Here is a 60948-nt window from a genome sequence, read left to right as displayed (position 1 = left end):
ACCAATTCCTCTGCGTCCTTCGATTTTACCCATCATAATAAGTTGAAGAATATTATACTATTTACCTACACAAGAAAAAGCATAAAGTTTAAAGTCTTTCTCTCTCTTTCTCTCTCTCTCTCTCTCTCTCTCTCTCGCTTTCTCTATCTGTGTCAACCATCACATTTTGTAGAGAATTGGGTTGCTTTTCTGGGCCAATAATATGAAATGGCTTGCTAGCCAGGTCAGCACAAGGCTGATCTGGTTCTGTTTGAAGTACCTGGAAGATATAATCACCTGCAAGAACAATCTGAGTCAATAGCAAAGTAGAAATAGAAATGGTCTTGGAAAAGGTGGTTACAGAAGTCAGAATGGACAACAGTGGAAAATTTTTTAACAAATCCTCACAAATTATGGCCTATGCAGAGGATCTAGACCTAATTGGTCGTACAACAGCCAAGCTAGAAGAAATGTACACCATTTTATCAAATTCCTCTCAGATATGGGCCTACAAATAGATTTAAAAAGAACCAAAATAATGGCCTCAATACCCAACAACAGAGCATTGGTACCCAATTTACTGGTAATAGTTCTACCCTTGAAGTTGTAGACAAATTCACATAATTATTTAGACTTCCTGGACATCTGGAGACCAAGGAAATGAAGATCTTAAGAAGGATTTCTGGAAAAGGACTACAGGACAGGGTAAGAAGTGAAGAAATCAGACACATATGTGGGGTAGACAATAAAATACCAGGGTAAAGAGTGTGGAGAGTGGAATCAACACATATTCAGGATGTCTGAATCAGGGATAGTAAGAATAACCAAGGACAAGTAACTATTAGGCAAAAGAAGTATAGGTCGCCCAAGGAAAAGATGGAATGACAATTTAGGGGCAGAATACCTAAAAGGCACCCTTGAAGAAAAACAGAAGGTACTGAATATATAAAAGAAAAAGACTTCCTGATTGCCAATGGCAACTCCATAACGTAAGAAATCAAACAAAGAATAATTTTATCTATATCCAAGATGGATGAAAGCCTCTTGCTTATATTTGAACAAATAATCCTGAGAGGTATCTTCGGTGGTGTCTGTGAAAACGGTATTTGGAAAAGGATGTACAACTATGAGATATACCACAAATACAAATATATATCAAATGGTAAAGACGTGAAATCTCTTATAAAAATAGGAAGACTAAGATAAGCCGAACATCTAGCAAGATTGCGGTAGAACAACCCTTTTAGAGGAATCCTTTTGTTATAGCCAGCGGGAAATAGATCGAGGGGTAGGCCAAAACTTAGATAAAAGGCTGAAAAAATGAAATAACACACAGATAAACCGTATTAATGACTATGGAATTTACTTTATGGAAAAAAGACTATATATAGAGACTAATTGTACACTTCATGTACAACTTGGTGTCGTATCTATAATAACGAATAGACTCTTGTATTCCATGTCATCTAACAAGACTCATGTAATTGTATATCGTAATGATAGTGAATGAGCTTCAACTTGAGCTGCGTTTATATCATTATGAAACAGCTTAGTTTTAGTCTCTTGATGACTGGTCGTTGGGATAGTAATCCTGTTCTGTAGAAGAGGAACCACAGGTTCGGACATTTAGTTGACACATTCGAGCGAATAATGGTGCGAAACTACCACCCATGTGATGATGATTGAATGGCTTTAAAGCCATATTCTTTCTTCTTAAAAGCAGAATCAATATGCCCTGGTGATTCATCATCATCAGCAATGGTTTTACAACTCTTAGGAGTCTTTGCCGCGTTTACTATTGTTTTCCATGTTTGTCAGTCCTGTGGCACTATTCCCCATTGTCTCACTCTGTGACTGCATCTCGCCACCTTTTTCTAGACCGTCCTACAGACCTTCTCCCATCTGGTATTTCCCAAAACACATTGCTAGAGGAGTTTCCACGCTAAGATCTGTTGAAGCTCAACCCTCACAATAAACATATAATATATGTTGCATCAAATATTATGTAGTTATTAATTACTTGAAGTTTCGTAAAATTTTCAATTGCATTTTTCTCGAAACTACATTATTTTACATATCCTACTGTTGCTTTGAGGCGACGAAATGTCGACGTAACTGCACACTTAGCCAGCGTCAAAGGGGAGGCTTCTAAAAATAATTTTTCCAACTAAGGTTTTCTAACTTTATTGTATGTGTAATTTTCCATGATGATTTTTAAGGTTGCAATAACAAAAATAAAGTATGTGTCAGATAAAATATAGTCAAATACGGATAAATTACTTAATTATTCAGTAAACGACTTTAGAAAAACTTTAATTTTAATTTTGATTAAAAAATTGTTAGGTTTTTACTGATTTGAAAATTGAAATTTGAGTATTTTTTGTAAAGTTATGTACACCTTAAATGGAATAAGCTGGTATCTGATCGGCCTATGGGGGAGCAGTACGGCAAGGGATAAGGTCTTGCGGCTCAGTGATACTCCTCCGTAGATCCCTACCAGAAGGGCGTTGACGCCTAATAACAGTGTATATACATGTACACCTTAAAACACCTAAAATTGATTATTTTATTACATACTCGAATAATATGTTATATAAGATAGTGAACAATATGGATTTGTACCGTATAGCACTGCCTCCTGTGTTTCAGCACATAATCGCTTGGAACACCTATTGACTACTTAATAAAATACAAAAATCATTTACCTGTTATATAATGTTAATGTACCAGATGCATTTACAATAAATACGCAAAATAATTGTTAGTGTTTGTTTAATTTCTTTCCTGTTATACGAGGGTCATTGGTACTCGGAGAAATCTGGCAACACTCCCTTACACTTAAACTCTCCTTCTCTCTGACCCCACTACATTCGCCTCTCTGCACTGCTCGGTGTCGGTCTAGCAGTCTTCGAAGGTCGAAAAGCAAAATGGATTTCAGCTAATACTATTCATGGTCAGTTAATCGAAGTTTATGGGTAAAAGTGCATATCTGTTCGACGAACGAAAATTCACGATGAAGCCTTCACTAAATTCTCTACACCATTTGCGAACATGTCAAACAGATATGCAGTTTTTTCCATAAACTTAGATTAATTGACGATGATTGTCTTCTTCTTCTTCTTTTTCTTTGATATAGGCAGTACTGCCTGTTTTTCTTCAACGGTGCCTTTCATTCTGTCCCTAAATTTTCATTACATATTTTCCTTGGGCATCCTATATTTCTTCTGCCTAACGGTGACTTATCCCTGGCTATTCTTACTATTCGTGATTCAGACATCATGCTTATGTGTTGATTCCACTCTTCTTTTCTGTTCTTTACTCAAGTATTTATATTGTCTACCCCACATATGCGTCTGATTTTCTCACTTCTTACCCTGTCCTGTAGTCCTTTTCCAGCAATCCTTCTTAAGATCTTCATTTCGTTGGTTTCCAGATGTCTGTGTGTTTTGCTTGTATCTGGTCTTGTTTCGGCCGTGTAAGTCATAACTGGTCTAATAATTCGGGCCTTTGTTTCCACTATTAGGTGTTTGTTTTTCCAAATTGTGGCGTTTAGGCATCCGGCCTTTCTACTGGCTTTAATTATTTGGTCTTTTACTTCTTCTTATATATTGTTGTCGGCTGATATATTAATTCCCAGGTATTTGAAAGTCATTACTTGTTGTATAATTTGATTGTCTAACTCCAATTTGCATCTTATTGGTTCTTTGGCTATTACTAAGCTTTTTGTTTTTTGGGCTGATATTTTCATATTCATTTCTTTTGCGTTAATGTTGAATTCGTGCAGTAATCTTTGTAGGTCGTCTTCGCACTCTGCTATTAACACGGTATCATCAGCGTAACAGTATATTTTTATCTCTCTATCGCCCATTTTGTACCCTGTTTTTTTCTTCACTTGTTTTATTTTTGCATCCAACAGTAGAGGGCTTAGTGAATCTTCTTGCCTGATTCCTGTGTTTGCTTCTATGGGTTCTGTTATTATTCCATTGACTTTCAGTTCTATTTTATTTCTTACGTATATGTTTTCTATCAGTTGTATGATCCTGTAGTAAATTTTTGTCATATAGTAGGTGTTTCACATCGTTTAATTATTGTATTCTATCAAACGCTTTCTCGAGGTCTATGAAACAGAAAAAGGCTGGCTTGTTATATTCTAATGATTTCTCCTCGACTTGCCTTGTCGCAAAAACTGCATCCTTACATGATCTTCCACTTTTAAATCCTTGTTGTTCATCCGATATATTTATGCACGCCTTTATTTTCTCCATTAGTATTTTTGTTGTGAGTTTCAGTATAGTGATCAGTAAATTTATCCCTATATAGTTACTGGTGTTTGCCCTATCACCTTTCTTAAATAACGCTATCATTTGAGTGGTTCTCCATTTTTCAAGAATTTTTCCTGTATTTATTATTTTACTTATCAGGATATTCAGTTCTTTGTGAAGTCTCTCTCCTCTGTATTTTGAAAGTTCATGAGCTATTCCATCTTTCCCAGGTGCTTTTTGATTTTTCATCTTTTTAAACGCGTTTGTAATATTTTCCTCTTTAATTTCTGCTTGTTCATCCGATTCTAATCCTGGTGTTTCCCGTTCTTCGTGATTAGCTGTTTGATACAGGTTTTTTAGGTAAGTTGTCCATGTATTTGTATCAATATGTTTTACTTCTATCAATTCCTTCATCTCTGCTCTTTGACCTCTTATCATTTTCCACATTTCCTTTTGCATCCCAAAGAAGTCGTGCTCCATCTCTTTTGAAAATTATTTCCAATGTTCTGTTTTCTTCCTTCTTACTATTGACTTTAATTCAATTTCGTGCTCTTTTATATTCTTCATATGTTTGTCTCGTTCTTCTGGATTTGTATTCTAGGTAGATTTTCTTTTTTCTTTGCATTTTATTTTTATTTCTTCACAGAACCATGGTGTTCTCCTTTTCTTTCGTATATGTTTACTTATCTTACGTTCTTCAAGTTCTTCCTTTGCTGCCATTTTGATATTACCTCTAATCTTCCTCCAACTTTCTTCTATGTCTTCATCCGGTGTTATGTAGCTTTCATTCAGTACTTTTTGCAGTCTTCTCTGGTATAGATCTCGTGTTAACAAGTCTCGTAGCTGTTCTACCCTTATTCTTGTCTCACAATCAATAGGGTCTTCTTTCCTGTTTCTTTGTAGCTGTATTCTGATTTTTCCAAGTACTAGGTTGTGATCACTTCCAATATTAGCTGCACTTAAAACATCTTATGTCTAGTACCTACTTAAGAGTGATGGATGTTTCTGTTTGTCAATATATAATTAATAACGGATCTGTGCCATCTTGTATTTAGGAATGTATGTTTTTGTTGATCTTTGTGTCTGAAGAAGGTATTGTTTATTCGAATGATTGATGTCAACGATGAATGTCGATAGAGAGAGAGAGAGAGAGAGAGAGAGAGAGAGAGAGAGAGAGAGAGAGAGAGAGAGAGAGAGAGAGAGAGAGAGAGAGAGAGAGAGAGAGAGAGAGAAGAAGAGTTGATGTGATTATTTTTATATCGTATTTCTGTATATCCTATATTACGGGTGCTTAGTTTTTTGGTATTGTCATACGCATTAATGAACACACATCAGAAGAGTTCGAAATTAAAAGAGGAGTGCGATAGGGGTGTGTATTGTCACCACTACTATTCAATGCATACTCTGAAGAAATTATGAAAAGAGCTCTTGAGGGCAAAACGGTAGGAATAAAGGTAAATGGAACGCCAATTAACAACATTAGAGTATATACGGACGATACTAGATATCACAATAGCGGACAACCTCCAAGTCTTCCAAAAACTAATGAAAAAGATAGTTGAGTATGGAGAAGAATATGGATTATCAATAAACATCAAGGAAACTAAATTCATGAGTATATCAAAACAGGCCCGTGCGCAGGGGGGGTTTTGGGGGTTCTAACCCCCCCCCCCATCGAGAATTTTTCCACATAATTTTCCACTAGCAATAGTCCTTATTCTACGAAAGTCAAACCGACTTGATAATAAATATTTTGTTGTCAATTTTTGTTTCGACATTCTCAACTTTCTCGATCTTGTGCACGTTTTTTTTTAATTTTCCCGCCTTTTTACCTCCTATTATCAGTGTCATTGTGAATGCAACCATCGATAGTATCGATTATGGAGACCTGTAAGAAGGAGTGGAAACGCAAAGCATCGTTTGTGGGCTAACTGATGTTTAAATTTAGTTAATAAAAATATAATATGTAAATTAACTACAGACCGACAGTCTGACTTTTATAAAATTAATGTTAATTTTTGTGAAATATTTTGTCTCAAAAAATGCATTGTTTCGACAGAAAAACTTTCAAGATCCTCCGATTATCACTACCATTTTCAGGTTAAAATGTTAAAATAAAAACCAATAATAGGTAGATAATACACAAATTTTATTTACACCGAACGAAATAACATACAAACGAATATAATCCATGAACGTTATAAATAACATAAAGACAAATCATTATAAAAAAAGTCTATTAACTTCGTTAAGTTCCCTTTTGAATTTTTTAACGGAACGATAACTCGATATAAATCCCGGTACGAAGAAAGTTCTTTTAGTGTAAGCTTTCTTGGCACTCATATTTAAATAATATTAACCACCAAAACCAGTAATTTTATATTAACTACGAATAATTAATTATTTTCAAAATTTTCACATTCACTCCAATGCAAAACTAGCATCTATCTCTACGCCAACTCCGCCTAGTGACAAACCAAGCAAACAGGCAAAATAGTGTACACAAATTTCAAGGTCGTCCTATCTCGATTCCTCTCCTCTGTGTAGGTCTCCATAGTATCGATACAACTGACTCGAACTGACTAGTCAGCTGTTCGAGCTGTGCGGACATTTGTTGACTGTTTGTTGACATTGATTGATTTTCGATCCTCATATTTTTTACCATGGACATTCGTCGCTTTTTGTGTAAAAAACCGCGGATTGAACACAAAAATGTAAGTATCGAATGCTGTTGATTTCAGTAGAATATCAATCACAGCAAGGATTTGCAGGTTATTGTGCTACAGTTTATAGTATTGATGATACCTTTTGTTTATTGATAGGACGTGGGTGAATGTAATCAAGATAAACTTCCAACGGTTCAAACTCAGGCCGGATCTGCAGAAAAAAAAGCATGCAAGCAAGAAACGGAAGCAGGACAGGTATATTTTAATTTATATAATAGGTCATTTCATATCAGAAAATCTATTTGAATTTCTAGGGCGGGCACGATTCACAACTGCAATTAGAACATTGTGAAGGTTTCGTTGATTTTTATTCGGAGCATTATCATTGATACGTTTTTTATTTCAATATGATATTGACTTTTCAGTTATATTTTTAGAAAATTGCTGATAACGAAAAAACAATTTATTTTTATGTCACACTCATTAATTGTTAAAAAACTAACTGGGGTACAAAAAACTGAAAATAATGCATATTTGTTGCTAGTATAAACTTTTCATGAATGTATCAACAACAAAACGTATCTACATCAAACCTACGAAATTTTCAAACTTTATGAACAAAATACGATTTTACTAAAGCCGGACTTTCTTATGATTTTGCAAAAATTGGATATTTATCAGGTATTTACTTCCTCCGAACATCTGTTATATGTGTATTTTCGACGTACTTCTTAACAATATTATTGTCCTACTACGATGTTTTATAAAATCATGTTTGAGAAATTCCAAGAATTCTTTCAGTACATTGAAAAACCCTATATATAAAGATAATGAATTCAGTATGAACAGAGACTAATGTTTCTTGTATTCTCTTTTGCAGAGTTCTTCAGATATGGACATTGATCCTGAGGTACCGAAAAGTCCATCTTCGCCAGTTTGCTCTACGAATGATAATCTAAGTTCATACGATATAGGATTATTCGTACAAAGGTCTTCGGCTGATGGGATAAATTTAATCCCTGGATTGCAAAAGAAAATTTGGACTCCATCTGACGGCTACAGTTTTCCCGCATCGGGCCCTAGAAACTTGAAGTTCCAACGCTCTTAGCTCCTGACATACTCATGGCTGGCGTACTCGGAGAGAGAAGACGGTGCATTTTGCAAATGCTGTGTCTTATTTTGTGCTCGAGCGGGAGGGGTTGGTCGCCAAACCTTGGGCCAGTTAGTCACGAATCCATTGAGAAACTGGAAAAAAGCACTGGACACTTTCGAAAAGCACAATGCATCAGAATATCACAAGAGAAGCCTGTTGCAATGGAGCTTGAGACTGGAAATCGAAGACGAAAATGCTTTATCCATTGATTTACAACTTTCGAAACAAAAACTTGACTTTATAAATGAAAGTAAACTACGCATGATTCCAATTATTGAAACAATTATTCTTTGTGGCCGGCAAGGGCTTGCTCTTCGGGGTTCCAGGGATACGGGGAGAATTTCTGAAGATGAACCGTTAATTAATGATGGAAATTTCCGAGCTCTCTTGAGATTTCGAGCAAAAAACGATGAGAAGTTGAAGAAACAACTGGTTGAATCGCCAAAGAATGCTATGTATATAAGCAACCGAGTTCAGAATGAACTAATTAACATTTGTCACGATCTGATCATGAATCACATTGTCGATCGAGTCAACGAATCGATGGGCTTTTCTTTTCTTGGAGATGACACACCGGACATTGCAGGAATAGAACAAAGTTCAATTTGCACTCGATACTTGGATAAGAGCGACGGGAAGTTTATCATTCGTGAAGATTTTTTGTGCTTCATCACTATCGCAGATTTCACTGGAAAAGGAATAGGAACTTCTTATCTCAATTTCTTGGATTCTTCCGGACTTAATTGCACATATTTTCTCGGACAGAGATATGATGGCGCGAGAGCGGTTAGCGGAGAATTCCATGGAGCCCAAGCTGTTGTCAGAGAGCGTTATCCACTCGCGCTCTACTCCCATTGTGCGGCTCACAGCTTTAATTTGGCAGTCAGCTCTGCATGCAATATAACAGCAATCAGAAATTGTTTGGGAACCCTCGAAAGCATTCATACTTTCTTCATCTATCCGAAACGCCAAAATGCTCTTCAAGATGCGATCAATGAAGATGAGACGCTACGTGAAAGTCGGTTGAAGAAATTGAAAAAATTTTGCAAAACCAGATGGGTAGAGCAACACGAGTCTGTCGCAACTTATCTGCACTTACAACCAGCAGTAATTCGCGCTCTTGATGTGATTTCGACCACCTGGAAGGATCCGACGACTTCATCTGGAGCTTTCCAACTTCTTTCAGCAATAAAAACTGCAAATTTCCAGGTAAAATTCAAGACTCACACTAGCACGTTACCAGCTCTCTATTATAAGATGTTTGTATATTCTTCATTCTTTGAATTTAATTTCCAGATCTCCATGCATATTTTGAGCTCAGTACATTCTTTGACTTTGTCTCTCAGTCGAGTACTTCAGTCCGAAAACCAGGATCTTGGCGAGGCTATCGAACTGGCTGATGCTGCGAAACAAGTCCTGCTTGAAAGAAGAGAAAACGCCGAAAAGGACTTCAGAGGAATTTTCAAAACCGTGAGCGAAATCAGCGCAAAATACGACATCGAACTGCGGAAACCAAGGCTCGCGTCAAAACAGACTCAACGCTCCAACGTACAAACTGATTCAGTTCAAGATTATTTTCGCATAACGATTTACATCCCATACATTGATTTGTTTCTGACCCATATACAAGATCGATTTTTGAATCACCGCAAAATTTTATCAAACTTTGCTTGCCTCTTCCCCAACAAAATGAAGAATTTCAATGAAGAATCCTGCGCTCAACTGTTTGAACCATACTCTTCAATTTTGCGGGATGATTCCCGTGACATCTGGGTAGACGAAGTCAAACTTTGGCGTCAACGCATCGCCGGAAAGAACGTTAAAAATTCGCTTGAAGCACTCGATGTGTGCAATGGAGATGCGTTTCCAAATGTACATCAAATGCTTCGCATTTTGGCAGTTCTGCCTGTAACGACAGCAACGAATGAACGCTCCTTTTCAACATTGCGTCGCCTCAAGACTTACCTCAGGTCAACAATGTCTGAAGATCGGCTGAACGGATTAGCTTCGCTCAATATACATCGCGATGTCGAGGTCGATCCGCAAAGAGTTTGGGAGAAGTTTTTTTCTACACCTCGCAGAGTTAATTTATTATATAATAACTGAATATCAAGTCAAGACCAAGACACAATAAAATGTCTTCATTTATAAGAAAAGTTTCTTATTATTTTTTATTAACTTCATAACCTAACATGATACACATATGTCAAAACCCCCCCATAAACGAATTCTGCGCACGGGCCTGTATCAGAGAACAAGGACCACAGAGAAACGACACAACCGCACTAAAAACGTGTACCGTTTTTGAAGACGCATGCGCGAACCTGGTTGCTTTAAGTATCACCAGCATGCTAATTCTGTCCCTCCTGGTTGTTTTACGATAGTCCGTAGGCGTGTATGGTAAATACTCGACTTAAAAGTTTGTTTGATCATTTATATAATTATAATAGTTAAAATGTCTGGTTACTCGTATGTGTTTCACGGATGTTCATCTGCGACAGGAAGAGAAATAAGTTTATTTAGATTTCGTAAGAATAATAACAGGTAATTGTAATTGCTTTGTAATTTTTACATAAGTATTAGTTATTACGTATCTAATAGTCTTAATTTGACTTGATTAAATATTATTGATAATAAATCATGACGAAAGTGATTCATTTTCTTGAATTTAATTACCCCTACGTAATGCATAAAAAACTAAACTTCGCTCTGCCAAGCAAGGGATATTTCAAATTAAAAATATTAAATTTGGTGTCAGACGCAAGTCTACGAAGGGTCAGCCAGGTCAAAAATTCAACAGATGTTTTCCGTATGTTATCGCACTCCAAGATATCCTATTTTTACGAAATAAAAAAATATAAAGAGTTCTATACACGAGAATTTCTTATTTAAACGACAAAAACAAAGTACGATTCAAACAAAAATTGTTGGAAACATAATTGGGCCGATAATTGAGAAAATCTTAAAATTATAGTAGAACAAGACTTCAAAATTGCAAAAACACGGTTGCAAATAAACAAACTTACATTACAAAGGTTACCTATATATATGGATACATCGGAATCGTATTGTAGTGTTGTTTTCTGAATAGTTTGTTTTTTTGAATGTACCTAATATCTTTAGAAACAAAGAAAGTAGACGATTTTGTAGTTTAACATGTCTTTTGTGGATGCAAAGGTACAAAGGTGGATACATCGATATTATATTGTAGTCTTGTGTTTTATTTCACAACGTATTATGTTTTCCGTCTTTTGCGTTATTTTTTCGGATATTAGCACACTCATCACCGTATATTATAGTATAGCTTTCCGTGCGTGACAAGCTTTAGGTTCTTGACGTTCGGCAATATTTGTACTGCTTAGAGCCAATTTAAAATATTTACAGAGATAGAATTCCGCTTAAAGAAACATTGTCAAATTATGAAACATGAAGAGAATTAAATGTAAAATGTCTTCATACTTTTGCTCCAAAGATATATCAGAGAATGTATACGTTTCCAAGACAATAACAATATTGACATTCGATTTCAACATAAAGTTTTTTTATCGATCACGAACATTTGTCACTCAAAGAGAATTGGAACTTTCAGAGTTTGTGACATTTCCGTGGAAGTTACAATGGCTGTGTTATTTTTCGATAACCCATATTAAAAAATATAATTTATTAGGAAATACCCCGACGAACAAATTATATCTTGTATCAGCCCAAGCCAAAAACAATCAGTGAATGTCACACCTACCGTAGGAAATAGGTATATTTTATTATTGGTCTTTCAATGCCAAAATCAGGATAAACAAAAAGCTATTTATATTTATGGTTCCAATCAATATGATTTTCACCATTACTTTGCATTGTGCGATATATTTGCAACTTTTTGTAAATCAAAAATGATTCCATTATTATAAAGAATGCCAACAAAAGTCGGCCCTGCACGCAACTTTTTTTTCGGTGCAATATTTTATATTTATTGAAAGTCAACATAAATGCTTAATTTTATTTACGAATTTATATGTATTGTGTGACATGCCCACTGACTATTGGTACGCTGGTTGTTCAGGTTGCTTTCAAGGTCATTGGCGGCGTGCTCACGAAGGATCAAAGGCGTGTCGCTTCTCTGTGGTCCTTGTTCTCTGCCTGTATCAAAAACCCAAAATAATGATGAAAGCCTGAAAATGAAAGGTAAAATTTTAGAGCAGGGACACTTAACGCATCGACTACTAAAAAGTTGGAAGCATTTGAACTGTGCGTGTATAGAGGAATCCTGAAGATATCATGGACCAATAATAAACAACGAAGTCATGAGAAGAGTCAACAAAAGAAAGGTAATATTGGAAACCATAAAGACACGAAAGCTGCAATACCTGGGGCATGCTATGCGTAATGAGAGATACAACATACTTTAATTAATTATACAAGGGAAAATCCAGGGCAAGAGAAGTGTAGGAAGGAGAAGAATCTCATGGTTGCATAACTTGAGGGCCTACGGATGCACATCAACCGAACTATTCAGAGCAGCAGCATCTAAGATCGGAATAGCCGTAATAATTGCCAACATCCGTCGCGGAGATGGCACGTAAAGAAGAAGTTTTCTGGTGGAACTCTGTTGTGGTTTCTAAATCTCCATTTTCAGTGGGCGCATGTTAATGATGCTGATCTTTCTATACTTTCCTCTTACTCTCAAGTAACATATTCGGTCTGATATTGATGGAAAATCTACAACTGCTTTATTTACTTTCGCAGAAACCATGAATCCCAATCCAAAATACCTATCTATTGATCCCCCACTCTTGAACAGAGTGCTCTTTCCTATTTTTATTATTTCATTTCTTAGTTGTTTCGTTTCTTGTAGAGCAAATATATCTATTGTATAATAATTTGGTCTAAGCATCTAAGTAGGTATCTTAAAACTCATTGCTCATAAGTACCTTCCATATTTTTATTATAGTACCTTCCATATGTATTAATTATTTCCTTGAATTTGTTGCCTTTCGTCTTCGTCTGTGTTTATTTTTCCGTTTTCCATAGTCGCATTCCTTTTCCATGTCGTTTCGGTATCACACATCCCCAGTTGTATTTCTTCTAGGTAGGTACTAGTTTTTTGATAATTTTACTCTGTTATTTTCTTTTAATTGTTGTTTTCCTTCATCCCATATCTTTCTCATTCACGATCAACTTCTTGTAGCCTATTTTTGTATGTTTTCCTTTACTATTTTAACTATTTCTTTCTGTATTTCCTTTTCATTTGATGTAACGTCGGTATTTATCTAGATGCGATCTTTATGTTACTTCAACTTACTTTTCTTATATCTCAATTTTATCAATGAAGGTTTCAAGGTTTCTGTTTCTATAGAGTAGAGGTAGAGAGTAGACAGTAGACTGTTATCGAAGTGCAAAATTGGTTGCCTAAATATGGCGAAATTAACTTGAACATTGTCATACATTGTTCATTGAAAACATCACGGTAATCTAATTTGTTAGGGAAATAACTCAAAAAATTGAGCAAATACAACCTTCACTGGATTAATCAATCGTTTTAGAGATCATAAGTCACTAAAAACTTGTTTTTATTCAGTCACAGACCGTTAAAAATATTGCTTGTCATTTTATTGCACTGTCAGCAATGCAATGCCAGCCAACCGAAATACTTGAAATCTTAGACAAGGAAAAAAGAGCTTGAAATACACAATTTGTAAAAACAACATTAACCTCAAACCCGCCATTTCCACTATAAACCTAGATTATTAAAAAATAATTGTATATTGTATTGCAAATTAATAAAGTGGTAAGTTTATTTAGAAGAATAACCTTTTATTAATAGTATGCTGAATAAATTACAACATTTAGTTTTAACAGAATCTAAGTGGTGATGTGTTATGTGCACTTTGTAGATGTGTGTAATACCTGTGGGAAGCTGGGAAGAAAGCATTATGTGACTTATGTACCGATATTTTTTAATTCTAGTACTAATATTTTTAAAAATTACATAAATTAGTATCTCACTCTAATGCTATCTCTATAGAGTGGGGTTAATAATTCTGATCATATTGAAGTTTTTCTGTTCCTGTTCTATCTTTAATTTGTGTTATTGAATGTGAGATTTGTCAGCAGCATGGACTTTTATTTGTAATGAAATTTCCAAATAGTTTTCAGCTTGTGAAGTTTTTAGTTAATTATACATGTTTTTATCAACTTTTTGATATTAAAAATGAATATATTAGGTGAAATAATATATTATATGTGTATCTTACAAACATTAAGAAATCTGTTTAATCAGTGTCTACATAAAGGAGAAATACCCGATGAATGGAACGAAAGTCTTACAATCCTGCTGTTTAAGAAAGGCGACAGAAAGGACATAAAAAATTACAGACCCATCTCACTGCTGTCGCAAACGTATAAACTATTCATGAGGATTATCAACAACAGGCTAACACACAAATTGGACTCGTATCAACCAGTAGAGCAGGCAGGATTCCGAAAGGGATATAGCACCACTGACCATCTTCTAACAATTAGGACACTAATAGAAAAAGCTAACGAATACCATATAGATCTGCACTTAGCGTTCATTGACTACGGAAAAGCATTTGACAGCGTGGAAATGTGGGCAATAGAAAAGGCTATAAACAACTGTAGAATAGATTCCAGATACAGAATGCTAATACATAATATATATAAGAAAGCAACAATGACAGTACAATTGGAAGAAACCACAAAACCCATACCAATTAACAGAGGAGTGCGACAGGGAGATGTTATTTCTCCTAAACTATTTACATTAGCACTGGAAGATGTTTTCAAAACAATGGAATGGACAAACATGGGAATAAACATAAATGGAAAGAAACTAAACCACCTAAGATATACAGACGATGTAGTAGTCAGCATCAAGTTTTGAAGAACTACAAACCATGCTAACCGAACTAGCAAATGAACCTGAACAAATAGGTCTAAAAATGAATTTTGCCAAAACAAAAACAATGACAAACACACAAGACAATAGAAACGTAATACTAAACGACACCATAATAGAAGCAGTTAATGATTATATATATTTGGGACAGATGATAAAAATAAATAAGGAAAACCAAACAGCGGAGGTAAGATTGGCCTGGGCAGGATTTGGAAACAAAATGGGTCCTAAAGAATAAAAAAATACAACAATACTTAAAAACAAGAGTGTTTGACCAGTGCATACTCCCAATTCTCATATACGCATGCTAAACATGGACCTTGACAAAGGCCAACATGGATAAAATAATGAAGACACAAAGAGCCATGGAGAGAGCAATGTTAGGAGTAAAATTGACAGACAAAAAGCAAAACAACTGGGTCAGAAATAGAACAAAAGTCAAAGACGCAGGCCAACATATAGCCAGGCTAAAATGGAGCTTCGCAGGTCATAACGCTAGACAAACGGACAATAGGTGGAATACAACAATGGAGACCATGGACAGGAAAGAGATAGAGCAAGAGGACGACCCCATATGAGATGGGGAGACGACATTAAAAAGATAGGAGGAACGCACTGGAAACCGAAAGCACTAAACAGAAGCGAATGGAGGAAACTGGGGGAAGCCTATGTTCAAAATTGGACGAATTAAAGGGAAGAAGAAGAAGATGTGTATGACTTATATATTTCTCCGAACTATATTTTGTTGAAATGGTACTAACCATCAGTGTTACCACAGCTCTGGGACACAACTTCAGTAGAACTGCTCCTAACTTTTCAGTAGAAATCGTCGAATTTCGGTTGGTTTTATTTTTTGTTTCTTTTGCTGTCACATTGCAAAAAACAGTGATATTTTAGGTATGAGTATGTGTTTCTCAGGTAAAACAAAGGATATTTAAAAAAATTACCCCCTTTTTCAAAAATAAACTTTATTCAATCTTAATCTCAGAAATAAAGTACAGGTTCTGTAAAGAAGTCTCACAAAATAAACAACGGATACATATAAGAACTATAGGTTCCTAACAGAAAAAAATTAACTGATGAAATGTACTTGCCAATTGTCACATCATAATTCCCATCACTCCTTCTCAGCACCATAAAATAATGCTCTGTCATTCATTCAGTTTAGGTGGTCATTTTCTATTACAAAATCATAACAGTTTTGGTCATGGAGCAGTTTGCAGTTTCAGTATTAAGGTACTAGTACACTTTAGAAGACCAAAAATAATCATTTTTTCAAGAATTTTTTTCTCAGAACCTTTATTAAAAATGAACATAAAACTTTTTACATATTACCTAATATCTAACTCTTAGAGAGTACAAAAAATATATCTTTTTTGATTTATGCACGTACACTAATATTGTAGAGGGCGCAAAAGTCGAAGCCTCGAAAAATGATGGTGGACAGTTAATCTCAGTATTAGGATATCTGAAACAAAAAAATCGTACTGCATTTGAAAGAGGAAGGTTTATTACATGACAATTTACCACAATTTGACCAAAAAATAAATATTCTTTAACCATGAAAAACTGAAGAAAAACGGGTGATTTTTTCACAAAAATTTTTCAAATTTCTGTAAAATCTTTCTTTTGTAGAATTTTTCACTAATGGTGGTAAATTGTCACGTAAGAAACCTTCCTTTTTCAAATGCGGTACAATTTTTTTTGTTTTAGAGATCCCAATCCTGAGATTAACTGTCTGCCATCGGAACTACTTTTTTTCGAGGCATCGACTTTGGCACCCTCTACAATATTAGTGTACATGTATAAATGAAAAAAGATATATTTTTTGTATTCTCTAAGAGTTAGATATTAATATGTAAAAAGTTTTATATTCATTTTTAATAAAGGTTCTGAGAAAAAAAAAACTTGAAAAAATGCTTATTTTTGGTCTTCTAAAGTGTACTAGTACCTTAAGTAAATTTTGTTGTTTTGTTTTCATTAAGTTTATAGCAGAAACATTTTTTTTGAAATTGGCTAACAAATGCGGAATATGAAGCAGATTAAACACAATAGTTGTTAAAGTTTTGAACATTATTAGTATTCCATCTCCTTATTTTAAATCTTGAAAGTCTGCCCAAAAGAGTACAGCTTCATCTGAAAAGGATTTAACTTCTGTGTTTCATAGCATTCCCCATTTCGTATCTATTGTTTGTAAATCAGGTCCTTTAATGAAATTTGAAAATAAAATTGGTATGTCAGATATTGAAGCAATTGATAACAAGAAAAGTGTTTAACATTCTTTAATTATGTCGAAATACTAAGATTTCAGTATAAATAATAAAGTTAAAAAGTGCACAATAAGTTTAATTCTGCTGTTTTAAGATTTTTGCCATTTGTTATTTTTCTTTTGATACTAACAGTATTCAGGTACCTACATTAGTCCCAAAAACATAAATAGGTTTTCATAAAATTGATATCTGCTGAACATTTGTGGCAAGCTGACAACTGCAAATTCAAGGGTTCTGACTTCTTACTCTATTGCCAAATATATCCACTAATCTATCAGAGCAACTGCCAAAAAAATTTTCTAATAATTAATTGCAATTAATATCAAAACAAACAACAAATATTTATTAGTTCATTTTTTATATTATTTAAAAAATAGCAGATTTATCGAAAAATCGTTAGCTGTGGCATCACTGCTAACCATTTAGCGATCTGGTCAGATGACAATGTGATAGTTACTACTTTTATTTTTAGGAAATGGATTTAGAAAATAGGAAAAAGCATTTTATGGCTCACGTGGTCAACTTCTTGCAAGATGAACTAATTAATGGAAATATGAATGAAGAGAAAAAAGAGTCTGTGGAAGTAGCGATACAGTGCCTTGAAACAGCATATGATATTCAGTCAGATATTAAGGATGAAGCATCAAAGAATCAATTGGATTTACTTTCATTGATACCAGTAACCAGGAGGGTGAGTATCACATATGTAACATCTAATGCATTTCATCTAATGTTCTCTTCTATTAATTTCATATTTTTCTGTACTATTTGGTCTTTAACACATTCACTGCCACCTGATGCCAAAACCAAAAGGCATTTTACGTGCGTGAGTCAGGTGTCACCAATGCTTCTCGGGGTTCATAACCTGTGGAATTAAATAGGGTTCTTTTCGTAGTGGCACCATACTAAAGTGACTGAATATAAGGTGGCAGCGAATGTGTTAACAGGTTAACGGCCAGGTGCTTTTTCTATAAACTCAATATATTGAAAAAGTTAGAAGTTTTATTCCCGGAGAAAATACGCTTCTATTGGGACCAGATTCTTGTTACTCCTGTATTCGTGGTTTCTACCATTTGCAAACGAAACGAACAATGAATGAAAGAAGTCAGGGAAGTCTACGATTTGCATTTTTATTTTATTTTATTTATTTATTTACGGGAAACCCCCATTAACAGTACAAAAACATAAGTTAAATTTCTAAGACAGGCTAGATCTTATAACTAGGTCTATCCAAGTTAAAAAAATTCAAAGTAATTATAATTGTATCAGATTTACTGAATCTAGATCATTGAGATAACTAGTACATAGGCTATTATAAAAATAGTAATTTTAAACTACAGTAGAACCCCGCAAATCCGAACTAATTGGAGGGACAGCCTGTTCGGATTCTGAAAAGTTCGGATTATTCGAAAGTTAGCCTAAGAAGCTAACGAAGATGATTTTTAAAAGATTTGGACTGCCACCGATCCCTTTATGAAACTTTATCCGCACGTTTATGCCTCCAGTATTCTAAAGCTTAAAAATATTTAGATTTATGAAATAGACCACTGAAATATTAAATCGCTAACGCTAGTAGTTTTGTTTCGTCACCGGACATGGGAATTCGGCCATGTAAATGATTAATTTAATTTGTAATCTGGATATTGATTACACTATGTTTCTCATGTTTCTTATCTTTTTCAATGTTTTCGTTCATAGTACCTATACCATGGGAAATGTGTATTATGCACATTCCTTTATTGGTTGTGTTTAAGTTTTTATAAGTATGTACTACGTATAAAGTATATAAAGTAAAGTATATAAAGTATGTATTTATTTTTAATAAATTTCACATGTCCAAATTCCTATTAATTTTACATTGTTAAATTTTCTGTTTCTCTGTACATATAATAAGCATGTTTTTAAATTTTTATTTTGAATTTTTAAAAAATTTTTCACTTTCTGTTGGTTCGGATTTGCCGAAAGTTCGGATTTGCGGGGTTCGGATTTGCGGGGTTCTCCTGTATTAAAACAAAAACATTTAGAACAAACCTAATACTATGTAATACAAGATAGGTACCTCTTTAGTTGGTTCAAACTGTATTTAAATAAGTCGATCTGCAGATTATTGGCCAAAGACATGCATCTGTCAAGAGGATTATTCACACCATAAGTTGTTCTATGAAAGGGAATTCGAAATGTTGGTTGTTGCCTTAAATCACGATGTGGTATGTGGAAAGTAACATATTCTAAGATATTAGGACAATCTAACAGACCATTAACCAACTTAAATAAGAATATTAGTGAAAATCTATCTCTACGGATGCTTAGTGGAGTCAATGAAATGTGTTGCTCAATCTCCATGTAATTATGATTAGCTATAGTAATTCCACATTTAAAAGCACACGCTCTTAAGAATCTATGTTGTACTCTTTCCAAATAAATCATGTGATTTTGAAAATAAGGAGACCAAATTATTGAACAGTATTCCAAAATTGATCTGACCAAACAACAATAAACAACCCTGACAGTATGAACTGAAAAGTATTGGCAATTTCTTAGCACAAAACCAAGCATTTGACTACTCTTTACAGCTATTGAATTAATATGATTTATAAAAGTTAATTTCTCATCAAATATGATTCCCAAGTCTTTGATAGTAGTAACATATTTAAGTGGTTGATTATCAATGACATATGAAGACTGGTATTTGATTATTTTACATGTAAAACTAATAAAACAACATTTTTTAACATTGAGATCCAGCTTATTAACCCGACACCAACAGTGTCATTGGTCTAAATCATTCTGTAAAAGCAACTGATCGTCTGGGCCCTCAACAATCCTCCAAAGTTTTAAATCATCTGCAAACATTAAACAGTGACTATGCTTAAAACAATTAACGATATCATTAACAAAAACATTGAACAGTAAAGGAGAACAGTGTCCCCCTTGAGGAACACCAGAAGTAGCGAATATAGTTTCAGAGAGGTCGCCACCAATTTTAACATACTGAACCCGGCCAATTAGTGAACTTTGAAACCACAAGACAATCTGATGATGGAACCCGAACTTTTGCAACTTTTGCAAAAGGATCCGATGGTCCACCCGATCAAATGCTTTCGAGAAATCTGTGTAAATGGAATCTATCTGCTTAAACTGTTCCATGTTTTGCAAAATGTCAGTTTGATAATAGAGTAGATTTGTTAAAGTTGATTTATTTTGGCAAAAACCATGTTGTTGATCGGATATTAAACCTTTGCATAGCTAACTCAACTGCTTGCTGACTAGGGAATCAAACAGTTTCGGTATTGAAGATTGTATACAAACACTACGATAGTTTTCTACTTGATTTTTTTGACCATTTTTAAAAACAGGGACAACATAACTCACCTTCCAAGCATCGGGAAATACAGATGTTTGTAAAGATTTATTAAAAAGTATATATAGAGGTAAGACTATTGTGCAAACACATTCTTTCAGCAAGTAATCTGGTATTCCATCGGGTCCTTTTGAAAGCTTCTTTGGGAGCCTACTTATAGCATCAAATATCTCATTAATTATAATCTCGCAACAGTTAATATCCCTGCTAGCAACATCATCCACAACTGTGTCAAATGAAAAAGTTGAATCATGATTATTAACATACACCGTCTGAAAAAACTCCATAAATAAATTAGCTATATCTTGCCCATTAGAAGCAGTCCTATTTCCATAAGATAGAGAATTCGGAAGACTGTAATTTGATCTTTGTATATACTGTAAATACTTTGTATATTGACATCAATAAACTGAATTGAATTGAATTGAATTGAATCTTTTATCGTTAATAAACTCCCAAAACGATTTTGGATTATCCCTCAGTTTCAAATCAAAACACCCAATATAATTAGAAAAACAAACTTCTGACAGGCGCTTGCATTCAGCATGCAAATCTGAAAATTTTTTATAGTTACAATAAGTACGATTATTTACATATATAGAATGTGCCTTTTTTTTCTGAAGGGTTAATTTTCTCAAATCAACTGTAAACCATTTTGGAAATGATGATGTTCTATACTTTTTCAATGGAACAAAGTAAGCTATACCTATAGCAAGTATTTCATAAAAAGTATTAGTAGATAAATTTACATCATTTGTGTTAAGAATTATTTGCCAGTCAAAAGAAGCCAAGAAACTATTAAGTTCTCTATAGTTAGCATTTCTAAAATCATAATAATATTCATTATAAGCCAGATCACCGCACTTAGAAGAGCTAATAGGTAAAGAACACTCATCCAATATGATGAAGACTACTGTCAAAAAGTTTATCTGAAGCCCTTGTAATTACTATATCTCTATTATTACTAAAAGCTAAATCTAAGAAAACATTCCTATCATTAGGTACAGTATTAATCTGAAATAGTCTAAGATATCCAAATGTTTGTGCCACATTTAATGCAGAATCACCCATTGGACACTGGACCACAACTCCAAATTCATCGTTTGACCATAAGGCATTAGGCAAATTATAATCACCGAAAAGATACAAGTTTTCTGACGCACTTTGCTGACATATGTATTCAACTGTCTCACAATGCCTTGTATATAATTCTTGAGGAGATTGTGGAGGGATATACACTCCTCCAATCACAAATTTATTTTTATTGTGGTGGCATTGGATAAATAATTGCTCAACTCGGTCTTCAGTAATAGAGATACAATGAGATTGTATTTTGTTGCTAACAAAAACTAGAACACCACCACCACTTTTCTTGGCACTGGTCCTCATAGATCTATCACATCTATAGACACTAAAACCGTTACATTTAATCTCACTGTTAGTTATGTTTTCGTTCAGGTTACTTTCAATAAAAATGATTATGTCATAGGAACAGCAGGAAACACTTTTTATTACATCAAAAATTTTGGTTCGAAGGCCACCAACGTTTTGATAATATACTGTTAATGGGTACGAGACTAGTTTTTTTGTTTGGTTTCTATTATTTTAGGGACACCATTGAGATATTTTATACTTAAATTAACTTCACCAGCAGCCTTTCTTTCTTCAAGTTCTCGTTTGGCCACCTTATATGCCTCAAGTTCCATCTTTGTCTGGTCTCTGGAAATGCTGAAACTGGATTCTCTAAGCTTACTACCTGATTTTAGAGCTAGTCTAACAGTGCTATGGTTACAGATTACTTTAACTGATCTAGCACGATTAGTATTAGTTAATCGATCTTGTGATTTTCCAACTCGAAGAACATGTTCAATGGTGGACTCCTGTTGCTGTAAACCAAGAATACGAAAAACCTCCAAAACCTTATTTTTATCATGGCTAATACGTTCAGCTAGAATATTGGAATTATGTTCAGGTATATTATATATCATGAGATTTTGAGCTTTAACCATACGTTGTTGGACTTCGTATAAAACAGAATTAGCTGTTGTCTGTGAATTGCTATTTTCCATTGATGTGATCTTTTCTTTAAGATTGGTGATTTCTTCCTCCAGCTTGGCAAATCTTCGCACAAACATAGGTACACTCTTAAATGCATCACGACAGGTGGTGCAAAAGTACATGAGCAGACGCTTCTGCAAGATAATTGCCCTTATCTCAGATGTGGACAATCCAGAACAATCTTCTGCGAGGTGTACTTTTGAACGACAACTGTCGCAAGCTATTATTTTCTTTTCATCTGTACCAATATCTTGGGAACAAGCACTAGAATTATTAGCCATGATAATAGATAACCTCAAACTTAAATCTTCAAATATTTTAGCAATCCTGGGATTTTTGCGGTGTATTATTTATGTAATATAAAAAGCACCAACTGAATTAACTAGCACACACAAAATTATCTTTAATACGCTTTCCAAACTTAAAAAATTATAGGAAAAATAAGGCAGCAAATTTTATTTGCTTTGATTAATCTAACCTCAATCAATAGATGCATTGCATTGCATTTCAATGCCTGTCTATTCATCAAGGTAAAAATTCCCAACGAATTCTTGGTCCCTGTAGTCAGATAGGAGTAAACTAATATAAAGCAAAAATGAGAGATATCTTACATTTGAATTCATTCAGAGGGGACCATAAGCTCCTTGCTCCTTACATATGTTTCAATCTCAATAGGGATTATCAGGGGAGCAAAACACCTTTAGGCGTCAGGTGCAGCAAATGTGTTAATGTGCTAATATCTTGGTTTTCCCATGAACGAGAGACTGAATGGTGTTTGCAAAATTGTTCTATGACAATAAATAAAAAAATAGATCTGGCACTCCTGAGCAGTTTACAAGATTTTGCCTTAGCACCAGCGAGGGGTACTTGTGTCCACCCAATTGGGCGTATGTGACACTTAAACCTGTTACGCACTGGTTTTCCTTACATATGTAAAAATTTATGAATATATTATTAAGGGTAAATGTTTTATTTATTATTTATTGACGGATCGAAGTCCATTAGTACATAATACAATTAAAATGTCACACAAACTAGAAAAACAATTCAAAATAAGATCTAGTACAAAACTGGTAAATACATAATAAACAATAATAATATTATTGCAAGGGTTCATTGCATCGCGATGTTTTGCCTTAAAAGAGGCAGAATGTTTATATTCCCTTCAGAGTTGTGACTGCATAATCTTCACTGATGATGCATAAGGATGCTGAAATAGTTGCTATATGGAGATGGTAGTCCAACTCTGAATCGAATATAAACAAAACCTGCCTTGAACCCTTTTTAATCTTAATAATAATATTACTTGCTCTCATTTAACAATTGAGAGCTAGTCCAATAATATAAAGTAATAAAATCTAAATATATAAATAAATTTTGTTGTTACATTGGATTCTTAGATTTTAAGTGGAAAAAAATCATAAAGCAGAAAAGTGAGGTTAACCGTACCTGCAGATTGTAAACAATGCAACTTGGAAATAAAATTCCAAGACAAGCATATATATTGTGATTGCTGTAGGACGACTTTTCATCTGACAGAGGAATGTTCTGGAATGTCAGCATCTGAAATAAGGGCTGTAGTGCTTCAAAAAAGAACTTTAATGTTTCTATGCTTGGAGTGCCGAGATGCCTTCAAATCGGCTCCAATGGTAGTAAGAAAAATGAGTGAGTTACAAGATGAAGTTAACAGTCTTAAAAGGGAACTGCAGGAACTCAAATCTTCTCCAGTATCATCGAACATCGAGTTGATTTTAAGTGAAGCCCATGAACGCTCCATTAGGGCAAACAACCTTATGGTATATGATGTTCCCGAGTCTTCTGCTATTGATTTTCAGGATAAGATTAAACATGATACTCAGATTGTGCATCAGATTTTTGAGAAAGTAGGGCATCAAACCAAGGTACCAGATATTGTTAAGGTACTCAGAGTAGGTCAGAAAGGAAGAAACAACAAACCTAGAACAATCAAGATAATTTGCAATAATTCTGAAACTGTCAAGCACATTTTTCGTTCCAAAAGACGTCTAGAATCATTTAAAATATCATATGACTCAACAAAGCTACAACAAAATGCTTTTAAGTCAGCTAAGGAGGAATTGCAACGCAGAATAAGCAATGGTGAACCTGATCTTCAGATTAAATATATAAATGGGATACCAAAGGTTATAGCTAAAATAATTAATCATAGAAATCAGGAAAACTAATCAATACCCCATTGATAGCTTACTACCAAAATGTGGGAGGACTTCGTACTAAGTTAGATGCTCTAAAAATGGCTGTGAATAGTTCCTCCTATGATATTTTAGCATTAGTTGAGAGCAACCTGTGCTGTGACTATTTGGAGAGTGAATTGGAATTTCAAAATTACAATATATACCGTAATGATAGATCAAGTTTAACTAGTCAAAAATCACGAGGTGGTGGCATCCTTGTTTATGTATGTAAAACTATATCTTCTGCTAGAATCCATATAGAACAGGTAACTGTGGAGCAATTATTTATTTCTTGTAATTTTAAAAGTATAAAATTCATAATTGGAGGTCTGTATATTCCACCTCAGATGCCTGAAATATATTACAATAAATATTGTGAAGCAATTGAAATTATGTTGCAAAGGTTTCCGTTGAATAAAAAATATTTATTTGGTGACTATAACTTACCAGATGCTAGGTGGTTTAATGACGATTATGGAGTTCGAGTAGAGTGTCCTGGTACATCGAATGCAGTAGGACTTGCTCAACAATTTGGTTTTTTGCAACTGTATCAATTAAATGAAATACCCAATAGTAGGAATATATATTTGGATCTGTTGTTTACAAATGACAAAAATGTACAACTTAGTAAATCTAAGGATTTTATTTTTGCTGATAGTTTGCACCATTTTAGTTACGAATGTACTTTAAACCTATTTTCTAACAATCCAGACTCTAGTACCTTATATCTACATGATTTTTACTATGATTTTAAGAATGCAAACTATTTTGGTCTTAATAATTTTTTAGCAAGTGTACAGTGGGAACAATGTTTCTCAAATAATATTAATGATTCAGTTAACAATTTTTATGAAATCTTGGCTATGGGAATTGCACTTTTTGTACCTTTGAAAAAATATATATCTAGCAGTTTTCCTAAATGGTTTTCACCAGAATTGCGATACATAACATCTCAAAAGAGAAAAATGCATAAAACTTACAGTAAATCACAATTACATTCAGATTACCTAAGATTTTGTCAACTACATACAGAATGCAAACGAGTCGGAGAAGTATGTTGGTCTCAGTATATATCTCATGTAAATAATGAGTTCAAAACTAATCCTAGGTACTTTTGGAAGTATGTGCGCGACCTAAAGTCTAATCACTCACTACCACACTCAATGCAGTATAATGAAGAGTTGGCAGAAAATGGCCAAGACATTGTGAACCTTTTTAAGGAATACTTTCAGACAGTCTACACTCCTGGAGACCAAAATAGTTCTGTGGATAATTTAGTTTTACCTGTAAATTGTTCACAAAATATTGACTTTGCAGACATTTCTATACAAGAAATTTATAATAAAATTTTGCGTTTACCTAGTAAAACTACATTAGGTCCTGATGGAATACCCAATATTCTACTTAAAAGGTGTATCTGTACTCTTACAAAACCATTGCATGTTTTATATAATTTGTCCCTAACAACATCTGTTTTTTCCTGATTACTGGAAAAATAGTTATATTATGCCTATTTACAAGAACGGAGATAAAAGCAATGTTAAGAACTACAGAAGTGTTTGCATACAGTCGTCTATTCCTAAACTTTTTGACAGCTTGGTTTGTGGTCAGTTAAGTTGGTTATGTCAAAATTTAATAAATAAGAATCAGCATGGGTTTTTTCGGGTCGATCTACTATTACCAATTTAGTTTTATATCAGAATAGATTAATAAATGCTATGGAAGACTTTAAACAAATTGATACAGTGTATACAGACTTTTCTAAAGCTTTTGATCGAGTTGACCATAGCATTTTCCTTAAGAGGCTCATCGATATTGGTTTTGGCATAACCACAGTCACCTGGGTCAAGAGTTTTCTGTCTGGCCACCAGCAGAAGGTTAAGGTTGGATCCTTTCTGTCAAACTATATTGCAGTTACATCGGGCGTTCCTCAGGGCGGGCACTGCTCACCGATTTTCTTTGATCAGTTTATGAATTCTATTTTCGACTGCTTTGAAAACAGTGATGGTTTAGCTTTTGCTGATGATTTTAAAATATCAAAGATAATTTCTAGTCCTTTAGACCAACACCTTCTGCAGGAAGACCTGGATAGATTGACACATTGGTGTACAGTAAACAAACTCAACCTAAATGTCTCAAAATGCTGTTACATGAGTTTTTTCGAAGGTAATAAGAAGATCAATACTTCATATAAAATAAATAATGAAGATCTGAAATATGTTTCAAAAGTTAAAGATTTAGGAGTGATTTTTGACGAAAGTTTGAGTTTTGTTGAACACATTAATTACGTAACAGTTCAGTCTTCAAAAATGTTAGGATTTATTTTGAGACACTGTAGTAATTTTTCAGTTGACACTGTAAGAGGAGTTTATTGTTCTTTGGTGCGATCTAAACTTGAATATGGCTCTATAGTATGGTCTCCATACCATGCAGTTCATAATATGACTGTTGAAAAAATTCAACACAAATTTTTAAGGTTCTGTGCATTTAAATTAGGTGAAACTATTGTAGATCACGATTATTCATTAATAGAAAACAGTTTAAAACTTAATACACTAGAAAATAGACGTAATCAAGTAGGATTAGTATTTTTGTATAATTTAATAAATGGAAATTTAGATTGCTGTGATCTATTACAGTGTATTAATGTTGATATACAAACTAGAAATCGAAGAGGTGATTTTATAACATTTTATATTCCTTTCCATCGCACAAGTTATGGCCAAAATTCACCTATAGATCGTTGCTGTAAACTTATAAATGACAAACACATTGAAATTTTTGATATACAGTCGAACCCGCTTATTGGAATAGCCTTTGTGCAAGGCAAAAATATTCTTATAACCGGGATATTCTAATAACCGATCATTGGTGGCTAGTCGAAATAAGTGTTACTGAATATACGTAATAATATTATTTACATACTGTGCCAATGTGTAGTTTTACATACTATACCAATATGTAGTTTTATTACATACTATGCCAATATGTATATCATACTATATGTACATACCTACATATTCAGTGTATGTATATGGTTTTAGGTCTTTTTACGTCAATAATACAGTAGTGTAACTAGTACTTATCTATGTATGTGTTAAATACCAAATTACATTACATGTATGTGAATGAATACATTATATAATTAATATGAAATGTATGCAATATGTAGATATGTAAATATTTTCTTATTAAAATGCATACCTATATAACAAAATTACTTTTTTTGTCTTGAGAAATTATTGGTAATTATAGCTTTTTCGTTGTTAATCCGTGTGGTCATCCTTAATCCATTGGTTGAATAGAAGTTTTATTGGCGTCAAGAAATGGATTGTTACATTCTTGTTCTTTTCTCTTCTTTTCGAATTTAACAAAGCCATAATTCCATCTTGCAAACAAGTAGGTACTCTCTGAGTGAATTCTAACTAAACGGCTTCTAACAATTTTATAACAGGTAACAGTGCCTTTGTGTAGACAAATAAAAATTATTTTATGACCCATGCATTTGTCGGCTATGCTAAAGATCGAATTGGTATTCCTAACAAAGTAATAAATATTTATTACCCTAATAATATCTAATCCAGCACTACCGGCCGTTGACGACAAACCATAATACCAAACATAATTTAAATTTTTAGTAAATTGTAAAAAAAAATATTCTTTGACCTGCAAAATATGCTAATAAGCGGTATTATCTAGTTAGATCCTATTCCAATAAACAGATAAATTTATTAAGGAGTAAATGGAAATGTTTCGGGAACTTGAATTTATATTCCATAAACCGGGATATTCCTATAACAGGGATTCTAATAAGCGGGTTCGACTGTATCTCTGAATATGTTTAAAAATAATTTAAATAAAGTATTTATTTAATTTTTTTGTTAGTTCTAAGGTTACAAGTACCTACCTATTCTTACTCTAATATTTGTTATCTAATTATAATGTTGTTAAAATATTATTAGTGCATATTTAGCTCGTAAACTTATTGTTAATTGTATAACTTTTAATGGGGTAATCCCGTCAACAAATAAATAAATAAATAAATAAAAAATAAATATCTAAAACATTTTGCAATTGACAAATACAACTTATCTTAGAACAAAGACAGTAACAGTAATTGACAAATCAGTCCTGAAATTAAAACATTAAGTTAAATATAAATGTAATTGTGTGGAAAACGCAGTAAAGTCGTTCATAAAGAAATCAACATGCGGAGATAATGTGTTTGCTAATTTAATAGTTTTACAGAGATTGGAACTTGAACCATAGTTTGTACGGTTAATGACTTAGTGGAAGGTGGTCACAGAACGGGTGGTTCTTGAAGGTACGCGTAGACCAATTTTATTTAAGAGTGAGATACAGAATTTATGACCATGAATTAAGTTATATAAGAAGCAAAGATCTTTATGTTGACGACGACTCTGTAATGAGTCAAGTCGAATAATTTGCAGTAAAGACTCATAACTTTGACCAGTGAAATGCATCTTATAAGCATAATAACGTAAGAATTTATGCTGAACTTGTTCGATTTTATTAATTTGACAATTATATTGAGGTGACCAAACACATGATGCATAATCTAAATGTTGTCTAACCAAAGAAATATGGTTTTAATAATTTTGTTAATGATGAATTTTAGGCTGAAGTTACAGAAGACCAGATTAAAGAGGCTGAAATATATAAAAACAATGGAAACACCCATATGAAAAATTTAGCATACAGTGCAGCAGTGACTGAATATACAAAGTAAGCTAAAATAATTAAAATTCACACCAGCAAATTATACTTTTTCTATTTGGCTTATTTTTTCCATTTATGATATCTTGCAAAGTGTTTGTTACTTCATTCTTGTAATCAAATATGACCTTATCTGTATATACATGGTATTTCATTAATAATTGTCCATATAGTAACTGGAGAAACCTTTACACAAAATATGAATATTTAACCTAAAACACTTAAATAAAATATTCCTCCTTTTGATTGGAAGGTGTTAAAACAATGGGCTAAAATCATTGTAGATTTTAGCCCATTTGTAATAAAAACACTCTGTATCTCAGTGAGGAATATTTTATTTAACTGTTTTAGGTTAAATCTTTGTGCTAAGGTTTCTCCAATTACGATATGGACAATTCTTAATCAAACACCCTCCTCATCCTTTGTGTGAAGTACACTTAATAACTGTTTTTTAACATTCCAGAGCAATTAATATAAACCCAAATAATGCAGTATATTATTGCAATCGTGCAGCTGCCTATAGTAGACTAGAAAAACACTTAGATGCAATAAATGATTGTCAACAAGCAATAAAACTAGATCCTACATACGGAAAGGCATATGGACGCCTTGGAATTGCTTATTCCAACTTAAACAGGTATGAAGAAGCATGTAAAGCTTATGCCGAAGCTCTAAAACATGATCCTGGCAATGAGATGTATGAGGCTAATTATAAACTTGCAGAAGAGAAACTGTTTGGTAATAGCGGTAAGTTCGATAAGATAATTGTTACATGTAATAATTCCACAAAAAATATTTTAATTAAGAGACACCAGTGGTGTTTGTTATGTCATTGGAATTACACTTAAGGCTTACTTACTTACTCTGTGGTTTACAACCCTTCGTGGGCTTTAGCTGTCTCGAAAACATGCCTTCACTCTTCCCTGTCTTGAGCAGTCTCCATCCAGTTTTCCACGCCCATAGCTTTCAGGTCTCACATGATCTTCTTCCAGTTGGGACTTCTTCCCATACCAGCCTTACTGTTATTTCGTCAGAATGTCTTCTGAGGTGTCCTGTCCATTGGAGTCTTGTGGCCTTCATTTCTTTTACTATATTGGAGTCTGGGTTTAGTTCTTCAAGCTCTCTGTTAGTTCTTATCCTATATTGTCCTGCTGTTTCATCAAGCACAAGCCCAAAGATCTTCCTTGAGAATTTTTATTTCCCAATCATGAAGTCTCCCTTCGTTTGCCTTTGTTATCGTTCGCATTTCGCTGCCATACATCACTATGTGTCATACGATTGTTTTATACAGGGTGTTTCATTGGGAAACGGAAATACCTGAATGGTAAATAGAGGTCACTGAGGTTGTTCTAGATATACCACATTTATTACCTCACCGATTTTTATAACCGAGTTCTTTCTGGACCGATAATTTTAGAACCACCCTGTATAGTTTTTTGATATTTGGTACACATATGTATCATTTACAACACAACCCATCCAACTACTAATCACAAGAAAAATCCAGGTCCGGACAAAAAAAAAATTATAAATTCTTTGTGACCTTAAAACAACACCCTGTATATTGAAATTTTTAAAATCCGTTTGCATATTTGACAAGAGCACAAAAAACTAAGTTTAATGGTTCGCTTTACACTTGTTTGGCAGACAATTTAATGACTTTAATTTTGAAATCATATTTAATTTTTCAAGAACTCTTAGATTAAAAAGCAGGTATTATTAACTATTAATAATAAATTATTAAAGTTAATGAACACATACTCATTCTAAAAATAATCAATACTTATTTAGTACATTAGAACGATCCATTTACTAATCACAAGAAAAATCCAGGTCCGGATTAACAAAAAAATATAAAGTAATTGTGACCTTGAAACAACACCCTGTGTATTGAAATTTTCCAAATTGGTTTGTACATTTGAAAGAGCACAAAAAACTGAGTTTTTTAAAAACTAAATATAATTTCAAAATTAAAGTCCTTAAATTGTCTGGCCGAAAAATTTAAGCGAACCAATAAACTTAGTTTTTTGTGCTCTTTTCAAATATGTAAACGGATTTTAAAAATTTCAATATACAGGGTGTTGTTTCAAGGTCACAAAGAATTTATAATTTTTTTAGTCCCGACCTGGATTTTTCCTGTGACTAGTAGTTGGATGGTTTGTGTTTTAAATTAGGCATATAATATGTACCAAATATCAAATAAATATACAGGGTGGTTGTAAAATTATTGGTCCAGAAAGAAATGGGCAAAATCGATAAAACTCATAAAAAATCTTAAACTGTATAAAATCGTAACTCGGTTATAAAAATCAGTAAGGCAATAAATGTGGTATATCTAGAACTGCCTCAGTGACCTCTATTCACCATTCAAGTATTTCCGTTTCTTAATGAAACACCCTGTATAGTTGTATCTTTATGTATATCTTGTTAGTTATTTCATTTTATAGGGTTTCCAAGGGCATAAAGACAAGGGCGTTATTGTTTTTAGTTATTGTTGTTCCAAGATACTTAAATTATCCAAGGCGTGCAAAGTTAAAGTCATTGATAGTGATGTTCTGCCGATCGTGTCTCTGTTTTTGAGGCTCATATACTTATCTAGGACATGTAATGTAAAATTAAGAATGTTATGGCCTTCTCCAATCGATTCTCCAAGGGAAGGTAAATGGTAAAAGAGGACCGGGAAGAAGACACATTTCCTGGCTTGAAACTTTACGAAAGTGGTAAAACACGACTACCACTGAACTGTTCAGTCAAGATAGCCATGATGATCGCCAACATCTGGAACGGATAGGTACTTTAAGAAGAAGAAGACTCATATACATATATTTCGTTTTACTTTCAGTGATTAGGAGCCCCATCTTCTCTGCTTCTTTGTTGAACCTGACGAAAGGACACTTTAGGCCCTTGCTTAATATTAATGTTATTGATATTTTGCACTGCTTTTATTATTGTACTTCATTTTGTTTCCTGATAAGTTAAAAGTTTGTTTAGAACAGATAAATCTGTTAATGATTGTCTTAAGTTTTAATCTGATATAGACAAGATTTCCAGTGTGAATGAATATCAAGATATGTTACCAGGGCCGGATTTACACGTTTAACCCGACTAGGCATTAATATTTCTGGTACCCATGAGCGAATGAGCGACACATTGGACATACTCAGCCTGAGGACATAGTTTTTTTATTCTAGCTTGAACACGAGTATATCCCTGCCATATTACTGGCATTTTCATATGACTTACCGCGGCATTTTGTGATATCCAAATGAAATTTATCAAAAACATCGATAATAACATTTACTATCTCTTCAGCTTTGTGTCTGACTTTAGGCAAAAAACACAAAAAGCGTTCTACGGGTATGCCATCCCTAGTTAGGTATATACCTTAATACCCATGTTAATTGGTCAATAAGAGATGTGTCTGGAGTGCGGTTACCACAATCCCAAAATATTTTGCTTCCTTAACTTCATTTAATATTTGTCTTCGAACATTTTCAGCCATAAGAAGGATCACTTCTTCATATTTTTGACTTGGAAATGTATGCAGTTGTACCTGAACCTCCATCTCCAATACTTTCAAATGTTCTGCAAGAAAGGGGTCAAACTCGGATAAAAATTGTATTAAACCTAAAAAGTTGCCTTGATCAAACAATCCTAAATGTTCATGGCTACCACGAAAAGCTAATCCTTTTGTGGGTAGAAATTTGTGGGTAGCAACAACACGCTTAAGAACATTCCTCCAGTATTCAATTTCCTTATTTAACTGATCAGCAAGGCTTGAACTAACATGTCCTTTTTTTTGACCTCTCAATTTTAATGTTCTCTGGTGTGACTTATGACAAGAAGAATTTTCGTGGTCTGCCACTCTTTGTGAAGCATTTTTCCAATCATTAAAACCGGTTGTAAATGCATTTGCGTTAGCAGGGCAACTGAACAATATGCACGGTACACAAAACACAGACTCTGAGAAAATGACATCCAATTTCTATCAGCTCGATCAGTTTTAAACAAACAAATTTCCTGAGCTGCAGGCAGTGACATGTTGATGAACGGTAGGGGAATGAGGGGTTGGGGGGCGATGACTAATGAGACAGACAATAGACGAAAAATAGCAAAGCGAGCAGGATTCATCTTACCTGTGCTGTGACACGGTCTACAGGTACAATGTAAAGAAAGTAACAGAATTAGTAAATAATATATTCTAACGGTTATGTTTAAAAGTGGTATGTTAAATCATTGTTCTTATATTTTTTAAACTTTTAATGTGTGGTAAACTGTGCCAGCGTGTACTCGGAGACTCGGAGCTAGGCAATGCGAACAAAATCCGCCCGTTCCGCGCCCTAACAAATTTGGCGCTCTAGGCCAGTGGCTTGTCGGCCTAGTGGTAAATCCGGCCCTGTATGTTACCCAACACAGCCACAACTGCTACGTTTTCTGATGACACAAATATATTAGCAGTTTTGATGTTGATGAAATTAAAGCAAAAGTAAAACTGCAAGATGCGACTAAATCAATATATGTGGATTTCACAAACAAAAAATAAAACACCAATGGTATTAAATGGCACAACTGTACCATATTATGCCAATACAGCAAAATATCTGGGTATGAATCTAGGTGTCAGGCTAAGATGGAAACAACACGAAAAATATAATTGAACATCAAAATATAGAAAACTGTACTTGGCTCCTTGGAAGAAAATCGGAGCTGTCAATACATACCAAGCTCATGATTTATAAACAAGTACTGAGGTCAGTATAGACATATGGCATACAGCTCTGGGGATGTACCAGTATGAGTAACATCAAAATGATTCAAAGTTTTTAGAATAAAATATTGAGGGACATTGTAAACTCTCCCTGGTACATAAAGGAACGACCAACACAGAGAACTAGGCTATAAATGGTGGCAGATGTGCTTAAAGTATTTGCAAAGAAGCAATAAAACGGACTTCATAACCATGCTAATGTAAATGCTATGTAACTAGTGGACCAGCATGGAATAGTGAGCATACTCAAGAGAACTAAACCTTTCGAGTTAGTATAAATATAAATTCATGTTACATGCTATGTTTAAGCCGTTTTATACCTTAAAAAAATTGGGGAATACCATTGAGGAGAATTCAACAAACATTAATTTTAAGTAATTGATGGATTCGACCAATACTTGATGGAAGTTCATTTTATCTAACAATAAAACACTGAAAACTTTTGTTTTCTATACTTCCACAAAATTTATTAGAACTATGTGACTACAGCTGTTTCGGCAGAGTGCCTTTCTCAAGTGATTTAGTTTACTATGTGTTTGCCTTTTTAAAGTCTTTAACTGAATAGGTTGAGGAGTGGGGAGCTGTTTGTGTCGAGTTGGTCATTGAGAATTATATCTGTATTTTTCAATTTATTAATTTCCATAGATTCTAATAAAGATAGTTTAAGGCCTTTATTTTGAATATGCAGAATTTGAAACTGTTCATTAAAAGAATGATTATGATCTAGAAGGTGAAGTGTGTATGTAGAAGTGTCGTTCTATTGTTGAAAGCCCTTTTGTGTTCAGCTATCCGTTTGTCAAAGGTTCTGCCAGTTTGGCCGATGTAAGTTTTCGGACAGTCACCACAAGTTAGTTTGTAAACACCACTCTGTAGTTGTTTTATCTTTCGGCTCTTATTCTTCTTAATATATTTGCTTAAGTTGTTAGTTCTGAAAGCTGGTGTTATTCCTTTCTTTTTGATGTATCTGGCTATTTTTGTTGTTATCTTGCCAGTATATGTGATAGAGCAGAAGGTACTGGGTTCTTTCTGTGGTGGTGGATAGACTAATTTCAGGGCTTTCTTATGGAGTTTTTGGTTTAAACTTTTGTTAATTGTTTGTTCGTTATAGCCATTGTTTACTGCTATTTGTTTAATGATGTTCAGTTCTATCTCGAAGCTATTTTTTGACATGGGAATTTCTGTCAGTCTATGTATCATGCTATGGTAGGCTGCTAATTTGTGCTGTGTAGGATGGGATGATGAATTGTGTATAGTTGTGTCAGTATGGGTAGGTTTATGATATACGGATAACTCATGTTTGTTGTGTAGTCTGGTAAGTGTTACATCTAGAAAGTTTATGGGCTTATTCTGTTCTGTTTCTATTGTAATTGTTCACTTCATAGTAATATTGAGTTTACAATAAAAACAGAACAGAATAGGTCCATAAACTTTCTAGATGTAACAATTACCAGACTACACAACAAACATGAGTCTCCGTATATGTATATCATAAACCTACCCATACTGACACAACTATACACAATTCATCATCCCATCCTACAAAACACAAATTAGCAGCCTACCATAGCATGATACATAGACTGACAGAAATTCCCATGTCAAAAAATAATTTTGAGGTAGAACTGAACATCATTAAACAAATAGCAGTAAACAATGGCTATAACGAACAAACAATGAACAAAATTTGAAAGTTTGAAAATTAACAAACATAAGAAAGCCCTGAAATTAGTCTATCCACCACCACAGAAATAACCCAGTACCTTCTGCTCTATAACATATACTGGCAAGATAACAACAAAAATAGCCAGATACATAAAAAAGAAAGGAATAATACCAGCTTTCAGAACTAACAACAACTTAAGCAAATATATTAAGAACAATAAGAGCCGAAAGAGAAAACAACTACAGAATGGTGTTTACAAACTAACTTGTGGTGACTGTCCGAAAACTTACATCGGTCAAACTGGCAGAACCTTTGACAAACGGATAGCAGAACACAAAAGGGCTTTCAACAATAGAAAAACAGACACTTCTACATACGCACTTCACCTTCTAGATCAGTGATACTCAACCTGCGGCCCTCTACCTTTTGTTATGCGTGTTTGACGTGTTTTTAAAATTATTTGATAGTGTGCCGATGGGTTTGAGGCGTGTTTGGGCGTAAGGCAGACAATTTAATGACTTTAATTTTAAATTATATTGAAATTTTTAAGAACTGTGATTAAAAGGCAGGGTATTATTAACTTTTAATAATAAATTATTCAAGTTAATGAATAAATACTCATTTTAAAAATAATCAATATTTATGGACTACATTGCAACGACCCATTTAGTAATCACAAGAAAAATTCAGGTCCGGATTAACAAAAAAAAAAATTTAAAATAATTGTGACCTTGAAACAACACCCTGTATATTAAAACTTTCAAAATTCGTCTGCACATTTGAAAAGAGCACAAAAAAACTAAGTTTAATTGTTCATTAATTGCTACATTAATTTTGAAATTATATCGAAATTTTTGTTTTGAAAGTTTCAGTTCTTAAAAATTTCGACATAATTTCAAAATTAAAGTCATTGAATTGTCTGCGCAAAAGATGGAAGCTCCATTAAAGCTCTTTTCAAATGTGCAAATGGGTTTTGAAAATTTCAATATACAGGATGATGTTTCAATGTCACAATGGATTTATAATTTTGTTTAATCCGGACCTGGATTTTTCTTGTGATTAGTAGTTGGGTGGTTTGGGTTCTAAATGTGACATATGTGTACCAAATTTTAAAAAAATATACAAGGTGGTTCTAAAGTTATGGGTCCAGAAAGAAATGGGCAAAATCGATAAAACACCCTGTAACTCGGTTATAAAGTCGGTGGATCAATACATTTAGTATGTCTAGAACCGCCACATTTACTTCTATTCAACATTTAAGTATTTCCGTTTCCCAATGAAACACCCTGTATACTACTTCATCTTGATTGCGGCCCGCAAGCTGTGGCAATAGCTACTATGTGGCCCAGGGGTGGGATTCTGTGTACAATCGCTAACGCCGATCGCTTTCTATCAATGTCAATATATTTGAATTTTTAGTTTTAATTCAAATATTTTCTTGTTTTACTAAGTGTCACTTCAGCATCAATTAGTGTATAACCTAGCAAAACTAGAAAATAATTCAATTAAAGCTAAAAATTCAAATATTTTCACGACAATTGATATCGATAGAAAGCGACATGTAGATATCTACAGTGCACGGAATCTAGCCCCAGGAAAGAAAAAGGTTGAGTATCGCTGTTCTAGATCATAATCATTCTTTTAATGAACAGTTTCAAATTCTGCATATTCAAAATAAAGGCCTTAAGCTATCTTTATTAGAATCTATGGAAATTAATAAATTGAAAAATACAGATATAATTCTGAATGACCAACTCGAGACAAACAGCTCCCCACTTCTCAACCTCTTCAGTTAAAGACTTTAAAAAGGCAAACTCATAGTAATCTAAATCACTTGAGAAAGGCACTCTGACGAAACAGCTGTAGTCACATAGTTGTAATAAATTTTGTGCAAGTATAGAAAACAAACGTTTTCAGTGGTATATTATTAGATTAATTTTAAGATTGTTAATAGAGAAAAGTTGCTCGTTAGTCTAATATTTTGTGACTAGTTGTAAATTACCAAAGCACAGCTTCAGTGTTTTTTAAAGTTAAAAAAAAATTGATGACAGTTTACCTCAAAATATGCATATACTTATAAGTGGCTCTTATAATTGTGTCGTTAATTTAATTATATAATATATCTTTTTGGTTTTCAGATTCTGCTGCACCAACAGATCATCGCAATCTAGACATGTCTCAGTTCATTAATAATCCAAATTTGATAAATATGGCAACCCAAATGCTTAGTGACACCAATTTTAGAAATTTGTAAGTACTTTCAAAACAATAATAACTACTGTGAACACATAGAATACAGATTTTATAGAAATCCAACATTTTTAGAAGTAATGCAATAAAAATACAACTAAAACATATTGTAAGTCTTCCATTGACTATTTTCAAACATTTTTTCATTTTTTAGAATGTCCAGGTTTATGTCTACAAACCAGAGTGGTGATCCAAATTTAGATGTCTTAATTCAAACGTAAGTAATGATTTTAATACAATGAATCTTTTGATCAAATGGTAAACTTATAAACTCATCAGCATCGACTCTTCCAGTTTTTGTTTTAACAGTTTCCTCAGTGGTAGTTGGTAGACTTTTTAAGCATTAAGATGGCCTATTTTTGCTGCTTTTTGCAGTATTGTTTTTTTAGCACTCTCATTTTAGTGAGCCAACCATTCAAGTGAAAGCCAACCATTGTTATAATAATTATATGGACATACCCACATCACACTTGATCACCAACATTCCTAAATTACCAAAAATGTCCAATTTTCACCGAGTCTTTATGGCCATTTTTAGGTTAACTTTTAACAAATTCACTTCTGATAAAATACATTAAGATAAAACTGTCTAATATCACTAAAGCTGGAGAATTTTGGGGATGATAGTAGAGACCTATGTATTGTAGAAACCTCGGGAGATATTTCCGTCACTGGAGATTACAGCCCAATACCTCCAAGACGGAAGTATCATGCTTTCATTTAATTAACAGATTGGCTAATTATCAATTAAAAATCCACTTTGAAGACAGACTCCTCAATCATACTAAATACCCAAATATCTAGGTGTGACACTCGATAGAACGCTAAGCTTTAAAGAACATCTTACAAAGACGACTGCAAAACTTAGAACACGCAACAATATTCTACAAAAGTTATACGGTACCACATGGGGTTCCTCAGCGACTACACTTAGATAGACAGCGGTGGGACTCGTGTATCCCGTTGCAGAGTACTGTGCACCAGTATGGCTCAACAGCCCACACACCAAACGTGTTGATGCCCAACTAAACCAGGCTTTGCGTATTATATCAGGTACAATCAAGGCCACGCCAACGTATTGGCTACCAGCACTAAGCCACATAGCCCCCCTCACACATCCGTCGGGAACATGCATCCCTTGTCAGGGAGTACAAAAAATTAACGTCGGTCCTGTGCTCCGCTCTCACGTTGGTATTAACGACAGAGACATAAGTAGGCTTCGCTCAAGAAAAAACCCTCTGGATTCTGCAAGGATACTAATTGAAAGGAATTTCGAAATAACCGACCGTTGGCGAGAAGATTGGGAGATGAATGCTCCACCTGACATCCGGAATATGCCATGTATTACAAGCAAGCCAGAGGGTTTCAATCAATCAAGGCGGATCTGGGCGACACTTAACAGAATTTAGAAGCAACTGTATTAGAATTAGAACCAACAAATGAAGAGCAAGACAGAGACGAATACAGAAGACATTGAAATATAGTGAAAGAACTAGTAAAAGATGCGTAGAAGAAGAGCTGGAAGGAATTCGGTGAAGAATTGAACGAAGGTTTTGGGAATAACAATAAGCAGTTTTGGAATAAAATAAGAAGCATGAAAGGAACAAAAAGGAAACAAATAAGAGGAATTAGAAATGAGCGAAATGAATTGAAAAAAAAACATACAGGACATACTAACTATAAGAGAAGAGGATAGGGACAATCGAGTAGACGAAGTTCATATCAAAGATGTTGAAGATGGATTGGCAAGAATAAAGATTGGAACAGCGGGAGGTGCTGATGACATAGATCCGGAGATGATGAAGTACGTGGGAGAACGAGGTAAGTTTTGGCTACTGGAAATAATGAGGGAAGCATGGAGAACAGAAAAGATACCGAAAGACTGGGAAGAAAATTTATTGGTACCAATACACAAGAAACGAGATGAAGCGGAATGTGATAATTATAGGGCTATATGCTTATCATCAGTGGCATATAAAGTCTACTCCGGGATAATAGAAAGGAAGCTCAGGAAAGAACTGGAAGGAAAACTAGAAGAAGAACAAGCTGCTTTTAGGAAGGAAAGAGGAACAACAGATAACATATACATACTGAGAAATATAATTGAAAGGAAAAACGAAATATGAGATGACTTATATATTACGTTTATAGATATTAAAGCTGCTTTTGATTCTATAAATAGAGAAGTAATATGGTCAGTAATGGAAGACCTGCAAATCCCACAAAAGATAGTAAGCGTGGTAAAAAGTATATATGAAGAGTACAGGGGAAAAACAAGGAATGTCACATTTTATACATATTGAGATAAACACCAATAAAGGTTTAATTCATGATATCCAAAAACTACTTAGGAGATTCTTAGTGGAATTCTAGCAATTATTGGTCTATAATCTTAATATAATATTGATCTATATTGTTATTAATTTAATAATGCACTAAAAAACTGCTAACATTCCTTATTTTTATCCAGTGGCATGCGAACAATCCTTGTCCTTCGCCTGGATACAAATTCTTAAAAAATTTATATGGACTGATCTTTCTGGTTATTGTTCTGAATCGATAGTACTCAGTTTTTGCTACCACATGGCGAGAAAAGACAAGATTCATGTTAAGTGACATTCCCTGTTTTCTCCTGTACTCTTCATATAGAAACGTACTTGCTAAAGTACAAATAAACGGAAACAGATCGCCAATAATAAACCTAAGAAGAGGAATAAAACAAGGGGACAGTCTCAGCCCAGTTTTGTTTATATTAGTAATGGATAGAGTAATAAAGAGCGCTAAAAGAAGGTCAATGCAATTACAGTCAACAATAGGGTGCAGGGATTTAGTACTAGTGAGAATGGAGGGATTACTATATGCAGATGACCTAGAAATAATAGCAGACAATAAAGAGAAAATGCAAAAATTAATTGATATCTGGGTGGAAGAAATAGAAAATTTGAAAATGGAAGTAAATGTAAAGAAAACGAAGACCATGATAGTAGCCCAAAAGAAAAAGGAAGAAATAAACCAAACGATATTTACGTGCAAAAACGAAATAATAGAAACAGTCTCGACGTTTGAATACCTGGGAGTAATAATATCAGGGGATGGAAAGCTAGATCAAGAAATCTCATACAGGGCGAAAAAAGCAAATAAGATCTACTATGCACTAAATAAAACAATATTTGGAAAGGAAGAATTGATAGATAAAGAAATAAAACTGAAGGTATACAATGCAATATCTGTACCAACTTTAATATATGCAAGGAGACATGGGTAAACAATGCATAAATAGACAGTACAATAAACGCAGCGGAGATAATAGCCTGGGAAAAATAGCAGGAAAAACGAAATTGGACAGAATAAGAAATGAAGATATTAGACAAAGACTGAAACAGGAATCGATAATAACCAAGATCCAAAAAAGAAAATTAAAATGGTATGGACACATTAACAGGATGGACCAAGGAAGACTACCAAAGCAGGTGATGCAATCAAAAAGATATGGTAAAAGAAGGAAAGGGAGGCCAAGGAAGAGATGGATCGATCAGATTTTAGAAATTGGACAGGAAAAAGGAAAAACACATCAACAAATGAAAGAGTTAGCAAAGAACCGCAAGAAATGGAAGATATAGATAGAGGATGAATAAAACCTCCGACGCCCCTGAGGGGCATAAGGAGTTTCGAGAAAGAAGAAGAAGAACCAACTGTGGTAGGTGCTCTGATTCACTTTTTCGATGGGGAAAAATACCATCTCCAAATTGCGATTGCGGTGCTGAGAGACAAACGATTAAGCATTTGGTGGAGGAATGCCACATCAGATCGTACAGTGGCAATCGGTCAGATTTTTTAGTGGCGACCAATGAGTCAATTGAATATATTTCCCAACTAAATTTTTGTTTATAAAAAATTTATTATTATTTATAATATCTTTTTTATTTTATTTATTTTAATTTATCTTTATTTCTATACAAAAACTGTGATATAGCCATACGCTAAATAAATAAATGTAGAAACCTTGTACTGGAAGCAGAAAGCGTCATACAAGTAGATGGGAGATTAACCGACGAATATTGTTGTTATTAAATTAAATTAAATTCAAAGAGGCGTCACAGACGGATGCATTCTATACCCGCCGTTTTCAAATAGGCGTTATAGACAGAATAGACATAGTGTACATAAAAGTTGACCAGTGTTATCATTTCCTCTATCTATATTTTTTTCTCCTATTTCAGAGGTCAAACACTGGCCAACAGAATGTTAAGCACTGACCCGACCTTTGTAGAAAACCTAAGGCGTTCAATAGACCCCCAGAATCTCATGGAATCAAACACTGGCAGTGCCGATACTTCAGAAGCTATGCCAGGTAGTGACCCTAGTTTCATTGAACAACTAAGACGTTCTCTACACAACCAGGGTCAGATGGATCCAGAGAGTTCTGAACAAGAAAACCCACCACCAAACCCTTCTCAAAAGAAGTCACAATAAACATTCGTTCTTTAGTTTTGTTGTTTTGAGTTACTCTTTTCTACTTTAAAATTATTTATCATTTTCAGCAATATCATTGGAAAAACTACTTTTCTGACATAAACATTTTTAAATAATATAACCTTTTGGTGTTTTTTTGCTATTGTGTTATTAAAAGTAAACAGGGAATAGTGAAAAGTAGTTTTTTTTATATATATTATGTTTTAAATACTGTTATTCAACCGTACTAAATTATTATTACTGCCAAAGAACTAGAAGGCATTTCATTTGTATTTTGAAATGTATTTTACAAAGAAGAAACATAATACCACCTGCATCAAAAAAATGATGAATTTTGATGAATGAATTTTTTTTGTTAATTTTTGTAAGTTTTCTTGCATCACTAATAAACTTGATAGTCTAAGATCTAGTGAACCCTCCGACTAACGGTCTTCCTGTAAGGCTAGAAATTTGTATAGTGATAATTCATAGCACACCAAGGCTAAAAACCATGACCTGGCAGGCATCAGTCCTGCACGTGTATCTACAAGGTGAATCGAAAAGTGCATAGGTTAGGGGAAAAATAAACTTCCTCCTGTAAAGTTTAAACTTACTTAAGTATGTGTTTGAGTAAGTCATTTAGAAGAAATGTATACAATGCCAGGCGATTCTGAACAGCATAAGACCTTGCCAGGCGAGTGGAAAGATTAGGGATTTTTCCTAAAATTATTTTTTTGCATCAAACAAAATTTTTTAGGTTTTTTGAATCATTCCAAACCGAAAAGGTCTTTGGTGACTTTTCTCTTAGGTTGATAGTTTTTGTTTATATAAGCGATTAAAAATTTTGAAAATTGCGAAATCGGCCATTTTTAACCCTGAATCGGACATTTAACTGAAGATTTCAATGTTACCAAGGTAGGTAGATATTCTTTAAACGTCGATTGAAGAAATCCCGAAGAGTTTTTTTGCAGTACAATATCGAAAACCCCCTTGCATTTTAATTGCTAATTAAGCGGGCGCGAAACTGTAGGATAAGTGAGGATGTTTGAGTTTGCATAAATTTATTATCTCGAGAATGGGCAAATTTGAAGAGAAATCCTCGGACAGGTCGATTTTTATTTTTAAATTAGGACTTTTTGGCATATATATATATATATATATATATATATATATATATATATATATATATATATATATATATATATATATATATATATATATATATAATACTAGTGACGGCATCCATGTGGGCGTGATGACGTAATCGATGATTTTTTGAAAAGGAGTAGGGGCCGTGTGATAGCTCATTTGAAAGGTTATTTAATTATCTATTCAGAAATATAAACATTAACAATGATTTATACAACATGTGCAAAAAAAAATTTTTTTTATTATATTAGTTTACACAAAAAGAAGAAACATTTTTTGCACACCATTTGTATAAATAATTAGGTTAACGTTTATATTACTAGATTATTAGTAGATTAGAGAATTAAATAGCCTTTCAAATGAGCTATCACACCACCCCTACTCCCATTCAAAAAAAATCATCGATTACGTCATCACGCCCAGATGGATTACGTCACTAGTATTATATTATATATGCCAAAAAGTTCTAATTTAAAAATAAAAATCGACCTGTCCGACGATTTCTCTTCAAATTTGCCCATTCTCGAGATAATGAATTAATGCAAACTCAAACGTCTTCACTTATACTACAGTGTCGCGCCCGCTTGGTTAGCAATTAAAGAACAAGGGGGTTTTCGATATTGTATTGCAAAAAACTCTTCGGGATTTCATCAATCGACGTTTAAAAAATATCTACCTACCTTAGCAACATTTAAATTTTCAGGTAAATGTCCGATTCAGGGTTAAGAATGGTCAATTTAGCAATTTTTAAACTTTTTAATCGCTTATATGTCAAAAACTATTAACCTAAGAGAAAAGTCACTAAAGGCCTTTTCTGTTTGGAATGATTCAAAAAATCTAAAAAACTTTGTTCGGTGCAAAAAAATAATTTTAGGAAAAAAGCCTAATCTTTCCCATCGCCTGGCATGGTCTTATGCTGTTCAGAATCGCCTGGCATTGTACACATTTCTTCTAAATGACTTACTCAAACACATACTTAAATTTAAGCTTTTTTAGGAGAAAGTTTATTTTTCCCCTAAACTATGCACTTTTCGATTCACCTGGTAGATACACGTGCAGGGCTGCCTGCCAGGTAATGGTTTTTAGCCTTGGTGTGCTGTGAATTATCACTATACAAATTTCTAGCCTTAGGAAGACCGTTAGTCGAAGGGTTCACTAGCCCTTAGACTATAATCTGTTGTAGTGCGACCGATTTTCGACGAGTCATTAGTAAGTGGGGTCTAATGAGGGTTAACAACTAAATTATATTAGTGAAATTAAAGTAATCTTGCATATTAGGTATGCCTTTTAGTTCTATAACTTGACTTTCATATTACATGTTGGACATTATTTAGAAAGCATAGGACTGTGTTACTTTTATAGGTTTTTTTATTTAAATGTGGATTGTTTTGGTGAACCAAAACGATGATCTACATTCTTGGACAAAAATATCGAATATTTTAAAACTGAAATTGTTTGTGAGTGAAATTATTTGGGCTGCAGTCTTTACCTCTCCCAGGGTCATAGGGATATGATTTCTTTTACAAATGCGATGTTTTAAGTGCTCGATCGAAATGAAATCTGTTATGGGCTATACTGTGGCCAATGAATCTCATCAAGGTAAGTGTTCACCATTCTAATAGTGGGTTATCGTGCATTAGCTCAAATCTGTCACATCCAATATGGTCGACAAATGGTAAGACATGATCTAAAATGTTTTAATGTGCATGTCAGTTGCCATTCACCCAATCACCTTCACAGGTTCGATATGTCTTTTCCAAGAAATACCATTTCCATGGTACTATGCCGTCACCACCAAAATAAACGCTCTGAATGAGGTTGCAACTGCCAAACCGTTCACCATATGGAAGCATGATTGACAAAAATTCGTCTACAGAAGAGTTGGCGAATGGTATGTCAGTTGTAACATCATGCAGAGCGTTATGTTAATGACAGCTGTCATGTGCATTAAAAACATTTTGGAAGATCATGTTTTGTCATTTGCCAGCCGTATTGGATATGAGAGATTCGTGCTAATACACGTTAATAGTCTAAGAGCTAGTGAACCCTCCAACTAACGGTCTTCCTGTAAGGCTAGAAATTTGTATAGTGATAATTCATAGCACACCAAGGCTAAAAATCATGACCTGGCAGGCATCAGCCCTGCACGTGTATCTACCAGTTGAATCGAAAAGTGCATAGTTTAGGGGAAAAATAAACTTTCTCCTGTAAAGTTTAAATTTAAGTATGTGTTTGAGTAAGTCATTTAGAAGAAATGTGTACAATGACAGGCGATTCTGAACAGCATAAGACCTTGCCAGGCGAGGGGAAAGATTAGGGGTTTTTCCTAAAATTATTTTTTTTGCATCGAACAAAGTTTTTTTAGGTTTTTTGAAAATTGCGAAATCGGCTATTTTTAACCCTAAATCGGACATTTAACTAAAAATTTCAATGTTGCCAAGGTAGGTAGATATTCTTTAAACATCGATTGATGAAATCTCGAAGAGTTTTTTGCAATACAATATCGAAATTTTTTGTTTTTTGATTGCTAATCAAGTGGGCGCGACACTGTAGTATAAGTGAGGACGTTTGAGTTTGCATAAATTCATTATCTCGAGAATGGGTAAATTGAAGAGAAATTCTCAGATAGGTCGATTTTTATTTTTAAATTGTGACATTTTGCCATATATATAATACTAGGAGTGATGACGTAATCAATGATTTTTTTAAATGAGAGTTGGGGTTGTGTGATAGCTCATTTGAGAGGTTATTTAATTCTCTATTCAGTAATATAAACTTTAACATAATTATTTATACAGGGTGTACAAAAAAATTGTTTCTTCTTTTTTTGTAAATTAATTTAATAAAAAAAATTTTTTTGTACACCCTGTATAAATAATTATGTTAAAGTTTATATTACTGAATAGAGAATTAAATAACCTTTCAAATGAGCTATCACACAACCCCTACTCTCATTTAAAAAATCATCGATTACGTCATCACGATCAGATGGATGACTTCACTAGTATTATATATATATATATATATATATATATATATATATATATATATATATGCCAAAATGTCCTAATTTAAAAATAAAAATCGACGTATCTGAGAATTTCTCTTCAATTTGCCCATTCTCGAGATAATGAATTTATGCAAACTCAAACGTCCTCACTTATACTACAGTGTCGCGCCCACTTGCTTATCAATTAAAAAACAAAGGGGTTTTCGATATTGTATTGCAAAAAACTCTTCGGGATTTCATCAATCGACGTTTAAAGAATATCTACCTACCTTGGCAACATTGAAATTTTTAGTTAAATGTCCGATTTATGGTTAAAAATAGCCGATTTCGCAATTTTCAAAATTTTTAATCGCTTATATAAACAAAAACTATCAACCTAAGAGAAAAGTCACTAAAGACCTTTTCTGTTTGGAATGATTCAAAAAAACTTTGTTCGATGAAAAAAAATTTTAGGAAAAACCCCTAATCTTTCCCCTCGCCTGGCAAGGTCTTATGCTGTTCAGAATCGCCTGTCATTGTACACATTTCTTCTAAATGACTTACTCAAATACATACTTAAATTTAAACTATACAGGAGATAGTTTATTTTCCCCCTAAACTATGTACTTTTCTATTCACCTGGTAGATATCCGTGCAGGGCTGATGCCTGCCAGGTCATGGTTTTTAGCCTTGGTGTGCTGTGAGTTATCCCTATACAAATTTCTAGCCTTACAGAAAGACCGTTAATCGGAGGGTTCACTATCTCTTAGTCTTAGACTATAAGACACGTCTTCATGTCGCTAGAATAGTTAATGTTTACCTTGATGAGATTCAATTTAAAAATTATATTGCCCACCATATAGCCTCTATCGGAGTTAAATCCGATCGAGCATTTTATGACACTTTAAAACATCGTATTCGGAAAATAACAAACCTGAGACACGGCCAGGGCTAAGGATTGCATCACAAAAATTTCACTTAACATGATATTCAAAATATTCGATATTTTTGTCCAGCAGTGTATTTAAAATATTATTCTTGGTTTTAGGTTTTGGCAGTAAGCATTCGTTTATTTGAATTACTACTTTATACTTGCCTACTCATAATTTCCAACAATAGTGTTGGAAAAACTACTTTTACTTCATAAACCTTTTTCTAACGTAACTCTTTCGTATTTTGTTGCTATTTCGTCATTAACATTAAACAGAGAATAGTCAAAATAAAAAAAATATTTAATATGATATTCTACAGTCCTATTTACTATTAATGTCAAAGAGCTAAATGGCTTTGAACTTTGATTTTCGAAATGTATTGTAAAAAAGGATGAACTCATTCCTCTTTCAAGAGAAGCATAAAAACAGTTTTATTAGTTCTATGGAAACCATATCGCTCGTCCAGAAGAAAAGTGACACAACTAAAAAAATGCAAATTCCAGTTATCTTATTAAATTGACTCAAAAATCCTATGTTTTTACCAGGAGAAGTGTCACATATATGTTTACTTCCAACTTCGTAAGATGGCGATAGTGTCATTATTCATTTGGTTTTGCTTCTTACACAATTAGAAACATTCACTTATCCACATTCTTCGTTTTTAATTTTTAAATTTTAGCAGTTGTTTACAACTTACAGTTAAATTAAATTTAAAAAATCCATTTTTGTCTTTCCTGGATTTTTTTTTGAGTTGTGACTCTTTTCTTCCGGATGAGCCACATTAATATTGCCTACGTTAAAAGAGTTAACTTGGAAGAGGAATGCTGATTTTTTTGCTGTTTTTCTTGTGTGACTGGTAAAAACATTATATTAATATTATATACGCCCTTTATTTCTGTAGCTTACCTACTTTCTTTTTACATTTTGGACATTATTTAGAACAATGAATTGAATGTGGATTGTTTTGCTGAACCAAAACAATGTTGTATTTAAAATATGTTGTTCTTAGTTTAAGTTTTGGCGTTACAGATTATATTATACATGATTTCACATATAAATGATTTAAATATACTAAAACTTTTTTATTTTTACCTTCCTATTATACAGGGTGTCCCCGAAAATAGTGCGTTCCTTTAAGTTATCGATATAATACACAATTTAGAACAAAAAAGTCCTATAACATTTTTTTCTAAAGTTAACCGTTTCCAAGAAAAAAATTACATTGTTCTCCATATAAGTGAATTTTTATTTTCATAAATTTGAATGACATGGCAACGTAGCCTAGAAGAACTTGCTGTGGCTGTGGAAATTTAACCTAATAACTCCTTGTTTATTTACTTTGAGGTGGGATTTTTGGGGTTGTTGACATTGTAGGTACCTACCTGCAAAATAATGGATATGGGTTTGGTTGATATTTACATTGTTTTACCTACCAGATGCAACTGACCTACAAACCTACTTTTTTAATCTTAAGATTTTGGAGTTGCGCGTTGTTGTCAGACTTCAATTTGCATATCAAAATGCATTTTCGTTTTTTGGTCAAACGGATCAATTTAGAAAAATATGTTACACGTTACATGCAACACTTTTTTGCTCTACATTGTGCCTTCTACCTATACCTTTAAGGAACGGACTATTTTCGGGGACACCCAGTATATGGCAAAGCGAATACCTTCTAAAAGTGCCACGCAGAGAAAGAAAGAGAAAGAGGATGCCATGATTAAGTTAATGCAAAAATAATGGACAAAAATTATGAATGAAACGAACCAAAGGAAAGAAAAAATTAATGGAAAGCAATAAACAACTAAAAAGCAGAAAATTAAAAAACGACGTGAAACGAAAAAAGAAAAGTTTGATTATATCTGGTTTAAAAATAGATACAAATAATGGTAAGAAGCTAAAAGAATGCATGGAAGCATTCATATCATAAGAACTGCTAAAAATGTTTATGGGGGGGGGGGGGCCAAACGTGAAGATGTTGCACATTACATTATGTATACTTTGAATAACCATATTATATATAGTTTAAAGCACCCGAAAAGCTAGGGGGGCACGCCTCCCCCTGCCCATGATTATGGGCGCCCATGACTGCAGGCGCAAATAAAACTTGATTGCAATAAAATAGGAGAAATGACAAAGGTCGCATCTACATACATAAATAACGATCTGACAGCAAAAGAAAAGGAAATACAGGAAGAAATAGTAAAGTAAAACAGACAAAAAAGGCTATAAGAAGTTGATCGTGAATGAGAAAGATATGAGATGAAAAAAAACAACAATTAATAGAAGATACCAGAGTAAAATTACCAAGAAACTAGAAGAAAAAAACTGGGGAGGTATGATACAGGAAAAAGGAATACGACTATGGAAAACGGAAAAATAAGTACAGAAGAAAAGCAACAATCCAAGAAAATAATAAAAATTGGAGTTTACTTGAGAGTAAGAGGAGAGAATAGAAAAGCATAATTAACGTACATGCGCCCACTGAAGATAAAGATTTGGAAACCAAAACAAAGTCATACGAAAAGCTAAGCACCCTAATACGGAATATACCTACAGAAATACGATATAAAAATAATCATATGGAGACATGCATGCGAAAAGAGGAAATATATAGAAGAATAAGATGGGGAAATAAGATTTTCTTCCAATGCCGCATCCGCATTGGTAAATTTTTTGTTCGTACCAGCTGTTCGTCGCAAATTGCGTGCTCGAAGTAAATTGTGTTATACAGGGTGTTTCATTAATAATTGTCCATATAGTAACTGGAGAAACCTTAGCACAAAATATGAAGATTTAACCTAAAACACTTGAATAAAATGTGGTTCCTTACTGAGTTACAGGGTGTTTTATCTAAAAATTTAAAAATTATTTTGGCTCAGCATTTTAAAACTATTTGAGGTATCCTTTTCATACTTGGCAGGAAGTATAGGTACTGTACAAACTACTAATTTATGTAAAACAACGTTTCTGTCTATTACCAGAGGCGTACGACGGCGGAAAGTTAATGGTTGACCCTTTCCAAATTCTACGCCACTGGCGGAATTCCTATTTTAGTTCAATTTTTGGATTCTCCAATACTTTATATGAAAATAATATACTCTTCATTCGTAACGAGAAAGTCATTAGTTTTCGATATATTTGAAGTTAAAAATGAAACGACACGGTTATTTTGATTAATGTATTGTGTCGCTTCATTTTTAATTTCAAATATCTCGAAACTAATCATTTTATCGTTACGAATGAAGAGTATGTTATTTACATAGGAAGTATTGAAAAATCAAAAAATTACACTAAAATGGCAAATTCATCAGTGGCGTAGAATTTTAGAAGGGTCAACCTGCCACTATCCCCTGTCGTACGCCTCTGGTAGTAGCTAGAAACGTTTATTTATCTTAATTTAGTAGGGTGTACAGTACCTACACTTTCTGTCAAGTATGATAAGGATACGCCAAATAGTTTTAAAGTACTGGGTACAAATAATTTTTAAATTTTAATCATATGAATCATATCATAAATTAATCAAAATAACAGTGCCGTTTCATATTTAACTTCAAATATCTCGAAAACTAATGACTTTTATCGTTACCAATGGGGAGTACATCATTTACGTAGACGTAGAAAGTATTGGTGAATCTAAAAATGGCACTAAAATAGTAATTCCTCCAGTGGCGTAGAATTTGAGAAGGGTCAACCGTTCTCTATCCCCTGTCGTACGCCTCTGGTAGTAGCTAGAAATGTTTGTTTATCATAATTTAGTAGGGTGTATAGTAGTCGCACTTTCTGCCAAGTATAAAATAGTTTTAAAATGCTGAGCAAAAATAGTTTTTAAACTTTTACATAAAACACCCTGTAACTCAGTAATAGGAACCACATTTTATTTAAGTGTTTTGGGTTAAATCTTCGTATTTTGTGCTGTTTCTCTAGTTGCTATATGGACAGTTATTAATGAAACCACTGGCGGATCCAGAATTTTTTTTGGGGGGGGTCATGGATCTTAAATTTGATTACTTTTCTCTGATGCAAGGTCACTTTTAGTCTTACCACCAATAGGATAAGTGGGTTTTCAAATATTTTTGGGGGTGGTCATGACCCCGTGACCCCCCCTCTGGATCCGCCACTGAATGAAACACCCTGTATAGTGTGGATACGGGCATCCATATAAAAATTTTCAGGCGGGGGCCAGACGTGAAGATGTTGCACATTATATTTTGTATACTTTGGAAAACCATAATATATAAGTACATAGTTTACAGCAACCGAAAAGATAGGGGGGGGACGACCCCCCCCTGCCCATGGGTATGGACGTGTTCGTCGCATAAATCGGACGCAAGAATTTTCGACGCACACGCTCCATCGGTCATCGTTTTCGAGCGAAGACCTGGTAAAAATTTGCGACGAACCTAGTTCAATACGCACGAAGAATTTACCAATGCGAACGCGCCATAAGATGTTTCTTAACATAGGCGTAAGCAGGGGCTGGTTTTGGGGGTTATAACCCCCCCTCCCCATTGGGATGTACTTTAAGCTCTATACGCTTAACACCATAGCCCTCAGAGACCTTCCAGTAGTTGTAACCCCCCCCCCCTTTCAGGTAGTTGTAACCCCCCCTTAGGATCATCCTGGTTACGCCTATGTTTCTTAAAACAAAGAGGTTAACCATTAGGTAAGTGGGACCAGATCAAATTTTATTTTAGAGTTAATTAATTAGCTATGCAAAAACTCTTTACTAAAAAACTATAAAACTTCCTTACATTGTCTAATTGAATTAGTTGAATAATTTTTGAAGTTATTTTCAACAAGTAACTCGCTCAGTGAACATGTAGAATTTCAGCGTTAGTATCAGGATAGCAGAAACGCAAGAAGGATAGCAGAAATTCAATTCTTGTTCCGTGGAGCAGCAAGTACGTCACTCCCTCCTCCTAATACTTTGGACACGCCCACAAAATGGTGGCATGACAAAATTGTAAAATATTAACATTTTCAAGAAAATTTTTAATAGTGAAAGTCTTTTAAATAAAAATATTAGTATTCTAGAGTAACTATAATATTATTTTAACGTAATAAAGGTATTTTTAACAGTTTATTTGTATGTTTTTTCAATATAAATCTAATTTTTGGATTACCTATCACTGCCATCTGTCATCAAAGACTAGAAGGTTAATACTTAGTTACCTTATCTGTTAATAGATAAATTAATTTCAAACTATACTCAAATTTTATTTTTAAACAACTTATTGAATGCAAATATTATTTAATTTACTATCAAAAGATATTTTATAATAATATAGTAGATACCAATTTAATATTAATCTGATAAGGCGCCATCTATAAGATAAATGCCAAATATTACAAACTAGCGAATAAGGAAACTGTAACAAGTCGGAAAACGATGAGCACTAAAAATAGCATCCTCGTCAACCGATTTCATAACATTTTGTGGGCGTGTATAAAGTAGTGTGGCGCGCATATCAAGAGTAAACTTACCGACCTCCTCGCATTTCTGTTATCCTAATACGAAATCGAATTGAGATTCGGAATAGTGAGTAGGAAGGAACTGACTGACGGAGGAGACCCATATCTGACGCTCAGCTCTCCACGATCTCATGGCATTTCTGCTATCCTGATATGGTAGGTTGCATGTAGAAGTTGAGTTCGTAAATGTTGGTTGGTGGTGAAATAGTTCCAAACTACCAGGAGAAACGATAGATCATAAAACAATATTATGGTATGTATCTACCTTATTTAGACAATTTAAAATCTACGTTTTTTTGAGTTTATACGATTCGTCAAGAGAAATCAACTGAGGAAACGCGACTCTTCATAAAAAATGACCTATTAACAGTATTTATAGAGAATTTAACATTTTTAAGATTTCGCAAAAATCCAGCAGAAAACGAAGGGAGCCCATGAAATTTTTTTGGAATTTTTTTTGTTGAATATCTAAGTTTTTTTGAGTTTATAGGATTCGCACTGCGGAAACGTGACTGTTCGTAAAAAATGGCGTATATAGATATGTAGGGGAAGGTGGGGGAATACCGAGCACTTAAGCGGAAAAGGTCATTGCGAGCAAATAAAACTGATTTTGAAAATAAAATTTACATTGGCCTGTTGGCTATCGTATTGGCCAAAAATTGGCTATGCTCAATTTCGTTCTATTCAAACAGTTTAATAATAATAATATTTTTTCTACACTAATGCATTTGCGCGATATTCCCCACCCCGTGGGGTAATTTCGCTCACAGAGTGGGGTGTGGGGTAATATCGCGTGTTAAAAATTTATGATAGATTGTTTGATATCAGTGGCGGATCCAGGGGGGCGATCGGCTCCCCTTTCGACCCAAGTGATTTTTTTTAATTATAATATAAAGATTACAAAAACATTCATTTATTTTTCAAATGTTTTTCAAAATACATGTTTTAAAATTACAATATTATATGAATTATGAATCACATATAAATATATTTTAGCAAATAAAACTGATTTTGAAAATAAAATTTACATTGGCCTGTTGGCTATGGTATTGGCCAAAAATTGGCTATGCTCAATTTCGTTCTATTCAAACAGTTCAATAATAATAATATTTTTTCTACACTAATGCATTTGCGCGATATTCCCCACCCCGTGGGGTAATTTCGCTCACAGAGTGGGGTAATATCGCGTGTTAAAAATTTATGATAGATTGTTTGATATCAGTGGCGGATCCAGGGGGGCGATCGGCCCCCCTCTCAACCCAAGTGATTTTTTTAATTATAATAATATAAAGATTACAAAAACATTCATTTATTTTTTCAAATGGATAATTATACATGTTTTAAAATTACAATATTATATGAATTATAAATTACATATAAATATATTTTATTAGTATGGGACTTGACTAAAACGGGCCAGTGACGCCAGTGTATTTGGAAATGAGTAATTTATAATCTTTATAAATTAAGAATTAAAAATGATCACAATAAGCATATCTAAAAAATGGTAATCCTATATACTGTCAACGCATACTTAAGCATCTCCACGTATAATTATTATAAAATCGTTTGGAGATAACAGATTCGCCCAAAATCTCTCGAAAATTGCGCGCCTAGCAAAAACTATAAAATTGCGCGCCGAAAATATAAATATGTATGTTCACACGCCGATAGCTGACCACGAAAAAAGAACACCCTTATTAATAATTAACAATTATTAGTGTATTTTGGGTATCGATGCAAGTAACATCTCTAATACTGATTCGTACAAATCTTAGTTTCATTGTTAGCGTGATTAATAGTATTTTGAGTTTATTCTTCTTTTTTGTATTAATATAGTTTGTGATTTACGAAGAGTTATAAGATATCAAATAAACGAAAGGAACCAGAAGCTTCTACCGAGAACTTAAAAAGTAAAAAATTCAAATATCGCAATATATTATAACTGATTATTTTTTTAAAAATCAACGTAATTTGGGTGATAGGTAATATTAATAGTAATGATGATAATAAATATGCACAAGGTACATCTTATCAGATAGATCATATCTACTATTATACTATGAGATCTACTGATCTTGGATCAAATTTAAGTTCTGAGAGCATTTAAAACAAGTCATGCGATTTTTCAGTGTGTCCGATACAAATCAACGATGATGCAGTAAATACAAATTCTACTTCCGAGAGTTTTATGGAAAAAGTTACATTAGGTACCTATGTCTTAATGCAGAGGCGGCTTTACCTATTGTGCAGGGTGTGCGGTGCACACGGGCGCCGGGATATTAGGGGCGCCGGGATATTAGGGGCGCCGAGCACCAAAGAGCGGGTCCTTTACTTTGTTTCAAGATAAAATATGAAAATTTTTTAAATAGGAGGCGGAAGATGAATCAGTAACTGACGCGATAATACATTTTAAAGTAAAATTTTACTATTACCCTATTACCTATTAGATGCCACAATTACTAAATTTGACGAACGCTTCGAACTTTTAAAGCAAAATAATGACACTTTCGTTCCTTCAAAAATTAAAACACTGGAAGGATAAAACACTGCAGTAAGCGGAGTAGCGGAGCCCCGCAAACTGCAGACTTTTTATCGGCCGATAGTTTGGTCGGGTTGGGCTGTTAATGCGCATACTGAGCCAACTAAACAGTCGGGTTGGTGAAGAGGGCGCACACTATCAACAGCCGACCGACTATTCTCGAACGATTTAGTACTAAAGTTCTTATTTGACTGTTGAAGTTAGTAGTCGCACAATGAAAAAATTATCCAGAAATGTTATTACCGCTCTCATATAACGGAGGAGGAAATCCAAGAAGAGATTCCGAGAGTATTGAGTGCATCCAATTTACAGTGAAAGAAATAAGACGGCGTGACGGTTAAAAGTAGCAGACGTGATCCAGAAGATTGTCATGTTAAAATGGAACTGGGCAGGATACATAGGAAGAATGGAAAACAACCGTTGGACGAAGCAAATTCTCGAATGGCGACCAAGTGCAAGCAAAAGAAGTAGAGGCAGACCTCAAACAAGATGGACTGATGACATCAAGCGAATGGCTGGTCACAAATGGATGCAAAAAACAACAAACTAAAATGAAGGGATACTCCTAAGGAACCTGGAATAGCTGTTGATGATGCTAATGATGAATTCTCAGTGATAGATTATTTAATGGAAAATTCTACACAATGTATTCTAAATTACTCGATTACCCAAAAAAGTTTTTCGCCTTTTATCGGATAATCTTAGTCCCCTTCAATGAACTAGTCATGCTAATTGGGCCATGCAGGTTTCTACAATTAACGATTGTGAATTAGACGATGCCATTTTTTCACAAAATATTCAAAAAATATTCGCACTGCACAAGTATTGGATACCAAAACTAGGAAAGAATTGAACTATCGACCGATAAACAATCGTCGTGTGTGCGCAAGTCCTAGTTAGCTCACAATGATTAAACTGTCGGCCGATATTTGGCCGACAAATTAGTTTGAAGGCAAACTAGCTGCAGGGGCTCTTTTGGGTAGGTTGTTCTGACGCCGTGAATACCTATTGGCTTCCGACATCATTTAATATTGGACTATTTATATCTGGATTTTTATTTTGCAATATAAGTGTACCTTCTTCTTCTTAAAGTTCCCTCTCCTATCGGAGGTTGGATATCATAATGGATATGTATGGTCACTTTGTTTGCTGCTGCTCTGAACAGTTGTAATGAACTACAGTTAAACCATTCTCTAAGGTTCCTCAGCCAGGAGATGCGTCTTCTTCCTACGCTTCGTCTTCCTTGGATCCTTCCTTGCATAATAATTCTCAGCAACTCGTATTTTTCTCCTCTGGTAATGTGACCCAAATATTCCAGTTTTCTAGTTTTTATACTCTTCATAATTTCTAACTCCTTATTTAAACGTCGTAGCACTTCAACATTGGTAATCCTTTGAACCCACTGAATTTTCAATATTCTTCTGTAACACCACATTTCGAACGCTTCTATTCTTTTTATGTGTTGTCTCTTTAATGTCCAAGCTTCCAAACAATATAGAAAATATGTAGCATCTTAGTGTGTAGCATAAGTGTACCTAATACCCTCTAATGCCCTATGTACTAGTATTAGGAATAGGTAGGTACCTATTCCTATTCGACTATTCCATTTTGACTGCGCGTCTACCAAAGGGCGCCACGGCATCGACTGCACACGGGCGCTACATGGGCTAGAGCCGTCTCTGTCTTAATGAAATATATGTCTTATTATTAAACGCTTTTATTTAGTTCAATAGTTTGCGTCAAATCTTTAGACGTTAATTTGAGTGCCTTTTCTCCAATGCAAATGAATGAAAATTTGCAGACATACGCATTCGCGGGAACAATACACGAATAATCAATAAAATTTTTTTGTTTATTAATTGTTTAATTAAAAAAAAAACGATTTTAATGGAAAATGCTTAAATTCTCTTGTTTTTTATAATGTAAAAACTTGAAACTTTTACGGATTGTAGCTAATGATATGAACTATACATAATTTCACTTTTTACGTTAATTGTTTACGTTATGCTTCATAAATAAATAATAAAGTTTCAAATTTTTTGACGATTCCGACTACTTTTCATGTTAGTAGGTACATCATATGTTTTATATATATATATATTTTAAAAAACATGACGATATATTTTAATGTTTGAAAAGTGTAAGACTAAAAGGTAAAAAATAAAAAAATATGAAAAAAAAATTTACTAAAATTAAAATCATTATAAAAAAATCAACGAAAAAGCAAAAAATAAAAAAAATTGAAAAAATATAACACATTCGTTAAAGAAAAGCGTGGGGCGAAAACCATTTATTCGATGAAGACCCACCACGCATTTCTTTGACGAATGTGTGAGATTTTTTCAATTTTTTTTATTTTTTGCTTTTTAGTTGATTTTTTTTATAATAGTCACTCGTAACTAAAGAAAAGCGTTTCTTAAAAAATGTTTTTCATATTTTTTTATATATTATATAAGTTTATTTTATATCACGTCTGACAGAAGTGAGTATATTTCCACGAGTACGATAGATAGTCATTTATGTCGCGGGATGCAATCATCCACATATAAAATTATGGTAATAAATTAAATTTTGAAGTACGGTCCTGACAATGATAATATACATCACGTTGTAAACCGCTGCGATATTTATCAGTTTTTAAATGATAAAAACACAGTTTAAAATTATTTTGTTAGTTACTCCACATTGTTATAGTGGAAACACCATGTAAACCCCGCAAACCTGACGTGAGTACCAAAAACCACATCTATTATATTTATATTAATAATAATATAACCTATAAAATATCCAAGAAATATAAATAGGACCAGTTTTGGGCCAAGATCCACACCGGTTTTTGAACCGGCGACAGGGCCGGCCTTGCAACGTCTCCAAAATTAATCAAACATGACTTCGAATAACACCATGAACACTACACAAACTACATCTCACATCTCATATTCCAGTGTTGTTAACACGTTTAAACAACCAACAAAAGACGAAGCCATAGTTCTTTCTAGTATTGAAGGAACCAAAGTTCAAGAGTACATCATAGCCGTCGGTTCAATAGTTGGTCCACGTAACGTATCTTTCGCTTCCAGAATAGCCAATAATAGAATATGTATATATCTCTCTTCTAAAAATATGGTTGATTCATTGCTGCATTCCCACAAATACGTCAATATAAAAGAAATTCAAGTAGAAATAAGAAGACTTATCACTCCAGCTCAAAGACTGATAATATCAAACGCTGGTCCTTCTGTTCCAACCACGTTAATTGAACAAGAACTACGTAAAATGGGTATAAGCGCCGTCTCTAAAATGACTTTTCTTAGGGTAGGAATGCCTGAAAGCGAATACAGCCATGTCTTGAGTTTTAGAAGGCAAACATTTATCACACCTTTAGAAAATATGTCCATTCCCGATTCTTTCATGATCTCTCATGATAATACCACTTACAGACTATACCTTTCTATAGAAGGATTCAACTGTTCAAAATGCAAGACTATTGGTCACCAGGAAACAGAATGTCCTGACAATGCTAATACAATCACTTCTAATGCAACCACTTCTAATACAACCAATCTTGACTCAACCAATTCTAATCCACCCACTTCTAATACAACAAATCCTGACCCAACCAATTCTAATCCAACCACTTCTAAAGCTCTTCCAGGAACCTCCCAAAACACACAATATATAACAAATCTACCTTATAACCAAACAGAACAAAAACCTTCTGAAAAAGCCTTAATATCCACCTCTAACGATCACCCAGCATCTTCCCAAAACATATTAGATCAGATCCCAGACGTACAGGTCTCTAATAACCAATTAGAATCTACCTTAGAAACTGACGACATGTCAAGACCTACAAATAATACAAATGAAACAAACACTTTAAAAATAACAACATCATCAACTTCCAACAAGATCAGCAATCTTACTCCATTAGAAATAACACAACCTAAAATTATTCCAAACGTCACAAAACATCCAAAAAGGCTCATCTCATCGTCTCCAGAAATCAACGAAAATACCACACAGACCGATTCTCATATCTTCACTTCTCCAGTAACAAGGAAATCAAAGAAAAAAACAAAAACGTCTAAAAGAAATTCTCGAGATGAACTTTTACTTTCCCTAGAGACAATTAAAGACAAAATCGCAAACAGATCACCACCATTTGTCCTTAACTTCGACGAAATATGTGACTTTCTCGAAAACACATTAAACGCAAAACATCCCGAAATAACCTCAAAAAACTATTCGAACGAAACAGCCGAATTAATTCAGATCCTTAATTTTGTTCACGCTTATACCCACAATTCAAAATTAAAAAATAATATAACTCGATTAAGAAAGAAACTAAGCCCCAATAATTTCTCTTCCACAGAAGAGACCGATGAAACACATTCTCAGTCAGAACTCGAAAATGTCTAATCTAACCCCTATATATTACAGTGGAATATCAATGGGTTCTACACCCATTTAGAACAATTAAAACTTCTAATAAACGAAACATGCCCTAAGATCTTATGTCTTCAAGAAACCCATTTTAAGCAATACAATATTAATCTTCAAAACTACCAATGTTTTCCAAAAAATAGAATAGCACAACAGGCAAGTGGCGGAGTAGCCATCCTTGTAAGAACAGACCTAGAAGCTAAGCCAATCACATTAAGAGTGTCCTCAATTTCAAAAAGAAAGAAGATCCCATAGAATCACAGACGATGACCTCAAGACAATCCTCACCAAAAAAGTTTCATCAGTGTTAACATATTTAAAAGACATCAAATTGTATAATATTAAATTAAATTGTATTATATATTTAATGTAATACTTTGTATTGTCATATCCACTAATAACCCTGCGCGGTTGATGTGGTTTTGTGTTTTAAATAAAAAAAAAAAAAAATTAAATTTTAACCTTCATATGGGAAAGTACATCATGTGACACCTCATTTAAAAGCTTTTGAGATACTGATTACAAAAATATATAGGCAATACTTGTGCAAAATGTCGGTCCAATGCTTTTTAAATGCATTCATTTTTTTTATAATCATGTGAAAACTAATAAGTATTTTTGAAAAATTTAAACGCAAAATGCAAGATTACATTATTACCGAGGGTCGAAA

General features: G+C 33.8%; 2 protein-coding genes across 3 annotated transcripts; both read left to right on the top strand.

Annotated features, from left to right (window-relative positions):
- Nucleotides 1–481: 481 nt before the first annotated feature.
- Nucleotides 482–10999, top strand: LOC126893141 (52 kDa repressor of the inhibitor of the protein kinase-like). Its single transcript, XM_050663092.1, has 5 exons — nucleotides 482–562; nucleotides 7064–7162; nucleotides 7788–7889; nucleotides 8826–9269; nucleotides 9357–10999. The coding sequence occupies exons 1-5, from the start codon at nucleotides 482–484 to the stop codon at nucleotides 10164–10166; spliced, it is 1536 nt and encodes a 511-aa protein (XP_050519049.1). The 3' UTR covers nucleotides 10167–10999.
- A 2663-nt stretch (nucleotides 11000–13662) lies between these two features.
- On the top strand, nucleotides 13663–48892 carry LOC114325413 (small glutamine-rich tetratricopeptide repeat-containing protein beta). Of its 2 annotated transcripts, none has more exons than XM_028273482.2 (7): nucleotides 13663–13842; nucleotides 17716–17934; nucleotides 29515–29621; nucleotides 30076–30359; nucleotides 38182–38293; nucleotides 38448–38510; nucleotides 42514–48892. In XM_028273482.2, exons 2-7 carry the CDS (start codon nucleotides 17719–17721, stop codon nucleotides 42764–42766), a joined length of 1035 nt encoding a protein of 344 aa, XP_028129283.1. In that variant the 5' UTR covers nucleotides 13663–13842; nucleotides 17716–17718; the 3' UTR covers nucleotides 42767–48892. The 2 variants fall into 2 exon arrangements, with proteins under 2 accessions (XP_028129283.1, XP_028129282.1); XM_028273481.2 differs by lacking the exon at nucleotides 13663–13842 and adding an exon at nucleotides 13912–13998.
- The last annotated feature ends 12056 nt before the right edge of the window (nucleotides 48893–60948 follow it).

The sequence above is a fragment of the Diabrotica virgifera genome, chromosome 10 (assembly GCF_917563875.1).
Source record: "Diabrotica virgifera virgifera chromosome 10, PGI_DIABVI_V3a".
NCBI classification, from domain to species: Eukaryota; Metazoa; Arthropoda; class Insecta; order Coleoptera; family Chrysomelidae; genus Diabrotica; species Diabrotica virgifera.
This window is presented reverse-complemented; position numbering and strand designations above follow the sequence as displayed.

Coding starts and splice junctions, on each gene's coding strand:
- LOC126893141 (XM_050663092.1), top strand. CDS start 482: ATGGGCCTACAAATAGATTTAAAAAGAACCAAAATAATGGCCTCAATA. Junction 563..7,063: donor CATTGGTACCCAATTTACTG/GTAATAGTTCTA, acceptor GTTTATTGATAG/GACGTGGGTGAATGTAATCA. Junction 9,270..9,356: donor TAAAAACTGCAAATTTCCAG/GTAAAATTCAAG, acceptor TTTAATTTCCAG/ATCTCCATGCATATTTTGAG.
- LOC114325413 (XM_028273481.2), top strand. CDS start 13,927: ATGTGTTATGTGCACTTTGTAGATGTGTGTAATACCTGTGGGAAGCTG. Junction 29,622..30,075: donor GCAGTGACTGAATATACAAA/GTAAGCTAAAAT, acceptor TTAACATTCCAG/AGCAATTAATATAAACCCAA. Junction 38,294..38,447: donor GACACCAATTTTAGAAATTT/GTAAGTACTTTC, acceptor TTCATTTTTTAG/AATGTCCAGGTTTATGTCTA.